General features: G+C 38.7%; 2 protein-coding genes and 1 long non-coding RNA gene across 4 annotated transcripts; all 3 read right to left on the minus strand.

The window, feature by feature from the left end:
• Positions 1 to 3094: 3094 nt before the first annotated feature.
• On the minus strand, positions 3095 to 4899 carry LOC113282273. Of its 2 annotated transcripts, XR_003326693.1 has the most exons (3): positions 4803 to 4899; positions 4593 to 4697; positions 3095 to 4174 (listed from the first exon to the last, which is right to left on the minus strand). It is a non-coding gene; the product is annotated as an uncharacterized LOC113282273 (long non-coding RNA). The 2 variants fall into 2 exon arrangements; XR_003326692.1 differs by having other exon boundaries at positions 3095 to 4697.
• An 8234-nt stretch (positions 4900 to 13133) lies between these two features.
• On the minus strand, positions 13134 to 14301 carry LOC113279342. Its single transcript, XM_026528036.1, has 2 exons — positions 14239 to 14301; positions 13134 to 14099 (listed from the first exon to the last, which is right to left on the minus strand). The coding sequence occupies exons 1-2, from the start codon at positions 14299 to 14301 to the stop codon at positions 13134 to 13136; spliced, it is 1029 nt and encodes a 342-aa protein (XP_026383821.1).
• A 57018-nt stretch (positions 14302 to 71319) lies between these two features.
• On the minus strand, positions 71320 to 72072 carry LOC113279343 (protein MAINTENANCE OF MERISTEMS-like). Its single transcript, XM_026528037.1, has one exon. The coding sequence runs from the start codon at positions 72070 to 72072 to the stop codon at positions 71320 to 71322; it is 753 nt and encodes a 250-aa protein (XP_026383822.1).
• Between the last annotated feature and the right edge of the window lie 17 nt (positions 72073 to 72089).

Genomic DNA, 72089 nt, shown 5'->3' on the forward strand with positions numbered 1-72089 from the left:
CAAACTTAGGCCTTTTCTTATTTTTTTTGCTATGTGGAAGATCAGTTCGGCTGTAATTAGTAATTCAATTTTTAGCCGAACTCAGGCTACATCTTAGGTTTCAACGAAGTTCGGCTCATTCGACTTCTCAATGTTTTCAACCGAACAGGTAAACTTGGTAAAGTTTTGTAATGCAATACAGTTCGACTGATTTAACTTGTATAGGTTTTAAGCCGAACATCACTCTGTGTATCTCAAACTTTTTTAGTTATTGGACGAACTATGTTATTTAAGGCCGAACTTAATATATACTTTAGGCGAACTTTGAATTATTAGCCGAACCTTATATCGAACAAGCCGAACTGTTCTTCCCGTGAAAGTTCGACTCTTATATTTCAGCCGAACCAAATATTGAATTCCGAAGAAGTTTGGAAATTTTCAATTTTTTGGAGTTAAAAAAGAGAGATTAGACGTCGTATACGAGTATACCGATGTATTATTAGCAGAAGGTTCTTCATTAATGTATTCGTCCTCTGAAGTTCGCTTCATATCTCCAAATCTCAAAAACCCTAGTTTTTTTTATCCACTTCTTCTTCCCCTCTCAAAAACCCCACTCTTACTTAAAAATCAGATTTTTTTCAACTAACTAACAACTTAACTTAGTCGATCATTAACATTATTAATTATTCATTATTATTAAAACTAATCATAATCATTAACACTAATTAAATGAGGATAGTTATGCCATTATCAAAAAGGGTAGATAAGGGGTGATGGTGTTTTTTATTCAATGATCCTATTTTGGCATTATTCAGTATGCCTCGAAAAAATCAGTATGCCTCAAAACAGGTTTCAAAAACTTTGGGTTTGCTGAAAATGCTTTATTCAGCACAGTCTAGGCCCAACTGTATAATCTGATGGGCACTTTTTGGTTTTCCACGTTATGTTGTTGTCTCTTGCATTTGTATTTGAATGCATTTTTGTGCGGCAGTTATTTGCCACCAGTTTTGCCAAAACATGATTTATTTGTCTCTAGTTGTTTAACCGAGTGGTGCGACTATAACTAAAGACTAAAAACTAAAAAATGTGATGAGAAATGGGTTTAGTCCGTGGTGCGACGTTACGGCGGAGGAGTAAATTTAGTGGAGCGGATGTATAAAGATTCGTCTGACATGGGACGTAGGTATAAAATGCGTTCCGGGTGGACGTAAATTTAAATGACGCTTGATGTCGGACGCAGTTTAAAATTCCGTTTGGTGTGGAGCGTAATATATACAACCGTCTGATTGACAGACGTAATATGAAATCACGCCTGATGGGGCACAAGTTAAAATAACGCCTGATTAGGGCATACCACATACAAGTAATCAACCCTATCGTACCGATGCTTCAGCTTTCAAACATGTTCGGCCTATCAGCCTTTCATTTTGTACAAAAGATGTAATGAAGAATTAATATAGTTATCCTTGTCTTTTACTTATTTTTTTTCTCATTTGTTCCAACAAAATGAAGCGGAATTAATATAAGTGATAACTGCAATCTATATAAGCAACTCCGTGAGCTTGCAAGCTATCTATTAACTATTTCCATTTCTTTCCAGCTGTCTGTTAAACTGAGAGAACTTGATCAATATTCTCAAGCAAGCGCTATATGCATAAATGTTCACAGTGTATGAAGAAATGTGGGGCGTAATTTGCATTTGCGCCTGAGTAAGTTTCAGGCACAATTTACATTTGCGCCCGTTCATGGGACGATTTTTAAAATGCCGCCCGGTGGGACGGTACTACAAATTGCGCCCGTACGAGGCTCAACTTAAATGTTCATTTGGTGACAGACGCAATTTAAAATAACTTCCCGTCAGGCGTAGGTTAAAATTACGCTTCACAAAGGCGCAATTTGTAGTTGCGCCTCACTGCCAAACGAAAATAATAATTCCGCCCCACTCCAAACGCAACCAATATTTGCGTCTCATGGCGGGCGTAGTTTTAAACTGCGCTGACCAAAACCAAATTAAAGACCAAATATGGTTTGGTTCTTGGTTTTAGTCAAGTTTTTGTTCGATACTCCGTTCCACTGCGTTTCGACTAAAAATTTGGTTTTAATCGTCCATTGTGGATGCTCTTAGAAACTAGATATTCTCAGCTGCACCAGAAATCAAGCACCACATTGACTTAAGGTACAGATACGCGCAACAACAACCTGGCTTTAATCTTTTTGCTCAATATATGACAGAAGTTTATGGATGGACCCAAACAGGGGCTTAGGAGTATCTGAAATTAAAACTTAATGACAAGCATTTCGTATGATGGAAAACACAAGTAAACAAAAGCTAATTCAATGAGAAACCCACTTATACTTTCAATTTTGGAGCAAGCTTCGAGAAACACATCAGCCATTGTGGATTCTGGGCTTTTTTCCCCTTAAAAAGGGGCCAGACCGCTAAGTTAGTGAACGAGGTCAAATTACATAAAATTCTGGGGACTATATTCTGGAAGATAGGTAATTCTGCAAGAACAATAATGTCTGCAATCTGTATGTTGAGCTAAGCAGCTACTAGACACTCAACAAGTTGTTGATATATGGTTTCTTAAGCCCACCTGACACAAAGGATAGTTATGGTTGATATTGTGACTGTAAGGTGCTGCTAAAGCTGCAATTACAAGGCAATAAAATTAGCTGAAATAGTGAATCTTAAGAGAGATTTAAGCTTCCGGTATAAGTTGCAGCATATATGAGACACAGAAAGCACGACAAATGAAATCAGGAGTGGTAATGTGACTGCAAAGTGGTAAAGTTGTAACAACAGCCAACAACTTAGTTGGAATTGTAAATTTTACGAGAAATTTGAACTTCCGGTGCAAGTTGTAGAGCACCACAAATGAAATCAAGATTGATACTGTGACTAGCAAAAGCACTATTGGGAGCTGCATCAGCAGACTTGGTTGATGAAAAATAAGTCATAAAACAAGCTAATGGTACTAACTACACCAGTTTTTCAATGCAGTACCAACATTTCATTCCTTGGAGAAGGAACCATTTCTGACCCAAGCTTAATTGGTATACCTCATTTAGATTTTACCCTCAACTCAGCTTATGTTTGAAGGGCAACAAAATATTCCATTATGAACTGTAAAAAGGTATTATAGAGAATATTCAGTTTGTTTGACAAGTACCTAGGAAGGTGATACATCCAACTGTTAGAACTTGTAAAGTTTGCAACTAGCACTGCTATACTAACAGCTACACAGTTTTTCTTCTAAGAGTAGCAGAGATGGCAGTTGCAAAGGCGAGGTGTCTGTTAGAAAACGAACCTCGGATAACTTCAGTTCTTGTGCCCACTGGTGACAAGTGAAGCTAGACACTCCTTCAGCTTGCATTACCGATGAGGTTGACTGCTGCCACCCAATACATCCATAGTAGCATCCTGTTGGGGTAAACAGTACTTTGGCAAAACCTTCCTGTTGCTGAAGGAATGTCGCTGTCACTGCCAGAATCTTCCATTTCATCTTCAGACACAAGCAATGGTGGCTGAAACTCAGGCGGGTAGAGGATTGCACGCTCATGTTGAACAAGTAGTTGTGCTTGTAGGTAATCCGCACATTCATCTTGATGATGTCTAAGCCGACGGCAGAAACAACAGAACGAGTATGGCAGACCATGATACTCAAAACTGAGATAATTAACGCCTCCTCTTCCATTTTCAGCATGAGTACCAGCTTACCAGGACGCAAAGATTGATACATCAAAAGAAAGTAGCTTTGTTATACGAATCCTCATAGCAAGCAATCCATTTTCAGTTTGTTCTAAGTTCATATCTCGAATACTTGTGATCATATCCACATTGTTAAGAAGCATCTCAAAAATATCATATCCTGGTTCCCAATTCTTCACCATAAAAAGATCACCCATAACTACTCAAGTCTCTTAACGAATAACTCTAACCAGCTCATGGTAGAATTCGCCTAATCAAATACTCTATCTGTTAGGAGTAGTATTCATACCCAAACCTTCTAACAGATAGACCACCTTTAATCTTCAAGGCACACTTAAGCTTAAAACAATTAACATCAACCACAATTGAAAAAACCTAAAAGGGCAACACTATGACAGGTGATGTGCAGAATTTATATGCATTGGTGAGTTTTCTGTGTAACATCAAATGCCTTCCAGGTTTCAGGTTCATCTAAGTCGAAATCTATGAAATGCCAAGGAATAGTTAATCAGTTCATTACGCAAAGGAAGATACATACATTAATTAAGGAAGAATTGCTTTGAACTAAGTTGGCTACTTATTGACCCTCATTAACTGGAATGAGGGTCAGGGTACCATAATTTACTAGACGCAGCAAGATAGAAAAAGAAAATAATTTACTTCTGTAGCTAAATCAATCAGTTAGGTCACTGGCATGATCCTACTTTAAAAAAAGGACATGAAGAGGCAGCTTCTTGGTAACCCCAAGCAGAAATCATGCAGTAAATTTTAGTGCAATAAAAGGTCGCCATGACCCATTCTAAGTTCAGATCGATCGTAAGAACCAAAAAGGTTTGTGTACTTGAGAAACTTGAATCACTCAAAAGAGTCAAATGACAGTATCCATATTAATTAAACTTACTTATTGTTTTGAGAGGAGATACCATGATGCTTGATTTAGATTTTTGAGTCTCCACCACCACATTCCCATACAAAACCCTTTCTCATTCCAAAACCCATTTGTTGCCTTAATTAAAAAACAAAAAAAAAGAACAAAAACATTGAACACTTAAGAGAGTAGATCAAAGGATACCAAGACAGAAATTCAAAGACAGTATATAAAAAGAAATACCTTGTTCTTCTTCTAGTGTAAACAGAAAGAATGGAATGAAGAAGTATATAGAGAAGAAAAGAAGATACTAGAGTTTATAACCTAGGGTGAGTCTCAAGTTCTGACCAAGGTAAGGTTACTTTAACGCTTGGGTTCAATGTAAAAAGTAAAGCCTGCATTATGTACCAGTGAGCAAGATACTTTTGCTTGTGTGGTCGTGTCAAAGCTCAAAGCTGGCCTAGCTGATGAGGAGGAGTGGCTACTAGGTCCAGAAAATTCATGAAAAGTCGTAAAGATACTAATGAGAAGATACTGAGGATAGAATACGTAGTACTTCTGGAAAATTCATTACCTGACTGCATTTCACACTCTTTGCCTAGTAGATCAAGTAAGCAACTATGTTGCTCATTGCTCATCTTCTGCAAGCCTGTTTTGAAACGAAAAAAGTAAATTATTCCACTAGAAAAATTATTGTTTGGCATTGATAACGGCAATGCAAATTCATTACGGATGTCAAAGAAAATGAAAAAAAAAAGAACACTTCGGTCTTATTGGATGTAATGGTGTTCAAAATTCTTTTCTTTCTGTTCTTCTCTTATAAATTATTACATAATATGGGACGGAGATCCCCACAAGACAGGCAGTTTCAAAGAACGAAACAATGGAATCAGTGAATTCCCAACAAACACATTAGTCATTGTGGTACTAGGCTTAAAAGGGGTCGGACTGTTCTAGTTGTCGAACGACACGTCAAATTACATAAAATTCCGGGGAATAAATCCCAGATGATAACTGGAAAACAGGTTATTCTGCAAGAACAATAATGTCTGAAATCTAGATAGATCAAACCAGATATGTTGAACTACAAAACACTTGACAAATTGTTGATATATGGTTTCAGATGCAGTACCAACATTTCATTCCTTGGGAAAACAAATTGTTGATATATAGAGCAAACAATAATGTCTATTCAGATGCAGTACCAACATTTTCATTCCTTGGGGAAGGAGAAATTTCTGACCAAGCTTAATTGATATACCTCATTTCTCCTTGACTCAGTTTTTGTTTGAACGGAAACAAAACATTCCATTATAAACGGCTAAAAGGTATTACAGGGAATATTCAGTTGGTTTGACAAGAAGCTGGGATGGTGATACATCCAACTATTAGAACTTGTAACTTGCTTCACTAAACTAAGAGCTACACCGTTTTTCTTGGAAGATACAAACGCATACATACATCAGGCACCTTCAACAAATATCGAGATTAGGCATTTAGAGCAATTACTAGATTTACACATTCCCAGTGCAAGGTGCAAAGAGTTGTAGAGATGGCAGTTGCAGTCAGTTACAAAACAAACCTTAAATAACTTCAGTTCTTGTGCTCGCTGGACGCCGATGAAGCGAGACATTCCTTCAGCTTGCATTGACGATGGTAGTATCCTGTTGGGGTAAAAAGTACATTGGCAAAACCTTCTTGTTGCTGAAGAAATGTAGCTGTCACTGACAGAATACTCATCTTCGGACACAAGCAACGGTGGCTGAAGCTCAGGCAGGAAGAGGATTGCAGGCTCATGTTGAACAAGTTGTTGCCAGACCTCCTAGTTGAAGTTATTATCTGCATCGCAATATCCTCTACTACAGCTACTAACTTCAGTCACTACAGCTACTGACCTCAGTCAACTGTGTCATTGCTTCAATAGTACCATCCACTGCATTTGAGGAAGCATTTTCATTGACAGGCTAGCAAAAACACTAAACAGATAACTTCAAGTTAGTTCTCAATAATTGAAATCATCTGATTTTGCAACAATTGCCATGTAAAGTATATATCAAAATGCCCAAAACTACCAAAACAAAACAAAAATTACCCCCATATAAGACATGCAGAGGTAGTAGCATTGAAAGTAAACCAAATAGTGTACATTTCAGTGCAATAAAAGGTCAGCATGATCGATACAAAGTTCAGATCGATCAAAAAAAGGTGTGTTTATGTACTTTAAGAAACTTGAATCACTTAAAAGAGTTAAGTGACAGCATCAAGATTAACTACACTTACGCATTGTTTTCAGAGGAAATATCATCATGCTGTAAGATTAACTACACTTATCGTATTGTTTTGAGAGGAAATATCATCATGCTGTTTGGTTTGAGTTTCTGAGTCTCCCCACCACATTCCCATACAAAACCTCTTCTCATTCCAATACCAATTTGCATTTTTGTTGCCTGTTTGAAAACAAAAAAAACATTGCACACTTAAATAGAATAGATCAAAGGAAATCTAGGCAGGAATTCAGAAACAATATACATAAAGAAATACCCGTTGTTTCTTCTTCTTCTAATTCACCCACAAATTTAAGCTGAAGCACAAAAATTTAAGCTGAAGCACCAAAAATTTTAAGAGAGAAACTCAAAAGGAATGAACAATGAAGAAGTAAATATAGAGACTAGAATTTATAACCTAGGGTCCCAAGTTTTGACCACGGTTAAGGTTATTTTAAGTCTTTGACGCTTTTTTTTTTTTTTTGAAAGGTTCACCAATTTTATTTAAGAGAGGAAACTTGAGGTTACATTTTTAGGATATTTAGTTCCAATCCTATCACTAAAAACATTGTCTTGGATGAAGGATGTGCAGCTGAATTCCCAGCTGTTTGTTGTTGTCGCTGCCGTGCTCTGTGTTTGGTTGGATACTGCTTTGTTTGCCAGTCCATCAGCAGTCTGGTTTACTTCTCTCCAAGTGTGTGTGATTTCGTAGTACGGAATTTCAGTTAGGAGCGAGTTGATTTCTGCTAGCATATTTTTTAGGTACCATGGTGCTGGTTCCTTTTTTTGTATTAGACGTAGCAGTGCTTGTGAATCAACTTCAAACCAGATTCTCTGCCATTGGTTTTGAGTAGCTATCCTTGTCGCCAGTAGTAAACCCCATGTTTCCGCCTGGATTGATGTTGTTATCCCGAGTGGTGCCGCCATTGCCTTGAGTAGATTCCCGTCACTGTTTCTGCATATGATTCCTTCCCCTGCCAGTCCTGGGTTACCTTTGGATGCGCCGTCTGTATTTACCTTGATGCAATTTATTTCCGGTGGAGTCCATCCTATGTAGATCGTTGAAGTAGTAGTTATTTGCCTTTGTACTCTGGTGATTGTTGGTCCATTCGCCATGAAGGGTGCTACGTATTTCTGTGCTCTTTGATACTCTTCATACATCACCATTATAATTTGGAATGTTTGTACTGGTTGTTGTCGTTGCCGTTTGTATACCTTTGCATTTCTTGCCAGCCATATATGCCATGCTGTGAAGCCGAATAATACTCTGTCTTGTTCTGAGTAAGCCTTGTCTAGAATGTGGTGTATGTTGTCTGGGCATGTGCTATAAGTGTAGTTTGGATGCCTTTATTGGTGTTGCCGTTGTTGTGGTAGTGCCTGATGTGTTCCTACATGAAGGTGTTGTTGCTGATGAGTATTGGTTGTCGCCGCCGAGACTGCTAGATGATTGAATATTAATTGCCATGTTTCTGCTGAGTTGTTGCATTCAAAAATTAGGTGTTGTGTCGATTCTTCCTGGTTGTTGCATGTTGGGCATGTAGATGATGGAGTTATGTGAAACCGATGGAGTCTTTGGAATGTTGGTAATCCTTGATGAGTGACCTTCCACAAGAAAAGTCTGATTTTCGGTGGACAACTTAGTTTTGAGATAGAGTTGTAGTCCACAGTGAGTGGGTCCCAATACCAGCACTCCCTGTTTTCTCCATTCCAGGGGCCCACCCACTCTGAGTGGGAGGTTTTCCCACTGTCCCAATTCTCGATTCATTTAGAACTGCTACACAATAATCTAATAGGAGTCCACAAAAGTGTGCATCCTAGCTCTAGGTTGAAACTTGAAAAGAGAAACCAATTGAATCGCGACCTTGCTAGAGGTGGTGCATCGGTTGTTAAATTATGCCCATGTTTTTCTAGTAGAATAATAACAAAGATTCTTACTTTTATGCAAATCCTAACCAAGAAAGGACTCGGTTATGATATTTAAGCCGTAAGCTTGGCTACAACTTCAGCGGAAGCAGCACCAAGTCTAGAGTTACCCATAATCCATCCAAATAGTCCTTGTAGAAGGCACAAAAACAGCAAACTCCACATTCCCAAGGATCAAAGATTATTTTTTTTAGTTGCAGTTGAGAATTGAGATAACCTCATTGTAGGCTGGAAAAATCTCTCGTGGACTAAAATACACAAAAACTCCCTCAAACTCTCCTACACTCCCTCCAAATCCACAGGAATTAAAATACATCAAACCCCCCTAATTCCCCGTGGACTAACACCCTGTAAATTCTTTTCTGCTGTTCAAGGTGAAATATCTGAAGCAGTTTCCGTAGTTGGCTACAGAAATTGGATTTCTGTAAGGCACCACAGAAATTTATTTGGATTTCTGTCTGCCTTCACAGAAACTGTGTATCTGTGCTTATCTACAGAAACTGTTTCAGCATTTCTGTACTAACTAACAAAAATTTCGTACAGAGCATATGACTCAAGTTAAACTGTGAGTCGAATATGGAGTTTTGAGACGCGTTATGATCACGCTGATGAGCTAATGCGTCATGGTTACGTGTCCCTATTGTCAAGCCGCGTGATGGTTGCGCGTCCCATATTTTTTTTCTTTTTGACTTTCTTTTGTTTACACTCCATTCCCACAAGGCCACGCCATACTTTTGGAAGAAGCCTATTATTGGGGCGTCACATTCCAATAGAAGGACTTCACCTAATAGGACAAAAATGGGTCACCCATAAGTAATTTTTTTCAAAAACCTCTTATCCAAAATAATTTTATAGTAACTAAACAACCCTTATGTGGGATAATTGTCCCCATTTAATTAGTTTTCAACATTTAACTAAGTTAGCTAATTTAGATTAGATTAATGATTTCGATTTAGGGTAAGAGATAGAAAAGTAGAGTTAATGTCTTGGTTTTTGAAGTAAAGAGTTTTTTTTTTTTTTTTTGAAAACCCTAGATTTTGATTTACCGAACTAAATGGAGTGATTGCAGTGTGAAAATTTGAGGTGGGTGAATCCTTAATGATAGAGAAACCATATTTTACATACCACATGATGGAGATCGTGATTCACCCGACAAAGATTTAATTTTTTAGGTTTCCAAACTGGTTTACGGTTGAGTTTCTCCCTTTAGCCAATCGTAACGCCAATTTTCGGTTAGGTGATGAGGAACTCCTGACTGTAACCGGGTAAAATGAAAAAAATCCAATTAATTAATAATATGATTTCAGGTGAATTTCCTTTGTTGTGGTTAAAAGCTGAATCAATCTCTATTCCTAGAGCTTCTGGCCCTACCGAAAATATTTAGACCAATAAGAATCGGGGATTCTCCACACGAGTTACTTTTGGAAATCCCCTGATTCCAAATCTGTTTTGAGCATTCTTTACGAACCCTATTTTATTTTGGTTTCACCTAAATACCACCCACACATTTCCTAATTACCACTCACAATAAAAAAATATATTAATTTTGTACCTTATCTGAATTGGGTAATAAAGACTTACCTTCTTCTCTAATTATTCTCTAAAGCATTTCATGTAATATCCCCGCCCCCACCACCTTCAAGTGACAACATATAACATATCCGTTTATAACGTCAGGATTTTAATTTTATTAAGTTTTAAGTTTCAATTTTAATTTTAACTTTGATCTTCATCTTAATCAAGGTTTTAATTTTGTGGATGAAGTTAGGTCTTAATTTGTTTTCATGGATTAGGGTTAAATTTTTGATAGAGATACAATCAGGATTTCAATATCGAGAAACTCATTAAAAGGTTTCAGTGTTTGTTTTCTTGAAAAATTGATGTTTAACGAAAACTGAACTCATGTTGATTGTTCTGTTTGAGCAAAATATGATCTTTTCAGCATAAGCAAAGTCCAGAGTTGATGACGAAAAATTCAAGCCATATTAACTATCTCTCATTATTCTGTTTATGAAAGCTTTATCCCATGAATCCATGGATATGTCGTATGCAATTCTAACTTTTATAAAAATGGGTGGTGGTGGAGGTGACAGTGGATGGGGTGGTGGTGGTAGTGACAGCGGATGTTTTAGTGGTGGTAACGGGGATTACCATATTGGCAGTAGAGAAGAAGGTGAATTTTCATTACTCACTCTAAATTAGGTCTACAATTAATGTATTTTTAGAGTGTAGGTGGTACTTAGGTAAAGTGTGGGTGGTATTTAGGTAAAACCTTTATTTTTCAGCTCCTCTCTCTTTCTCGCTATTTTTCTCTCACGGTTTCTTCTTTATGTGTTGCTAGATAATGGATCGAAAGTGCACCATCGGGGTTTCAATCTTCTTATCTTATATTATTGAACTTCTTTTGTATGTTTTGATTGGGTTTTGCTCCTTTTTCTATGAATTAATTAGCTGTGTTTTTCTTATGCAGATGAGGGTCTATCAGTTCGAACAAGCAACTACCAGTAAATTATCACAATTTTATTGATTATTCATTTTATATTCTTCGAATTCAAATTAGGGTTTCGAAATTTGCATTATTTTGGGATCTTGGATTGAATTTTCGTTTTCGATTTTTGACTTCTTAAGGCGTTGTTAGCATCAACATGTATAGTTAGGGTATTAAGAACGATGTATCTAATGTTTCTGATTTAAAATTTAGGACAAAAGTAACGTGTGTTTTTGTTCTTGGTTCCATCAAAGGCTGAGTAGAATTAATTCTTTGATTTTCGTGTTTTTTTTTTCTGTTTTGGATTGGGTTAAGTGTTCTGATTTACTATGATTTCTGTTTTTTCATTGTTGTTGTGATTTACCATTAAATTGTTCAACAATGATTTCCCTGTTTTTGGGTTCTTTGCAGCAGGTTCAAAGATGGAAAATCCTCCTCTAGTGAGCCTTGGCCTTGGGTCCCCTAATTAATGTTAGTAAGATGATCTTCTTTTTATGTTCAGTCAACAAATTTTAGGATTTTACCCATTGGATGTATGTTTGTGTATATGGGTTGATGGTTGATCTGAGACTTGAGTTTGTGGTTGAGGATTTATTGGTTTATTTTGTTTGTAGATAGTTAGATATGGTATGATGCAGACATATTCTAACGCAGAACGGAAGCGTGAATAAAGAATTTTGGTATAGTAAAGTAGAAGAATAGTTGAGAAAATCTCAATATTGTTTGTTAATAATTGTGTAAGATTATTACATAGGACTTGGCTCCTATTTAAATAACTCTAAGACTCAAACTTGGAAAATAAGAAATCCCTAAAATAAATAACATTCTAGAATTAAATAACTTCTAAAAATACGTAATTCTAAAAATAAGAAATAATACTCTAAATTAATTAAACTCTAGAAATAAGAAAAATACTAATCCTAAATCTAACGGATGTCCTACATCAAGCCCGCCATCTTGAAAAGAATTCGTCTCGAATTGAGAAAGTACCGAAAAACATGTCCTTCATCATGCCCGCCATCTTGAAAAGAAGTCGACTTCGAGTTCACCAAATATTGTAAACGACCCGCCCAACAAATAAAATACTTAGAGTAAGTTGATGATCGTAGAGTAAAACACCATAAAATTGATTGTTGAACACAAAAGTTGATGTCGACGTTGGCAACAATTGGAGTAGTAATTATCTCGCAATACTTTTGACTCACGAAAATATTTTCGCATAGCTTTTGATTTTCAAGAACAATGGCATTAGGCGACTCACAAGAAGATGGTGTCTCCAGTGTTTGCAGTGTTGATATTGGTGAAACTTCTTCGACATTATCTGGACAAATAATTTGTTGATTATGGACATGACAACTTGGATTTGCTTCACCATCACAAGATTGAGGAGCATCATTGTGATTCTCTGCATGTGCGGTCCCACTGGATAACATTGATTCAATTAAATCCAGTTGATGTTGGATAATATGACCATTCAGATTGGTTTCAGTCGCGAGGTTGATGGTTATTATTTTCTCCATTACGATTAAGAATAAGAGCAGTCAAATTTGTTGAAATTAACTGAAGTTGACGTTGAGTCTCGAGTTGAGATTCCGTAAGCTTCTGTTGGGACTCTGCAATAACAAGTAAAAGATCTTCAAGACTAGCACGATTATCTTTTCCACCTTCTTTTTCTTTGCCGGTCATGGTGATACACCGTTCTTAACAGAAGAGATAGAGAGAAGGAAAAGATATAAAAAAAAAATTTACGCAAAAGGGCTATATTAATTAAAAATATCATATTACCACAAAGAAGTGCTAAAACTGATAGAAAACAAAGAAGCTACCAAGTAGCATTACAAGACAGGAAAATCCTGTCAAAACCAAGAGGAAAGCAACAAAGAAACTAAAATTGCAGGACTAATGGCTTCCTAACAAAACATTCCAATTATGAAGCACTGTATTGAGAGTAAACCCAGCAAAAGTATTGGTGCCAATAGACCAATGATAAAGCAAAATTTTTACTTCTTGAAGGATCTGATCAGAATTCTTGAATTTGCCCATAAAAATCCTGTTATTGCGCTCATTCCATACAGTCCACCAAATGGCAGAAGGAATCAAGCCCCATAACCTTTGTTTCAAAGAATTACCTTTCTTACTGCTCCATTCCCATATATTAGCTTTGACATCTTCTCTGAAAACCCACACTAAATTGAAGCTGTTGAAAAAAAAATGCCACAGCTTCATAGTCTCTTCATAATGCAGAAACAAATGTGTATTAGATTCAGCAGCTTTCCAACATAAGATACAACCGTTGATGACAATCCTATTCCTCAAAGTATCCAAAGTTGGAGCAGAATTATAACACAGGCACCAAGTGCAAAAAGACACTTTCTGAGGAATTCTTGGATTCCAAATATTCATATGAGGGAACCTGATAAAACCTTCTTCTTCAATAGCATTATAACAAGATTTGATAGAGAAAGTGTTACCATGCCTCCAAGTAAGAGAGTCTTCACCAGAATTAGTTAACACAGGATTGCTGATGAGTTGAAGTAGCTCTGTTACCAAAATCACTTCATTATCATTTAGAGTCCTTGAAAAATTAAAATTCCAGGCTGGGATAGCATCAGTAAAACTAAACATGTCTCTTATTGAATCATTCTTATTCCTAGAAAGCTTGAAGAAAGCAGGAAACAAATCAGCTAAATTGAGATCCCCTATCCACATATCCTTCCAAAAATATAGATTGTTTCCAGTTTGTACCTGCACAATAGTGTTCTGCTGAATTGTATTTTTGGATTTTAGAATTCCAGTCCAAAGGCTCTTCCCAATTGGCTTGTTAGAATCACTAGGAGTAAGAGCATCAAAATTTCCACCAAATTCCTGGTGAATAATAGATCTCCATAAAGCCCTTTTTTCCTTGCCATATCTCCATCACCATTTGGCATGGAGAGCTCTAATCTAACTTCTTAAAACCAACTCCACCTCTTTCTTTTGAAACACTAATTCTTCTCCAACCTACCCAGCTTCTCTTTTTATAAGAATTAGTAGAACCCCATAAGAATTTCCTCACGATACTAACCATTTCCTTTTCTACTGATGCAGGTAATTAAAAAAGAGAAAGGTAATAAATTGACAGACTAGAGAGAACATTTTTGATGAGCATTAATTTATCACCTTTAGTTAAGTATCTCCTTTGCCAAATGCTTAGTTTTTGTTGAAATCTCTGGAGAATAACTTCCCGGACAGTAAGATAGAAACTGGTCTTGTATGGTTGTTGAGTCTTAAACAGTAGGGAGATGGGAAAAGTGATGGATGGGATTAATTAATTAATGATTGAGAGGAGGAAAAGGGAACAGATGGGAGTTAACTAATTAACAAGAGAAGTGGGAGTACTGTACGTACGGAAGAAAGATAGAAAAGAGAAAGTGGGACAGAGGCGGTGAAGTTTGTGGAGGACGTGCTGGAATAGGAAGGAGGTCGACGAAAAGTAAGGCAAGGCAAGAACAGAAGTTTACCGGAATCGGAAAGAAGACGTAGTGGTGGAAAATTAGGGCTTTGGCAAAACAGACGGACGACTTTTTTTTTTTTTTTTGAAAATAAAAGGATAGCTGGTTTAGAAGAAGAGATGCGGAGATCTCGATAGGTAGAGAAGAGACGAAAGGGTAAAGAAAATTAGATGAAAAGAATAAAAGGATCGAAGCCGAAGCTCTGATGCCACTTAACGCAAAACGGAAACGTGAATAAGGAATTTTGGTAGTAAAGTAGAAGTATAGTTAAGAAAATCTCAATATTGTTTGATAATAATTGTGTATGATTATTACATAGGACTTGTCTCCTTTTTTTTTAAGCATACAATTTATTATAATAAATTTAGTTTACAACTTGTCGTGGGTATGTGGTACCCACAGAGTCTTGAAATAAAATGTGCTGATAAAGGATGGGATTGCCTGGTCCCAAATTTTGGTTGAAAAATTTCCTGCCTGGTTTCCATCCGCTGCATGGTTTGTCAATCCGTCCGCTGCTTGATTTCCTTCCCTGTAGTTGTGTTGTATAACGACCTGCGGGATTTTCCTAAGTCTCATTTTTATTTCTTCGATCATTCCTGCTATGTGCCAAGGTGGCGACATAGTTGATGTGATGAATCTCAGGAGGTTTTCCGAGTCTGTTTCAAATAGGATTCTAGTCCATTGTCTCTCCGATGCTGTTCTTGAAGCCAATAATAAGGCCCATGTTTCTGCAGTTAGTGCTGTCGTAATTCCTAGTGGTTGAGCCATAGCTATTAATGTTCGTGCATCAGAGTCTCTACAGATGAATCCAGCTCCTGCAATCCCGGATGTCCTCTGGCTGCTCCATCTGTGTTAATCTTAATCCAGTTGATATTCAGAGTAGACCAACCTACCAATATTGTTGATGTTCTTTTGTTTGTTATCGTGTTGTTGAATGTTGGTGTATCTCCTGGTATGATTGGTGGTGAAGCGTGTAGTGCCCAAAAAAATTCTTGTTGTAGTTTTTGTGCCCAGGCTACGATTTCTTCTGAAGTTGTTTGTTTTTGTTGGTAAATTAGATCATTTCTGGATAGCCGTAGGGTCCAAAATAGGAAACAAACTGAGGAGATTATAGATGTTGATGTTGGATGCTGGAGGATTTGGGATATGGTTGTTTGAGGGTTTAAAGTGAAGTTTGGGTTTGGGTTTGGGTTGGTGTTTGGTGCATTTTGAAGTTGGTTGAATAAGATGTTCCAGGAAGAAGCCGATGTTGGACAATGAATTAAAAGGTGGTCTGCTACTTCCGTATCAGTATTGCATCTAGGGCATATGTCTGAGTTGGTCAAATGGATTCGATGTAAGAGAGAGATCCCTAAAATAAATAACGTTCTAGAATTAAATAACTTCTAAAAATACGTAATTCTAAAAATAAGAAATACTACTCTAAATTAATTAAATTCTAAAAATAAGAAAAATACTAATCCTAAATCTAACGGATGTCCTATATCAGACCCGCCATCTTGAAAAAAATTCGTCTCGAATTGAGAAAGTACCAAAAAAAACATGTCCTTTATCATATTCCGTCAAAAATGACCTGTAAGGTGTTCATGTTTCTAATTACAGTGGATGTTCTTTTAGTTTTTTTTTTTGGTGATGCCACATTGATTGGTTACTTGGAGAAGTTTGATGCGTTAGAGTTATATACTCCTGACATTACATTTTTAATAAACGTGGCTTTGGATGCAGGGCACCTAACTTTGAACCTTGGCTTTGAGTATAAAAGTGATATTGTAGGATTTTTTTTTTCTTTTTTTTTTACTTTGTTTATTTGTTAGCTTTGCACAATACTAAATTCAACTGTCAATATGGTAATATTTCTTTGCTAAACTTTAAAAGGAAGACATGTGAAATATTTCATCTGTCTGGAACAGTTATATTTTCGAGTGTGACTTCTTCATTTGATAGCAATCAGTAGCAGCCAAAGAAGCAGAAATACAGATGGAGGCGACCGGTGGAGTTGGAGGAATGTAAGTGTTCTTACTGCCAATTATGATTCATATTGAGTTTTTCTAAACAAAATATTTGTGCATCAATTCTTACTGCCAACTGCGATTCATAATGGGTTTTATTGAATGTGATATTTGTGTTAACTAAGGATCGGATTTGTTTAGGCCTACTTGCATAGCTCTTATTCTCATAGCGCATTTAGGTAAGTGAAATTTATTTATACTCTGAATCTCTGATGTTATCACAAGGAGTTGAACATTTTAATCCAGCGGAAAATAGTTTTAGAAAACTAGAAGCTGAATTCGAGTTTGTACTGCTTGAAGAAAAAGTATATGACCCGAAAAAATATGAATCTGTATCATGTTATCCACTAATTTGTTGTCTATTTGATATTGGTTAAAAACTTTTATTATCCCATAATGGACTATGTTGCCGCTTGCAACAAATATTCTCCGAACTGGCGGAGATAATCTAATTATGTAGTTTTTCTATTAATTCCACTGCAAATCCTTCGTTGTATATTAGTTTTTCTAACTAAGGACAGTTAATCCATTCCGCTGCAAATCCTTCATCGTGTATTAGTTTTATTCTAACTACTTGCCGTTGGATCAACATAGGACATTGTTATTATTAAAACAATCAATCTATAATATAGTTGGATATTGCATCCCGGTGTTGTTTCTTATTTCTTGAAGCATAGTTTTATTTCATATTGTATATAAATATTTCCTCATGCTTCATTTTTGTGTACAACCTCTGTAAGTACTCATTGTGGTTCTTCTGGACAAGGTATAAAAGCTTATTTGATAAATATTGTAAGGTAGAAAAGTCTATAAACACTATGGACTTAGATTTTTGTTGTTGGGTAATTCGTGTGCATCAAGCAGGGGATCAGGTAATCTCTCTTCTTACTATGGTACTCGCTGTCTTACCTCAAATGGAAGAGCACGTGATTCTTATCCATGTAGTTATGGGTTCGACTCCCACAAATAACATCAGTCTTAATAAATGCAATATCAGTTGAGTGAAATCTCTAGGAAAGTAGATAAATAGGAAGACTTTGGTTAGGTAAAATAAATGCTTCAGTGGGTGATGTTTGTGCAAGTTAGCATCAAATGCACAAGGATACCTAAAGAGATCGGATGATAAGACAAGGGTACCAAAAGAGATCAGATAGTGATAAATGTATAACACCTAACAACGAGGCTTGAAGGAGTACAATGAATTCTTTTGGTGTTAGATTTCATTATTTTACTTTAGATTTAATTATTTTTTAGATGTAATTTTTGCAAGCTACTTTTAATATTTATTTTTTTTAGCATTTTGCGATTTCAATTACCTATTTTTTCTTTGTTCCAAACTTCATTTTTGTATACTAAAAATTATATCCACAACAAAACATAGATTCTCTACAAAATATCTTGGCCCGTGCAGAGCACGGGCGTCACACCTAGTTAAAAACCAATTGCGCATGGGTTTTTGGTAACCAACCCGTAACCAAATATTCATATGTAAATTTTAAAGAGTTTCTAGAAAATTACGGTCAGGTTTCTCAAAAATCAACCCAACACATAAATATGTAGCAGTTTATCGGTAGCTTTAATTTAGGAGAAACAAGATTTGTTGTATATTTTCAAGTTCTCCTATTTGCTCAAACTCTACAAGATCCGTTATTACTCCAAGATCAAATATCTATTGGTTATAAAGACTCACTAATATCCAGCAGTTGGCCATAACCGGTTGAAAGTCAACAAGTTCTAAACAGAATCCTAATATCAAGTAAGATGAAAAGAGTGAAACGTGGGGTAGTTGCCTTTGTTCCCATTATCTTCTCACATTTTCTTGATCGGAGTGGAGAAAGGAAGTTACGACTATGACCATAAAAACGTGAAATCCTAATGGTTGGGTCAGTGAACTTGAAACTAACCGAAAATACCTTTACGGTTGGATTATCTAAAAACAAAACATATCCGTAAATCTGTTTTAAAATTCCGAAACAATTTATTCATTCAGTATATTTTATGGTTGGGTCAAACCTAACAGTAAGTATACAAATCCGGCCGTAAAAATATATGTAATTTTATTTTTCTTTGATTACGGTTGAGAATTCTTAGTTTTCTAACCGTAACCGTTCCAGAAAACAAATTTACGGTTGGGAAATTAAGAAACATAACCGTAAGTGAATCTGCAACCCTAATTTTCCCTTGATTTCAATCAATTTATACCATTTCAAACACAAAAAGGAGAAAAAAAGATAGTTTTTCGAATTTAAAATAATTCGGTTGAGAGAAGAAGAAGAAGAGAAAAGCACGTGGTTGAAGGTGATGACATGACTTCAATTGAAAAAAAAGAGGGAAGGATTTATGATTGATGAGGGATGGGAATTTTAGAAGAAGAAAATGAGATAATTTTTGAATTAAAATTGGAAGTTAAGAAGAAGAAGAAGATCTTTAAATGTGAATTAGGGTTTGATTTTAGGTTTTGATTTTAGTTGAAGGTTGTTTTAGACATTTGGTATTGAATCAAGAATACTTCATAATCAATTTTTTGGTCACTAGAAATCCAAGTGAAGCCCCTCTATTGGAATGTGACGCCCCAATAATAGTCTTTTTTTGGAAACCCTCCACCAGCTTAACATAAACAACGCTAGGTCTGTATGTTACTGATGAATGCTAAAAAGTGCATATTTCTATATTTTTTCTTGGCATTTAACTCATCTTTTGTGCATTAATTCTACATTTTATCCCATATTCTGTATTTTCTTTGTTTTCAAGAATAAATATTTTTATTAATTAATTTTGCATTTTTAGGTTGTAAATAAAGTTTGGATGAATTGCGGAGCGAAAAGAGAAGAAAAGTAATGAAAAGTCGGGAGGAGTTACACAAGGAAGCCGCGAAGAATGTTGTGCACAAGACCAAAAGGCTAGAAGTGGGCTTGAAGAGGAAGAATTGTTCTTAAAGAAGATATGGGCTTGGCATACCCAAGGCCCAAAACCCTCACCCAAACCCATTTCCAATATCCATACCCACCTTCATCTTCAGCCGTCAGATTGGATCATCTCAGCATCCTACGGTCGCTTCATCGTCGTGCATCGAAGTCTAAAGCTCTTGTCTAACACTACAGCACCTAACTTCATCTTGAGCCGTCAGTTTCGTTGTACTTTCGAATCCAACGGTCGCTCCTCGCTTCCTTCCATCTCGCCGTTGGATCAATCCATCATCTTTGCATCCAACGCTTTATCTTCGCTGATCATCAAGATTCTATCCACCTGCTCAACACCTGAGTACCAAACACCTATACCCTAAACCAAACAGCACCTAATCTCTTCTCCATCGACTCCATCTTCTACACTCCGTCTGCAACAGCCTCACCTTCACCACCAAATCCGCCAACTCCACTGCCTCAACCACCACAACCCCCACCAAAAGCCATCATGCTATCACCTACCGAAAACCATCATTTCCCCTATCTCTCTAGCCATCTATTTCATCAATTTCTCATCTCTCATCTCACTGAAACCCTAGGTGAGAAATTGATAAAAGAGGTGAGTCTATAGAAGCAATTGAAGCATGGAGATGGACCAGGAGAGGCAGAAGAAGAGTGGGTCGACGAGATGGAGCAGTTATCCCATCAAATTTGGTGATATTTCAAAACCCTAACTTTACTGATTTGGGGATTTGGGGAGAAATAGTGTATGAACCCTAATTGGGTTTCTGGGTATAAATAGAGGGGTGTGTGGGTGTTGTAAATATGCCTGGACTAGCCAGTATGTCACCCAAGAGCACTGGAATAGCCAGTGTCTCAAGGGTTGTAGTTCAATGCTCTGTTTATGTTCAATATTTGAATTCATGTTTCAATTATCTTGTATGATGTATGTTTGTGTTAGCATGTTAGTCATGAGCTAAGTCTCACTAGCTGAGGCTCAGATGAAGCTTTAGTGGACTGTTAGGTAGTGGAATGTTAGGTTAGAAGCCTTAGTTCACTGAATTGATTGAGCAATGGGAGAAATCAGTGCTCACTAGTGCTTGTGATTGATTTTACTGTCAAAAGACAGTCAATACTAGGAGCACATCAGTTGAGCAAGCTGATTATCTTGCTATTCCCTTTTTGTATGCTTAGGATCTTAAGTTGGCCTTAACTGTCACTTAGTTCCATTAGGGATTCAACCTAGAACTACATTATTTGGCTCGGTCACAAGGGTGGATTCAAAGCCGTAGCTTAGCCCACAATTTGTTTTTACAGTCACTTGCAACTCTAATTCTGTTATTCTTATTGCTCAGTTGAGTTTTCCTTGTTGTTTTATTTAGCTTTTGCACTTCACATCTTGCTGTGCACTGAAATCAGTGCACTGCCTTCCCTGCCCTTGGCTCATAGCCTTGGTTAGATGTTTTACCATCTCTGTTTCACTGTCACTGCAGCCTTGTGACCTTGCATTTAGTTTTGCATCAATTATCAGCATAGTGTAACTTCATTGCACACTCCCAAGTCCCTGTGGAATGACCCTGTTCTTGCACACAAGCTACAACTGACCCTGTGCACTTGCAGGTATCACTGTAGGCATCCATTTATTGTCTTATTTTCACATCTTTAAATGCCTACCAGTTACCGTCCTATAAGAACGACTAACCCGTAACAACAAGAGTATTTGCATTCTTCGTGATGAATAGATGGAGACTAATGATCATCTTTTCCTGCACTGTAAAGTCACTACAAAGTTGTGGAGTTACTTTTTTGATAGTTTAGGTTTGAATTGGGTTTTCACGGAGGATGTTAAGCTTATTCTATGGGAATGGCCAAACAACAAGAGTAATGACATGAAAAAGAAGCTTTGGGGTCTTATCCCTTTTGCAATTTGGTGGACAATATGGAAAGAAAGAAACGATCGTATGTCAGCAAGAGAAGCAGAAATTGGAAGCAGTTGATCATCTCTATTAAGTATACTTTGTTTAATTGGGTACGTCTCATAGGATCTTTGAGGGTTATTCTTTAAGTACACTTATTAGCAATTGGAATGTTGTAGTTGGCAGTTGCTAATTTTATGTTTCTCTCCTCTGTAATTTTGATAGTTCTGCCACTTATTTGGTGACTTCAACTTTTTTATTTATAAACTTTGTCCTTTAATTTATCAAAAAGAAGAAGAAGAAGTTGTGTTTTAAAAAGCTAGGAGGTTGTAATAGAAAGAAATGGTGGGACTTAGAAGTTTCTGCTGATGAAAAATAATTTTTTTAACACAAAAATTCTTGTTGAACCGTGAAATTGAACCACATAAAAACCACACTCTCACGAGTCACAATACTCATATATGGAGACCCTATTTCCTCTCGTGGGCAGGGATCACTCATTTTGTGTATGAGCAGTTTTTATGTGGTTCAACTTCACGGGATTACACTTGTGTAGCCTTTCAGAAACAAAGAGTGATCCAGGAGTGAAAAGCTACAAAATGGAAAACAATTTCTTTGATAACTAATTGTTTATTGGGGATTTTAATAAAGTGCCACACTTCCAATATGCAGTTTCTGAAAATGTCACCGTTTTTTCAGAGTTTATTAAATGCCATACTCTTGACTTTTTTCATCCCGTTTTTTTGAGATAACGGTCAACGACTGTTAGTCTCTGTTAGTGCATACGTGGCATTAAATAACCCGTACAAAATTACATAGAAACCCCTGAATCAGTTAACAAGGATTGAGTTAATCAGTTAACTGGGATTGAGTTAACCGGCTATAGAGTAGTGAGTTAACTCGCGTCTCGGTGCACGTGAGAACCAACCACTTGGTACCCTTCTCTGCATCACTAGCCACTGCATCATTGCTTCAAGCTCACTCCATAGCAGCACCTCAGTTTCAGCTGCATCACTACTACAAGCCTACAAACAGCTCACTAGACTCTGTCTTCAATCCACCACCAGTCACTCTTCACCAGCATCACTTCAATTCCATCTGACCAGCTACAACAAACCCCAATTCCAACAGCAGCAACCTGTAGCTTATTCTGCTCTTGCATTAGCTTTCTTTGCATCAACAACCAACATCAGCTGCCACCTCATGCAATCTTGAACTCAAGGAGCAACAACATTTCACCAGCTTTCTTCCCTTGCTTCGCCAGTAGTCGCCAAACCCTTCAGCTTACAGCTCACAGCATCAGAATGGCAGAAGCAGCAGCAACATTGTCTCCCAAATGCAGTATCAACTTGTACCACCTGCATTATTTCAGTCTCAATCCTTCCATTAACTTCCATCATCTGCAACATGCTCTTCTTGAATTCCAGATTCATCTCCTCAGCAACACAAACAAAACCCCAGTCCGAGACAAACCCATTTGAATAGCAGACAACACAAGCCAAGACCAACACTCCATTGCAGTACTGTTGCATCCATTCTACCAACATCACCACACAAACTCAGCTCGAAACCATTCACCAGTTCATACCAACATCATCAGTTCACCCAGTCAACAATTCATAAACCCATTAACTCATTCAAATCCCTATAATTCCTAACACATGCATCTAACGGTTCCTGCTGCTCAATAAGACAACCACCCTTCACCAGCACATACTCCATCCCTCTTCCATGTATAGCAAAAATCTTCATCTGAGTTCATCATTCTCTTTTGTTTCAGTTCAATCCCAAGCCAAAACCCATTATTTCTCTTCCTCCATCCATCCAATTTTCACTCAGTTCGAACCCTTGAGCTTCACATAACCTAATTCTGCCAATTCATCAACAGCAGACTCATCTTCTCCATATTCTCATCAAATTCAGATGCCAACTCAAGCTTTGCCGTGTTCTCACACATGATCTGTTGCTGCCAACATAACCCATCTCTCCAATTCCTTGTAAACTTGGAATCTCAGTTCCATTTCTTCAACAGCAGAATCAGATTCAATTATCTTTTTGAACTCAAAACCGTGTTTTAATCCAAGCCCCATGTCTAACATGTTGTGTTGTTCTCAAACTCAATCCTGTAACAACCCCATCTGCCTCCTTCATCGATCTATAAAAGCAGCAGAGAGACATGCGTAAGAGGAGAAAGAATTGGGGAAGAAATGGATCCCTTCTTCTCGACCCCTAATTCAACCCAGAAAAACGAAATTAGGGTTTGCAATCATACCATATCTGCTGCTTGTCCTTCCCCTTCTTGTTCTGAATCTCGATCTTTACTAAAACCCTTTACTCAGATACTAAACCTAAGCAAAATCCCGCTGAAAACTGACTCAAACCCTAGAAGAAAATGAAACGATACAAACTGTTTTCAATCCCACGAAGGATAAAGTAGTCATTTAGCCTGTGCTACGTGTAATAATCTCGTGCACGACATCTTGAGCCGTCCATATAAGACACGTGTAAGTAATCTTGACAAAGTCAAAAAATTTTGACCAATCATGTGGGTCCAAGGCGTTAGTGCTAACGGTTGTGGCATTAAATAAACTCTGAAAAAAACGGTGGCAGTTTATTGAATCGGGATTTGCAAGTGTGGCAGTTTGTTAAAATTCCCTTGTTTATTATTTGAGTTTTATTTTGAACTTGCTGCAATTAGAATTAATTTTGCTTACGGAAATGCTAACCTTACCGATTCCTGATCCCAACGAAAATCCCGCCTCTCACAACACGTGGGCCCACTATCCCCCTAATAATCCCAATGCAGAGAACCTGACCCTTAACCGTCCGATCCCCTTTGCGGGAGGGAGACGTGGTAGTGTAGCACTTCCCCGTTTTGCTCATGTGTTCACTTTTGCCGTATATTAAAAGGTGTGACTAGGTACGACCGAGAGACGATTTTTGCGTTTTCACTTCCCTACTGCTACAACTGAGATAAGATAAACCCTAGGTATCTCCGCAAAATGATGAATTCTTCTGATTCTTCTAGTTCAATTGATGACCATCAGCAAAATCTTGTTGCTGCAGTTGAGAATTTATCATTATCATCAACAACAGCAACCTCTTCTTCTGCAATACAAGTAGGTAATAATATTGATTTGATTACAGAAATTTTACTATGTCTACCTATTAAATCTCTGCTTGTATTCAAATCTGTGTCAAAACAATGGTTATGTCTCATTACTGATCCATCCTTCGCTACTAATCATATACGTCGTCACCCTATCTCTAAAATTAGTGGCCTATTCTTCGAAAAACTTACCCCCGATTTTGAAATTTTATATGATTTTATACTTCTTGATGGAAGTAGAGTTGAAGAGGAGGTGATATATAGTACTAATACTGCTGTTGTTGCTGAGGGTGGCAGTGGTGCCCTCTTTAAAACTCTGAATTTTGCTGAATCTGAGCAAGTGATTACACATACTGAAAATGGTGTTCAGATCATTGAAAATGGGGTCCGAATCGTTCAGTCTTGTAATGGTCTTTTATGTTGCATTAAGGAGACTGAAGTTATAAACGATGAGAATGCTCCTCGCGTTTACACAACCCAGACCTACATTTATAATCCAACGACAAGACAATGCAAAATTCTTCCTCCGTCCCCTTTCAGGGATGTGGTGGGAGAGGATTGTTGCTTTAAGGTTTCCAGTATCAGCTTGGCTTTTGATCCAATCAAGTCACCAGATCACTATCAAGTTATCTGCATTTGGAGAGATATTGTGAAAGATTGGGACTTTGAATGGTATGATGATGAATACCTTCACAATCATTACATCGAAATTTACTCCTCTAAAACGAATTCCTGGAAGAAGGTAAGCTCTTCATCTGTTAATCCTTTTTATGCGCTTCCTAATAGTTTTACAAAGTCCGGTGTCTACTGGAATGGTTCTTTGCATTGGATTGCAACTGCGGATAATACTACAACTGAATCGTCCATGTATTTTGATATTGTGCAAGAACTAGTAAAGCCATTTCCTTTTCCAACTACTTCCGATCATACTGTGTCCCATGCTGTGTATTTCGGAGAGTGCGGGGGTCATTTGTATCTTATTGAGGTTCTTGCGTCATGTTATACTAGTTACAATATTTGGAAGCTGGAGACTGATTATTCAGGATGGAAACTAATATACAAGCTCGACCTGGAAAGATTTATTACAGCATATCCAGGGTATGATTCTTATGCAGTTGATAGGACTCTTATGCTTTTTAGAATGGTATTGGTCCTGGAGGAAGATGAAGAAGATTCACTGTCAAAGCTGGTGGTGCTCGTAGATGGTAGAAGGGTTATATCTTATGATCTTAAAAAATTGTGCATTACAGAAATCCATACTTTTGCTGAGTATAATGTTCATGCATCAGCTCGAATTGGGGGCTTATGGGGTTCCCTTCATCATTACATTGAGTCGCTTGCTTGCGTTTGATGCATTCAGCAGTTTGTGAATTGCGTGAGAGAAGCTGGTCGATTTGATTGTTTTTGTTACATCTCCAGTTCAGTGGCTTACATAGAGGCAGGCAGTGATTGTACTCTCATAGTAAAATTGAGAAGGCTTTTGACAGATAATTGGAAGCACTTCAAGTTTGTTTCACACAACATGGGTTTAGTAGCAAATGGTTTAAATATGCTACTCAACTGCTGTTTTTTCTGTTTTAATAAATGGCTCAGCATTTGGTCTTTTCAGGAGCAGCAGGGGAGTTAGGCAAGGTTTCTCTAGATACATTGGCAGAGCTGCTAATTTAAAGTTATTTACTGGTCTTTCTGTGTCTGAGAATGGGTCTGAGGTCAATCACTGGCATTACGCAGACGGCACAATACTACTGTTCTTAGATAACAAGAAGAAAGAATTATATAACTTGTTCTCTGTGCTTCATTGTTTTGAATTTGTTGCAGGTCTGAAAGTGAATACTGTCAAGATTAGACTATTTCCGATTGGTCATAGTCCTGAAAAATCTTATTGATGAATCGAATGCTGTGTATTTCAGTGAGTGCTGGGGGTCATTTGTATCTTATTGAGGCTCTTGCATCATGTTATACTAATTACAGTATTTTGAAGATGGAGACTGATTATTCAGGGTGGAAACTACTGTACAAGATCGACCCAGAAACATTTGTAATTGCGTATCCAGGGTTTGATACTCTTCCAGTTGATAGGACTCGTCCATTTTATAGAATGGTATTGCTCCTAGAGGAAGATGAAGAAGAATCATTGTCAAAGCTGGGTGGTGCTTTAGCTGGTAAAAGGGTTGATTCATATGATCTTAAAGAATTTAGCATTACAGAAATTCATACTTTTACCGAGTATAATGTTCATTCAGCAGCTCGAATTGGGGGCTTATGGGGTTCCCTTCATCATTACATTGAATCGCTTGCTTGTGTTTGATGCATTCTCCCAAGAACTCGTCACATTGTGAATTGAGAGAGAGTAGTTGTTAAAAGTCTGTTACTTTTTATTCTCTTATCATGGTATTAATCAGAAAAGTTCAGGAAGTTTCAAGCTGGACTTTTGAACCATTTGTACTAGAAGTAAGCTTTTGAATTCTGTTTTGTGTAGTATTTATTAGTGAATTTCCCTAGGCTGTGCTTGATGCTGTATGAGCTTGTTGAGATATTTGTTAGTCTTTTGTTGAATTGCCCTAGGCAATGTGCAGAGTGATCTACAGTTTGCAAGACCACACAGTCCTTTTTTTTTGCCCCCTTTGAAGCATAGATGGTATTAAATTGACTTCGAACGAAGGAATAAAAATAAAAACTGCACCAAGAACTAAACCAAATCCTAGATGATATTTACCATCAGAAGGGACCTTGAAATACTTCAAGAAGTTATTGAACTTGTAAACCATCTGATTGGTAATTGGGCAATAATTTGTGTTTCAGTTTTTTGTATCTTTGATAGCAGTCACTGTTACGTTGACTGCTATCTTTCTTAATACTATAATAATTTGACCTTTTGTTTGTAAAGCCTAATCTTCGCATAGTGTCGATCATGATTCGACATGGTTATAAGTGAATCATTTACTGTTAGTATTCCTTAGCCCAACTATAGTGAAGCAATCAGTTTAACCTACAAATTTAACTGTAAGGTCATAACTAGCTAACTTGTCCTAAAATGAGTTGCCACTGCCCCCTCTCATATGCCGTCTAACTTAAATCCAAAAAAGTGGATTTGCCACACAACTGCATCAAATACAAGCTGCTCTTAACATTGCAAAGTAAACCATCTTAAAGGGGATAATATTCTTTTAAGAAAATTTCATTCTGACGATGACAAGAAATCAAATCAACATGATTTCATTAATCACTGAAAAACACTGAAATATTTGATGAAGCAGTTGAAGAAAAAACATTGAGACCATAACTCAAAACATGACACACCGCTAAAATAAATGGATGCAGAGAATACTTTATAAACTGAAAATCTAAAACAAAACAAGGGAACAAAACGAACTCAAATGCTTAAACTTTCAATTTCATTTCATCATTTATATCAATAGCTGCATACAAATACTTGAGAAATAGGAAGAGAGTAAATGTTCCAGATACTAGGAAATTCAAGTACAATTTATTTTATATAATTCATTCATATCAAATAGCAGCTTACAAACCCATTTACGAGAGGGGAAGTCTAACATTGCCAGCGCACCTTTGCATGTAAGCTAATGGGAGATCTTCAAGCGTCCAGCCCTTTGTTCCGGTGTTCACCTGATACTTGAAGTAGAGACGAATTTCTTGAAGCTCCGAATTGGAATTACAGATTGTTGCAAAATTTTTATTCTGCAAATGAGCTCTAACATCTTGTTTGTTTGCAGCTGACTCGGCGTCTGGATCTGAGTCAATCTCTGACTCGGGCCGAGTCAGCAGTCAAACCGTTTGTTTTGCATTTTGAGTCAGATCTGACTCGACCTATGACTCAGACATAACCTCTGACTCGGACCCATTTGAGTCAGGTAACAAAATACCCCTGACTCACGGGACCAAACCACTGACTCATATTTTTTTTGAGTCAGATGAGTCAGATCTGATTCAAAACAAACATATCGAGTCAGATCCAGATGAGTCAGGCGATTTCACTCAGATCCAAACGACTCAGATCCAGACGACTCAGATGAGTCAGGAGTAAACAAACATAGTGTAAGTGTCGCATAAGCGGTAGCTTCGGGAACGGATTGTTGGTTAACATAGAGGTGAAGAATTGTTAGACCTAAACTCGGGAAGGTCGCATAGGCATCTAACCCATTCTGGAAATATGTTACTGTGTTGCCAAGCTGTGCGCCGAATTTAGTGCAGACGCCATGTTTGTCGTACTCATGTTTCCATAGAAACATGTTGTTGTTGTTATTCTCAGCGTCGAACCAGTTCGCCTCTAAGTTGCTCTTAATAGGACCCTTCAAGAGCTCATGATAAACAGATACGGACCTACACATGGTTTTGTTTCAGGTGCACTCCAAAGTCCGTGTGAGGATAAAATTCTGCGGTGGAGGTACCGCACATGAAAGCCGATAAAAGTGGGACAAAATCATAAGAAGTAGGAGAAGAGCAGAAAAAGAAACACTGGAAATTTTGTTGAATGCCATAACTTTGATATGCAGAGAGAAAGAGAGAGAGAGATGGAGGTTTTGATCATATGGATACAAATGAAGCTTAAGTCCGGTTTATATAGAAGGGATATTGAGTAGATAGGCGGAGTTGCTGATGTTGATTCACATTTTCTTTCACTACAATGAGGATTCATTCATTCATTCAGTAGGTGGAGTATTAAGTTGAGAATTGCCTTGATTTGCCTAGCTTAATTGGGGGCCATGGTTTCTAACCGGGGTCATGGAATTTTGTTTGTCCCCCAAATTTTTCAGGGGTGTAAAAATCGGAAGATGGATATACTTTTTTACCCTTGATTAGTATTTTTTTTTTCAAGTAACGATCCTCATTAACGACCCTTCACCGACATTAACGACAGTTTAGGGTCGTCATATACATCATGATCAAAACAATAACGACTCTAAACTGTCATACACTAACGACTCTTTTTAGAGATTAACGACAGTCTATAACGACATTTCTAAAACATTAACGACTGTTTAAGTCGTCAAATGCGTAACCAAAACAGTAACGACCCTTCCAAAGGGTCGTCAGGGAATTGATCATTTTTATGACGACCCAAAACTGTCGTACATTTCCGCCATTAACGAATCTTCGACAGTTTAGAGTCGTCACTTAAACAGTCTAAACATTAACGACTGTTGAGGGTCGTCAATGAAATTTTTTAATACCTTGACGATTTTTCATACTATCTGGGCAAAAAAAAAGAAAAGTTAGACTAAAAATTGCAGACAAAAAATCTGGAAAAAAAATTAAACTCTAATTAAGTAAGATTATCACTAATTAATTAAATTTTAACACTAATCATTTAGGGGCATTTTAGCCATTTAAAAAATATTTTTATAAAGGGTGACCCAAATTAGGTTCTGGTGACCTTTTTTGTCCTCTAGTGCATGGCCCCCGATTAATTCCGATGACCCCCAATTAAGCTAGGTTGATTTGGTATCTGAGAATTGATATGTTCTCATAGTATTGTAGAAACAAGATATTCGAAGTAAAGATGAAGAAGAAGAATAGAAATGAGACATATTTAATGTGTGAGATGACAAAATCATAAGAAGTAGGAGAAGAGCAGAAAATGAGGGAATCGGGCGACTGTAACTCAGTGAAACTTTTTCTTGTCAATCCTTGTTACTTTACCATTGTTTTCATGGATTCCTGGTCTGGTTTTACAATATGTTTTCTATCCTCTTAGATTTGCTTCACTGATCTTTCAACCTTCAATCGCTTTGTTTATCAATTAAACTATTTTATTTATTCTGTGTTTGTTTTTGCTAAAATGAATTGCTAATTTAATTTTTTCTCCTTAATGTGTTTACAGATTGATTTCTCCCAAATGGCGTTTTCCTTATTCGTAGTTGTGATTACAGCGTTTTCCCTGCTAGCAAGAATGCTTTTTGAAGCCAAAGTGATTCCAATGGTTCATTGTTGTGAGAGTTACCAACTCAGCCATTACCAATTCGTTGACTGCCACCAGAAGATTCAAAAAAGGAAAAGGCGGAAAATTAGGTCTTTCAAATTCCAAAAAACTCGATGCAAGCTAGGAAACGGTTTCCTTTTATTCATCGGCGGTATAATCTCCATTATTTCTGTTTTTACCTTATCCTGCTATAACCACCAAATATTCTTTAACCAAAATCTCCGCTTAAGAAATATTCCTCATGGAGAAGTAAACCCTAATTCTCAGTTGAATTTCTCATATATTAGTAGATCACAAGATAATATTCATCCTTATTTCAGTCACACAAATCTCAAAAATAACATGGCTGATGGAAATCTAGAACAAGTAACTAGTCTGGCTGAAAAGTTTAAGCAAGCAGCTCTTGATCTTGATGAAGACTTGGATACAAAAGATCAACTATCTGGAGAGGAGATCATAGAACAGGAAGGAGAGTGGGATTTCTGTCTCATTGGTATGATTATTATGGAGAATGGCAAAATAGGCCTCAAAGCAGTGAAGAAACACATCAATTTCATATGGGATTTTATCCCTACAACAGAGGTTAAAGTGGTGGAGATTGATACAATATAATGGTTTTCAAGTTTATGAATGAAGAAGCAAAAAAGAATGTTTTTATAACCAGGCCATGGAGCATATATGGCAACCTGGTGATCCTGCATGATTATAACTCAGAGGTGATTTATAAGGAGCTTAATTGGGATCAACAATGTTTCTGGATCCAACTCAAGAAACTTCTGCCAGAGCACATGAATCCAATATAAGTTACAAAAATCGGCAAAATCATGGGTGAGGTGATAGCAGTAGAACCAAAGGATGCAATTCCAGTTGATAAAGAAGGTGTCAAAGTTTGTGTCTCAATTGATATCAATAATCCATTAAGAAGAGGGGTGTTAGCAAAAAAAAATGCAGGTTATACCAGATGGATTAAATTTTTTTATGAAAGGCAACCTCACAACATCTTTCCTACTTGTTACATCATAAAGCACACTACTGGTGCTTGCTCTGCAGAAGCTAACTTTCTCAATAAGGCTCACAACAAGCCTTATTTCCTTGGTGCGGGTAATGGTGCTGGAAAAAAGAAGGCAGTAGAAGGGAAACAGCTAGAATCCATTCCTAACATTCAGAGGAAAAAGGAGATTAAACACACTCCATTTGTGCCTCCTCAAGATGGAATTCTGATCAGCTTTTCGCAGGAGGATAGTGGAAAAATGTCTGCTAGACTGGGTAAGAGACTAAGGAATGATGAGCCTACTGAACCTGAAGAGGATACTGCAACCAATGATCAACAACCTGCTCAAGGAAACTCTCATGATGAAAATCATATGGAATCACTAGCTGCAGATAGAATCACACTCAAGGAGAATCAATTTGGCAAAACCAATGGGGAGACAAAGGTAATCATAAAAATCTCTACTCTCAAGCATCTTTTTATATGACACATTTACTTTACCCACTATAGTTTTCACTATCTAACGGTTGATATCTCTTGCACTTGTGTAAAAACTTGTTTTTCAAAATGAAGATCATATCCTGGAATGTTTGTGGTTTTGGTAACAAGGATACTAGGAACCATCTACATATGCTCATTAGGTCCCAAAACCCAGACATCATTTTCTTGACAGAAACTAAAAACAAGCAAAAAAGGATGCAGTATTTGCTATCTAGATATACATACCCAAATGTCGCTTTCTTGAACCCAATTGGTCTGTCTGGTGGTCTTTGCATTATGTGGAAGGAAAAAATTGATATACAGATTATTGATAAGCAAATGAATATGATTAACTGCCTTGTTAAACTGGATAGTCAAAATAGCTACTCTATGCTTACTTGTCTTTATGGATTATGGTGCTCTCAATGGTCAAGATAAAGTTGCTCAATGGAATCATCTCAATAATCTAAGAAATATGCATAATAACCCTTGTTGTTATAGGGGACCTGAACTTTATTCTTGATAGATCTGAAAAGGAGCGAAACGACATAGATGCTAACAAACAACTCCTTCTTAATCATAATCTATTTAGCATGTCTTATATAGGAAACCCCTTTACTTGGACAAATAGAAGAAATGAGACTGATTTGATTCTAGAGAGACTTGATAGAGATCTTACCTCCCTTGATTGGAATGATAGTTATCCTAATGCTGCTGATCATTGCCCTATTATGCTGATAACTAGTAAAACAGAGAACAACACTAAGAAACCTTTTAGAGTTAACAAGTCTTGGTTCAAAGACTCTAGTTGCTCTGATCTGATCAAGTATAACTGGAAGAGTCATTCTAATGGTTCCATTGCTTATCAATTTGTTCATTGTCTCAAAAATACTAAAGTTAGTCTTAGTCACTGGAATTACCATCATTTTGGTAATATCCAGACCCATATTGCTAACTTTGAATCTCAGCTTTCTGCTATCACTAGTTTGGGAAACTCTCATAATGACAACAGGGTGGAGGAGTTAACTCAGAAGCTCAAGTTTTGGTATGACATTGAAGCTGATTTCCGGAGGCAGAAAGGTAAGGATGATTCCCTTCTTCTAGATGATAGGAACACAACTTATTTTCATCAGAAAGCTAATTTCAGAAGACAAAGAACCCAAATAGATTCTTTACAATCTAGTATATGGGTTTGGCTAGATGATAGGAATGACATAGAAAATGAACTTCTGAGACATTTTAGCAGTATGAGTAGGACCTCTAATCCTCCTAGTTCTATGAACTATCTCAGCAACATGCAGGCTAAAATAGATGATGCCGATAACAATATGTTGATTGTCATACCCACTGCGGAAGAGGTTAAAAAGGTTTTGTTTGATATGAAACCTTGGACCTCTTCAGGTCCAGATGGTTTCCCACCTGGTTTCTACCAATTAATGTTGGAAACTGTAGGAATTGATGTCGTAAAGATGGTCCAAGATTTTTCCCACTCCCATCACCTCTTAAAGCAATTGAATCATAACTTCACCACTCTCATACCTAAGACTGCTTGTCCTAAAAGTGTTGTAGACTTTAGACATATAAGCCTTTGTAATGTCTCCTACAAAATCATCTCTAAACTGTTGGGTTCTAGGCTAAAGTGTGTGCTTCATAAGATTATCTCTCCTGCTCAAACTGCTTTCTTGTCTGGTAGATCTATACATGATAACATCATTATTGCTCATGAGTTAATTCATTTTATGAAGAAAACTAAAGATACTGATGGCTGTGCAGCAATAAAATTAGATATGTCAAAAGCTTTTGACAGAATTGAGTGGTGTTTTCTTATTGATAATCTTAAGAAATTGGGCTTCTCTAGTGCTTGGTGTAGTATGATAGAACAATGCATCACAACTGTTTCAACCTTCATCTTACTCAACGGTTCTCCCGGTAGTGTTTATCTTCCTCAAAGGGGCTTAAGACAGGGTGACCCTCTGTAACCATATCTGTTTATTCTCTGTATGGAATGTTTTTCTAGAAGTTTAATCCTAGCTGAGCAAAACAATCTTATTCATGGGTTTAAAGCTAATAAAAAGTGTCCTTCTATTTCTCACTTATTTTTTGCTGATGATTGTCTCATATTTATTAAAGCCAGGGATAAGGATGCTAGAAATCTCTCTTCTTTGATTGACCAGTTCAACAAATACTCAGGTCAGGCAGTTAATTTTGATAAATCATCCATTGCTTTCAGTAGTAAAGTGCCAACCTCGGTCAAAAATGATATAGCTAACACTCTTAGAATTAAGAGAATGTCTTTGAATGAGAAATATCTTGGAGTCCCTTTGCTTCTCCAAAAAAGAAAATATGACTCTTTTTCTCATCTTCTTGATAGCTTTGGAGGAAGACTTGACAATTAGCAATCTATTTTCTTAGATGCTTCAGGTAAAACAGTCATGACTCAATCTGTTTTAGGAAGTTTAGCTAACCATCATTTAGTTGTTTTCCAAATGCCCAAAGAACTCACAGATAAAATGGATAACATCCAAATGAACTTCTGGTGGGGTAAGAAGGAAAATGAAAAAGGGTACTATCCAAAAGGCTGGAGAGATATAGCCCTCCCTAAAGATCTTGGGGGTCTCAATATTAGGAGAACTGACCTGTTAAACCTAGCTCTTCTAGCTAAGCTTGCTTGGAGGTTAATTGAAAATACTGATGAGCCTTGGGCGGTTATCTTGAGGGAAAAGTATTTTACCGGTGCTAACCCGATAGTGTCAATAAACAGGGTTCCTGGAGTTGGCAAGGTATAATGAAAGGTTTGGCTATTGTTAAGAAATTTTATATTTGGAAAACTGGTGATGGTGCCCCTGTGAATATATGGAAAGACATTTGGATTCCAGATATGCACAAGCCACCATCTAACCAATTTTATTCTACTAGTATGACATTTATGAGTCAGCTTATTAATCATGAGACTAAAACTTGGAATTTTGAAACCTTGCATGCTTTATTTGATGACAACACTATAAATGTAATATCTCATATTAGGATTCCTTTTGCAGGTTCTGATAAACTAAGATGGGAACCATCTAATAATGGAGTTTTTACTTTCAAGTCTGCTTATAATTCTATCCTAAATGATCAACTAGCAGCCAAACCTACTAAGAACAATTTGAACATCTGTTGGAAGTCATTCTGGAGATATAAGATTCCCCCTAGACTTCATCATTTTATCTGGAAGTTCCTCCATAATTGCCTGTCAACTAAGTCTAGAACTGCTAGGTTTACTAGTCATAAGGATAACATCTGTAATCTTTGCAGCAATGGACCTGAAACACCTCAGCATCTTTTCTTTGATTGTCCCACTGTGAGACCAATCTGGATTATAGTGGATAATAGACTTGTTAATATTCTGCAAAATCAGGACCTTCATCAATGGTTGTGCAATTTTTTCTTAAAAGTAAATGTTTCAATGGCTAAGGATTTTCAAATGTATGAAACTGTGTTCTTCATCATTTGGTTAACCTGGAAAACAAGGTGTGTTAAACTCTTTGAGAACAGGAATTTTGATACTAGTAATGTGGCTAACACTATTTTCTTGTAGATTGAGGAATGGAATAGAGAAAAAAATTTACAAGCCAATGGGAATGGGCTTGTGAGATCTATTGATAAAACATGGAAAACACCAGCAAATGATATATTTAAGATTAATTTTGATGGTTCTCATATAGACAAACTTACACCTTCAGGTTGGGGTCTAATATGTCGTGATTCTGCAGGTAATAACTATGGACTGCGTGGAGGTACATCACTAGCTATCGACCCTGAGCAAGCTGAGGCACAGGCTCTCTTGGAGGCGTTCCGTTGGGCAAAAGCAAAAGGGTGGAGAAAGATACACTTGGAAGGGGACTGTATGAATGTGATAGCAGCGCTTAATGGGAATTCAACAGCAATAAAATGGACTACAAACAATATAGTCCAGGATACATTATCTATTTTAGTTTCTTTTGAGTTTTGGGTGTGTATTTATGCACACAGAGATGCAAACCATATAGCTAATTCTCTAGCTAAGTATGCAAGATCTCAATTAATATGTTTTAATTGGTTAAACATTATGCCTGAATGGATCAGTTATCTAATCCAACAGGATAAGAATAATCTGTAATCTCTTCATTTTTAATATATTCTTTCTTTCCTATTAAAAAAAAAGATGACAAAATACAAAGACCATTGACTTCTATATTCAAAGTTAATTGACTTGACTTTGACAATCCTACTATTCCTAATAGCCCCCCCTCAAACTGATAATGGCAGACACTTATCAGTTTGAAGAACAAAAAACAGGTTTTACAGAAAAGTGACAGGACTGTCAGACAAAAAAATAGCAGTATTTGTAAGACAATTGCCAGACACAACAGGCTGACACTTTGCAGGAGAAATATCCTTATTAATAGCAGTATGAGATAATGAAGAAGCAATAGTATCATGTGTTGAAGTAGATACTGAAGAAGCAGGTGGAGACAGATTAGTAGACATTTGCTGAAGTAGAAGCATCACCATGTGTAGCTGCATCTAGAGAAGAACCCAGTAATTGTTGAAGAAGTAAAGTGAACACAGGAGCATATAAACCTTTTGTAAACGAATCTGCCAACTGTTTTTCAGATGCTATATGTCGAACTTTAAGAAAACCACTTTCTATCAACTCTCTCACTGCATGATAATGAATTTTTATATGTTTTGTCCTGTAATGAAAAACAAGATTAACTGACAGATATATAGCACTTGTATTATCACAATACAAGGAAATATGCAATGTCAGTGAAATATGCAGTTCACTAAAAAGAGATGATAACCATTCTAACTCTGCAGTAGCAACAGACAAGCATTTATATTCTGCTTCAGCTGTAGATCTTGAAACAGTTGGCTGCTTCTTACTAGACCAAGATATTAAAGAGTTACCCAAAAAAATAGCATATCCACCTGTAGACCTTGCAGTTTCTGGGCAATTATCCTAATCAAAATCAGTGTAAGCAGTAAGCTGAGTGATATCACCTTTTCTGAGAGCAATGCCATATCCAATAGTTCCCTTTAAATATCTTAATATCCTTTTAACTAATAACATATGCATATCTGTGGGAGCATGCATGAATTGACTGACACAATTAACCCCAAAACAGATATATGGTCTTGTAAGACACAAATATTGTAACATTCCAACAAATAGTTCTATACTTACTTCGGTCACAAAGTGAAGGAGAAGGGTTGGTCTTAGGGAGGGAAGCGAAAAGAGTGTTGAGACCATAATGGTTAATTCTGAAGATGTGGCTTGTTTTATGACTTGTATCAGAAAGTGGAACTGGCTTGCAGAGTGAAAAGCTATCAGTTCTTGGTGATTTCTGGATACTATGTTGTTGCCGACCAAAAACTTTTTGTTTGGTGGAAAATAGGTGAAGCCTATTTATACAAGTCGCATTTAAACGTACCCTGGTCTCGTAGGAAGTGGGAACGATTGGGTGATGGAATAGTGGAGTAACGTATAACCGTCAGAAACCCATGCTTCCATGATGAAGGAAGTGGATCCGTTCGCACCCGTTACTTCTTGCCGCCACTAATTGTCCCGCTTCATGACACTTTCTTATAACGGGCGTATTGCATGCCGCACGCTGTAAACCGCCAGACCAATACCCTGATGAGTATCCCCCAGTTTGTGACATGTTTGATGTCTCGAGTGTTTTCGTGGAAAACGTGTATCCGTTTTCTATGTGCGGCAAGTCAAAGTCAAGAATCTTTCCGCAGGAAATAGCATGTGATGTTATTAGGCACGTCTTGGCTGGTCGCCTAAAACTTGTCACAAGTCCGTCAGTCCGGTGGCGAACTTGGATGGTTGAGATTGCATCTCATGAGGAAGCATGGCCATTGATTATGGCCATATCTTGTTGTATAGAAAAGTGACACCATTGGCATAGTGGCGTCTGGCGTAGCCATAACATAGCGATATGCCAGTGGCGTAGCCGTGGTAGTTATTTTGGTATATTGGTGTTAGACCCAAATATGGCTCTGGCGACATTGGCCTTATTTCTAAGTTAAACTTAAGGCCTTAGGAGAATCACTTAACCTAGTTGGCATGGCGACTTTAACTAAACTAGGGTTTGGCGTATCGAAACCTTAATTAGCACGTGCGCTGCGGCACAGTGGCGTGGCTGACATAGCTGGCGCATGCCAGTGGCACGATGATGCAAGTAGCTCCTGGCGTAGCCATGATCGCTAGATTTTGGCACATTGGTGTTAGACTCGAAATGTGGCGTGGCAACATTGGCCTTGTTTCCACATCAATCCCAATGCTCTGGGGAACGTTACTTGGCTTGGTTGGCGTAGCAACTTTGCCTAAATTAGGATTTGGCATGCCGAAACCCTAACTAGTGTGTGTGGTATGCGGACGCGGCATGACGACACTTTTTGTGCAAATGGTGCCATAGATGTGCCAAAGGAACGATATCAAGGTCATGGTGTGGAAACGGCCACAAGAGTAAGGATTGCCGTGGGTGGGTTTGATATGGCGCCATTCCCAGGGCTTCCTGGGTCCCACACGGCTCGTGGCATGTTATGGGATCGAAGTGTCATAATTTGTACCACTGCTGGAGGTTAGGGCTTTGGTTAATGCAGAGTCGTGCTTCTGACTAGAAAACCCTTATTTAAGCTTATCATTGCGTTGGCCACGAACATGAGGTAGGTTAGCACGCATGGCACTATTTATGACATGTTTTGGCATACTGCCACAAAGTGGCATGTTGGCATGCCGCTCATCTCATTGGCGTAACATGACACGTTTGGCATGTTGGCGCGGTTTTTGGAAAGCCAATTGGCTTCGTGACCATCTGGCGCAGTTTCCCCTTTTTAACACTGTGGCAAGTTTAGAGCAACCTGATTGGTCAAAAAAGAGGGTCGGCCAAGCATGGGCGTGGCAACACTTCTGGTGTGAGTGTGGCGGCTTTAGAGCGACCAGATTGGTCGATGGGAAATGGGGATGGAAAGTATGGTCCCATCCACAACTTATGTGCGTGTAGCGAGTTTAAAGAGACCTGATTGGTCGAAAAAGGAATAAGGGACGGTTAGGTAGCATGGGGCATGGCCAAGTGGCGTCGGCTAGTCTATGGCGTGGCCACGCTCCTTCTCATTGCTGCTCCAACTCCGCGGCTCCGTTATTCTTTGCTTTCTGACTGAGTATTTCGTGCAAGGGCCTTAACCTTGGTACTTGGAAATTCGTGCTACTGTGCTGCGAGTAAACACAAATCCGTCATGCCATAGTGATACTAAGGATTTTGCCGGGAAGCATAGCACAGGAAAAGTACTCAGTGAGTCTTATATTAATAATTAATATAGGCAAGGCGCCGAAATTTACAGAGCATCTGGGATTGTTGCTACATGCACCAGTCTGGATAGATTTCATGTAAATATATTGAACAACTCAATAAATATGCCAGTGGAGATATTGACACTCATGGCTTCGTTTCCTCGTAGAGTGACGTCACATAAGGTGCAAGGTTTTACAAATTTAACCCTGAGCTAAAAACCACCATCAACATTAAGTCCCCTGCTTAGCCCGTAACAGTGACATTGTTGCGGGGTAAGCATGAGATGGTGAGAGACAAGGATAAAATCAAAATGGCAAGTCATGAAGAGATTTCCAGGAAACTTTGGCTAACCTTTGGCAGAAGGCATGAGGAATCCATAATCTTTGCACTCGTGGATTGACATACTTCTGGCTTGGCCCCATAGTGTCGGTCTTGGCGTTGCAACTTCTTCCATGAATCGCTGATGCTGACGTTGCTACCTTAGTCATGGAACGGTAATGATAACGTTGTTGGCTGGCCCAAACACATAATGGCAAAGAGTGCGCCAGTGGCTTTGGTTCATGGAACAGTGGAAGGCGTTGAAACCCTAACAGAGATGGCACTTCAATCTTGGCTGTGCGAGATGGCGCTGCTAACCTCGGAATGACGCTAATTGCTCGGAATGGTGGATGGCGCTGCTGGCTTCAATCCACGGAATGGTGGAAACTGGCTTCAGTCCGTGGAATGGTGGAAACTGGCTTCAGTCTGTGGAATGGTGGAAACTGGCTTCAGTCCGTGGATTGGTGGAAACTGGCTTCAGTCCATGGAATGGTGAAACTGGCTTCAGTCCGTGAAATGGTGAAAATATGGCGCTGGAACTTTGGCTACCAAACGGTGATGATGGCGCTGGAATTTTGGCTACTAAATGGTGATGATTGCGCTGATGGCTTCAGTCAGTGAAACGGTGGAAATGGCACTTGGAAGGCTTGATAGCTGGATCACGCAATGCTGAAGCGTTGGCACTAAATTAACCATAGAGTGTTGGAGCCATGGAGAGTTGGCTTGACCACGGAGTGCTGGATCCATGGAGAGTTGGCTTGACTACAAAGTGCTGGAGCCATGGAGAGTTGGCTTGGCCACGGAGTTCTGGAGCCATGGAAAGTTGTAGGTTGAGCGACTGGTGTTCCTCGTGCTGGCGCGCTGCTGGTTCGGTCATGGAGCAGAGATATTGGCACACTACTTGTTCGGATATGAAGCATGAGTGTGGTGCGCCTAGTCATATATTCCCGTTCATGGATCAATAAGGAATCCTTATTCTGTTCAAACTCTAGAAAATGCATTCGTATGAAAAGGGGTATCGACTCTTTTCTGTTTTGTTGTTCGTCCGGCTCCATGCTTTCATATGCAACATCTGGCTCCTCTTCTTCATTTGTTAGCGGTGGTAGAGCGAGCATTAATGGCAACAAATCAATCTCCAATAACTATAATCAACAGTAAGGCAAGCCATGAGAACTCAAGGTAGGTGCTCTCGCATGTATCCACCCAACAGTACCACGATCTTCTCCAGAATATGTAATAAGGTTCTGAATCCATAAGAATGAGTATCTAACCTCTCCAGTGGATTTCAAAATTTACCAAACTCTATTGTGCTCTTGGGATGGATGGATGAAATAATGTCAGGGATAATCTTGGAGATTGTGGTTGCGTTGTTGGTTCATCCTTGACTTTAGGTTATTTGGTACCTAGACTTTCTGATTGCGATGATGATATGTTGTAAATGCTTGTATGGTCGAATCTTCCGGAACCATTGGGTGAAATAGATGAGTTGAGAGACGTTCCGTCGCCGATGTGTTGCTATCAAGTCTTCAAGGACTTCGTTCCAAGTGACATCCTTTGAACCATCATCTGAATCTTGGACTATTGCATGGAACGAGATGCGGTGAGCAGTCCCCAGTTATACTTCTGTTAGGTCCGATGGCGAGGCCGGATATGTGAATGTATCTCTGTGGCTTACTTTTGGAGTCTTTGATGGTTGTCAGGATGAACTGTAATGTGCGTTCCCCAGTCGCACTTCTCTTTAGTTTATAAAGTTGTTTTCTCCGAGTAGGCTTGGGATCCGCCGCGGCCTCGTAAAGTGTTGCAGGCGCCTTCTAGACAGAGAGGTGATGGTATTGTTACGCTACACCCTTGAAGAGTAGATGACCTTGTCGTGGTTATGACTTTTGGGTTGACCGTATCTCTTGAGCTTTGATAATGAAGGGATTCCGTGTAGAGCCTCAGTCCCCAAGTTTGGTTTACACGTTTCTTTGTAGTGGTTGTTTTTATGGTAAACCTCTGGCTGGTATCAAAAAACGAGCAGCAACAGTTCTTGGCAGTAGACGTGATCCGAGGGGACTACATTGTCGTGGAAACAAAATAGGTTGGTAGGAATTGCATTGGCGTCCACGGAAGCAAAGGGATTGGCTGGATGCGTAAGCGAGTAAACTTTCCACGACCACGAGCTTTGGAGAGATGGATCAAAAAGTGGACACAACTATGAACCTTGGCTGGTTGTGATCACGATCGCTGACAGGGAGGAGTGGTGACTTCTGGAGAGAATGTTGAAGCGGTTTCTGGAGCGAAACAGTGAAGCAGAGCGGCTTCTCGAGAGAATGTTGAAGCGGCTTCTGGAGCGAAACGTTGAAGCGGAGCAGCTTCTGGCTCTGGAAGCATAGCGGCTTCTCGAGATAATGTTGAAGCGGCTTGTGGAGCGAAACATTGAAGCAGAGCGGCTTCTGGAGAGAATGTTGAAGCGACTTCTGGAGCGAAACGTTGAAGCAGAGCGGCTTCTGGCTCTGGTGACCGGAGGTGTAACGCCTGAAGGAACATTTTCCGTGCCGCTGGTATTGACAGGTGGCGTATTAATGCCACTGGAAGGAACGTTAATACCGCGGATGATTTCAGCACTAGTGTTTTCAGGGTTTGTTGTTGATCCGGACCTGAGTTCTACCATCTTGAGATCGGGATTAAAAAATGAAGTTGAAAATTGGAAATTGATATTGCAACCGAGAGATTAATCTCCCACTGTGGTCGCCAATTGTTTGTGGGTGAAAACTGTTTCTGGAGATTTTGGTAATTTTGGGTGTGTGGATGAGAAACGAATCTAAACCCTAAACCATGCACTGCACGAGAGTACTTTTGATTCGAGAGATCAATTTGTACAATCCTGGCCTTAACCAAGAAATGGTCGTTCCATGCTTGCTTCGGTCACAAAGTGAAGGAGAAGGGTTGGTCTTAGGGAGGGAAGCGAAGAGTGTGTTGAGATCAGAATGGTTAATTCTGAAGATGTGGCTTGTTTTATGTCTTGTATCAGAAAATGAAACTGGCTTGCAGAGTAAAAAGCTATCAGTTCTTGGTGATTTCTGGATACTATGTTGTTGCCGACCAAAAACTTGTTGTTTGGTGGAAAATAGGTGAAGCCTATTTATACAAGTCATATTTAAACGTACCCTGGTCTCGTAGGAAGTGGGAACGATTGGGTGATGGAAGAATGGAGTAACGTATAACCGTCAGAAACCCATGCTTCCATGATGAAGGAAGTGGATTCGTTTACACCCATTACTTCTTGCCGCCACTAATTGTCCCGCTAACACTTTCTTATACCGGGCGTATTGCACGCCGCACGCTGTAAACCGCCAGACCAATACCCTGATGAGTATCCCCCAGTTTGTGACATGTTTGATGTCTCGAGTGTTTTTGTGGAAAACGTGTAGCAGGTTGCTATGTGCGGCAAGTCAAAGTCAAGAGTCTTGCCGCAGGAAAATAGCATGTGATACTATTAGGCACGTCTTGGCTGGTCGCCTAAAACTTGTCACAAGTCCGTCAGTCCGGTGGCGAACTTGGATGGATGAGATTGCATCTCATGAGGAAGGGTAGCCGTTGATTGTGGCTACCTTCTGTTGGCGCCTGGTAATGGCATAGTGACGTTTTTGGTGTATGCCAGTGGCACTGCGGCATGAGTGGTATAGCTCGTGGATGCCAGTGGCACGATGATATAAGTGGCGCCTGGCGTAGCCATGACCACTAGATTTAGGCTGTCGGTCGCCTAAAACTTGCCACAAGTCTGTTAGTTCGGTGGCGAACTTGGATGGCTGAGATTGCATCTCATGAGGAAGTATCTATGGCCATATATTGTTGTATAGCAAAGTGGCGACATTGGCATAGTGGCGTCTGGCGTAGCCATAGCATAGCAGCATGCCAGTGGCGTAGCCGTGGCAGCGGTTTTGGTATATTGGTGTTAGACCCAAATATGGCTCTGGCGACATTGGCCCTATTGCTAAGTTAAACTTAAGGCCTTAGGAGAATCACTTAACCTAGTTGGCATGGTGACTTCAGCTAAAATAGGGTTTGGCGTATCGAAATTTACAGAGCATCTGGGATTGTTGCTACATGCGCCAGTCTGGATAAATTTCATGTAAATATATTGAACGACTCAATAAATGTGTCACTAGAGAGATTGACACTCATGGCTTCGTTTCCTCGCAGAGTGACGTCACATCATATGCAAGGTTTTACAAATTTAACCCTGAGCTAAAAACCACCATCAACATTAAGTCCCATGCTTAGCCCGTAACAGTGGCATTGTTGCGGGGTAAGCATGAGATGGTGACAGACAAGGATAAAATCAAAATGGAAAGTCATGAAGAGATTTCCAAGAAAATTTGGCTAACCTTTGGCAGGAGGCATGAGGAATCCATAATCTTTGCACTGGTGCCTTGACATACTTCTGGCTTGGCCCCGTAGTGCCGGTCTTGGCGTTAAAACTTCTTCCATGAACCGCTAATGTTGACGTTGCTACCTTAGTCATGGAACGGTAACGATAACGTCGTTGGCTGGCCCAAACACATAATGGCAAAGATTGTGCCAGTGGCTTTGGTTCGTGGAATAGTGGAAGGCGTTGGAACCCTGGCAGAGATGGCACTTCAATCTTGGCTGTGAGGAGATGGCGCTGATGACCTCGGAATGGCAGTGCTTGCTCGGAATGGTGGATGGCGCTGCTATCTTGGAATGGTGGAAACTGGCTTCAGTCCGCGGAATGGTGGAAACTGGCTTCAGTCTGTGGAATGGTGGAAACTGGCTTCAGCCTGTGGAATGGTGGAAACTGGCTTCAGTCCATGGAATGGTGAAACTGGCTTCAGTCATGAAATGGTGAAAATATGGCGCTGGAACTTTGGCTACCAAACGGTGATAATGATGCTGGAATTTTGGCTGCTAAATGGTGATGATGGCGCAGATGGCTTCAGTCAATAAAACGGTGGAAATGGCACTTGGAAGGCTTGCTGGCTGGATCACGGAATGCTGGAGCATTGACGCTAACTTAACCATAGAGTGTTGTAGCCATGGAGAGTTGTCTTGACCACGGAGTACTGGAGCCATGGAGAGTTGGCTTGACCACAAAGTGCTGGATCCATGGAGAGTTGGATTGTCCACGGAGTTCTGGAGACATGTAGAGTTGTAGGTTGAGCGACTGGTGTTCCTCGTGCTGGCGCGCTGCTGGTTCGGTTATGGAGCGGAGATATTGGCACACTACTTGTTCGGATATAGAGCATGAGTGTGGTGCGCCTAGTCATCTATTTTCGTTCATGGAGCAATAAGGAATCCTTATTCTGTTCAAACTCTAGAAACTGCGTTCGTATGAAAAAGGGTATCCACTCTCTTCTGTTTTGTTCTTCGTCCGGCTCCGTGCTTTCATCTGCAGGATCTGGCTCCTCTTCGTCATTTGTTAGCGGTGGTAGAGCGAGAATTAATGGCAACAAAGCAATCTCCAACAGCTATAATCAACAGCAAGGAAAGCCATGAGAACTCAAGGTAGGTGCTATCGCATGTATCCACCCAACAGTACCATCGATCTTCTCCAGAATATGTAATAAGGTTCTGACTCCAGAAGAATGAGTATTTAACCTCTCCAGTGGATTTCAAAATTTACCAAACTCTATTGCGCTCTTGGGATGGATGGATGAAATAATGTCAGGGCTAATCTTGGAGATTGTGGTTCCGTTGTTGGTTCATCCTTGACTTTAGGTTATTTGGTACCTAGACTTTCTGATTGCGATGATGATATGTTGTAAATGCTTGTATGGTCGAAATCTTCCGGAGCCATTGGGTGAAATAGATGAGTTGAGAGACGTTCCGTCGCCGACGTGTTGCTATCAAGTCTTCAAGGAGTTCGTTCCAAGCGACATCCTTTGAACCATCCTCTGAATCTTGGACTATTGCATGGAACGGGATGCGGTGAGCAGTCCCCAGTTATACTTCTGTTAGATCCGATGGCGTGTCCGGATATGTGAATGTATCTCTGTAGCTTACTTTTGGAGTATTTGATGGTTGTCAGGATGGAATTCAATGAGCATTCCCCAGTCGCACTTCTCTTTAGTTTCTGAAGTTGTTTTCTCAGAGTAGGCTTGGGATCCGCCGCGGCCTCGTAAAGTGTTGCAGGCGCCTTCTAGACAGAGAGGTGATGATATTCTTACGCTACACCCTTGAAGAGTATATGACCTTGTCGTGGTTATGACTTTTGGGTTGACTGTATCTCTTGAGCTTTGATAATGAAGGGATTCCGTGTAGAGCCTCAGTCCCCAAGTTTGGTTTACACGTTTCTTTGTAGTGGTTGTTTTTATGGTAAACCTCTGGCTGGTATCAACAAACGAGCAGCAACAGTTCTTGGCAGTAGACGTGATCCGAGGAGACTACATTGTCGTGGAAACAAAATAGGTTGGTAGGAATTGCATTGGCATCCACGGAAGCAAATGGATTGGTTGGATGCGTAAGCGAGTAAACTTTCTGATGAGTGCCAAATATTGTATATATTTATCCCTTTTTGTTGGCATTTAACTCATCTTTTGTGCATTAATTCTACATTTTATCCCATATTCTGTATTTTCATTGTTTTCAAGAATAAATATTTTTATTAATTAATTTTGCATTTTTAGGTAATAAATAAAGTTCGGATGAGTCGCGGAGCGAAAAGAGCAGAAAAGTAGTGAAAAGCCGGGAGAAATTACGCAAGGAAGCTGCGAAGAATGGTGCGCACAACCTCATTTTCTACACACAAAAACGCCTCCGTTCTCAGCCGTCAGATCAGTTCTCAGAAGCATCCGATGGTCGCTCCTTCATAGAGCATCAAAATCTGAAGTCTCTGCCAAGCACCACAGCGCTGAAATTCCAATCCTTCAGATTAGATGGTAGTTGAATCCAACGGTCGCTCCCTTGCTGTGCATCAAAGTTTGATATCTCCGCCTAACACTACAACACCTAACTCCATCTGGCATCGTTGATTTTGTTGTATTATATAATCTAGCGGTCGCCACAAGCATCACTTCACATCACCGTCCGATCTACCTACCAGCTCCATATCCCACGGCTCATCCTCGCTGTTCATCCAATTTGATGAAGCCGCCTAACACCCTAGCAACCGAACCCTACCACCTAACCAAACACCCCCCTTCTCCCAAACAGTCGAGCCATCTCCTCCATCACCCCTCCTCTGCAGAACCATCACCCTGCAACTGTCGCCACCATCATCGCCACCTCTCCCTGTCGCCACCAAACACCACCATACCACCTCCGTCATCATCCTACACGTGATTGAACACCTTCCCCCATCATTCTAGCCCTTTATCCCATCAACTCATTACCTAACCTAAACCCTAGGTTATGGGTTGATGGATTAACGTGTGCTAGAGAAGCAATTGATGCATGGAGGTGATACAGGAGAACAAATAGAAGCATGGGTCGACATCACAATGGAGTGGTTGTGTCAAATTGGGTGAGTAATCACAAACCCTAGCTCTGTCAGTTTGGGAATTTTTGGGTGAAAATGGGTAGAACCCTAATTGTCTGTGGGTATATATATGGGTGTGAGTATGATGTAAAAAACTATGTTTGGATTAGCCTACATCCAGAACTTCCAAGTTCTGTTAATTTTCAATTTTCAGTTACAGCTCAATTTCAGTTCATGTTGTGTTTAATTCCTGTTATGCTTATGTCCTGTCATGTTAGTATCCTGTTAAATGTATCTTGTTATGTGCTTGTTTAATTTCATGTTTTGATTCCCATTTCATTCCTGTTGATGTTTGTTACATGTTCACTGTTGTGTTTAATGTGCTGTTACATTTGAAGGAATGCTAGGCTAGATACATCTGTGAAGCTTTGAACTAATTGTGCAATGGAAGAAATCAGTGCTCATAGCAAGCTGATTTTCTTGCCATTCCTTGTGTATGCTTAGGTTGCAGTGTTGATTGAGCTTTGGGAGAAACTAGTGCTCATAGCAAGCTAGTTCTCTTCCCATTCTTTTAGTATACCTCCTGAATGCCTTAGTCTAGCCTTGCTTCATTTCAGTTTCTTTATCACCCCTGCCCTTGGCTTAGGCCTTGGTTCATCTTGCACTGTTTTATGCTTGTAGTTGCTTTGTTCTTTGTTTCTGTCACTGTTTTACTTCCATGTTTATTTGCTGATTTATTTCTGTTGCTGCTACTCCTTTTCCTGTTAACTGTTTTTCCTTCTTCTTGGCCTTGTGCTGTTGTGCACTGCTTGTGCAGCTGCTACATTGCCTTCTCTGCAACTCTGCTGCTTTCTTTCTTTCACTGCATTGCACTGCTGCTTTGCATTGTTTGCTTTCCCCTGCTGTTGCTGCTCACTTGTGCTGCTTCCTTTTCCTGCCTGCTGCTGCTGCTCCAAAGCTCACTTCACTCCTGAGCCCAAGTCCAATTCAGTGAAACCAAAGGCTAAAGGCCCAACCAACTGAGCCCAAAGTTCAGTTCACTCTCAAAAGCCTCTGAAGCCCAGTTAAGGCCAAAGCCTAGTTCACTACCAAGCCCAAGTCACAAGTGAACCATTAAGCCCAATTCACTCAAAGGGTATTCAAAGCCCAACAACAATTTAGGAACCCAAATAGCTAGAAAACTCCAAAACACACCCGATCTCTGTGGATCGACCCGTACTTGCACATTTGCCACTTTCGACACCGTGCACTTGCGGTTATAATTTGTAGGACCTTTTAGAAGCCTACCAAGTTTTTGGCGCCGTTGCCGGGGATTGGTGCTGTGTTTTTCTTGTTGTTTTTTTAGCTATTTTGTATTTCATTTCATAGCATTTGCATCTGCATCTGCTTCACTTCATTTGCTGTTGGACCTGCTGTTCTGAACCTGTTTTTCCTCTGCTGGGACGCCACCAAGGAAAAGAACCAAAACCCAACTGGGTTTTTGCAACAATATCAGAGCAGCTGGGCTGTGCTTAAAAGGTAACCCATTTAAGAGAACCCGAATTGTGGGCTTCCAATTTTTTTAATTGTGGGCTTGTAATATTAAAGCCAATTTTTGGGCTTCTCTTATTTTCTGTTGGGTTTGTAATAATTTATTTGTGGGCTTGTTTGTTTAATTTGTGGGCTTGTTTAAATTCTTTCATTGGACTTGTATTTTGGACTCTGGGTTTAAACCCAGCTGAGCTTATAACTGATTGTGGACTTGTATTCCACTCAAAAGTGGACCTCGAAACCAAAGTTTTAAAACAAACGTCGGGCCTTAACCAACTGGGCCAAATTAAACTTTCAAAATTAAAACTTGGATTTTCGTAGGCCGCAGCCTTCATTTCATTAGAGGCTTGCACAGTGGGCTTGCTCCCATTTCAAAAACCAAATTTTTATTTTCTTCTTTTTATTATTTAAAAAAAAAAAAAAAAAAAAAATTACTTGCTCCCAGATTTTAAAAACCAAATTTTATTCTGCTCCCACATTAAAAACCAAAATTTTTCTTTTTCCCATTAAAACCAAATGTCTCCCGCCAAAACCAAATTTTTCCCAACAAAACCAAATTTTTCCAAAAAGTCCAATCCCTTAAAAACCAAATTTTGAGCTTAGAGCCCAATCATGTATAGATCTTTTTCTACTGTTGGGGAATACAACGAATCCCTTAGAGAACTTGCGTATGGATAAACTTCACGTTATGAACCTCCCACAGACCATGATGTCAATAGTTATAGGAATTATTATGGACATTTTCAAAGTCCCGAGCCGCAATACATGAACCCTAATGACTATTCATACATGCATCATTTATCGCAACGTGAAAATGAACATTTTGCTAGTGCCTCACTCACACAATCATCTCTGATGGATCAATTAGAAGCTCGAATCGCAGCTTTAGAAATGCAATCACATGAGGAATCTGTCACATCTAATTTTCTTAGGCAACCTGAAATCTATGCATGTCCCGCATGTGGTAGTTTAGACCACCCTGTTGAGCATTGTCATATTTTGCATAATTTTAGGCCATCAAGAGAAAATCCAATGTATGAAATGCCCATGAATTGTGAGAATGGTAGTCATTGGGACCATAATCAATCCTTTGAGGGTTGCGATCAATATTTTGTAGACCCTAATGACCATGCACACATGTACCATTCACCACAGTTTGAACATGAAGAATTTTGTACTCCCATGAATTTAGACTCCACCACAGAAGCTTTAAGACTCTGTAAGCAAGACTATGATAGATCTACAGCACGAATTCATGCACATTTAGATCAGATTTTGCTTCACCGACAAAAGGAGGAAATTCATGAGGAAATGTATGTTGTCCCTAATGAAGTGTCTAGTCCCATTCATGTAAATAATGTTGAATATGAACCTAATTTAGAGGAACATGAATCGACTAATGACACCACCGCTGTTAATGAGGACCAATATGCATGCTACCATGATGATGATTATGATATATTAGAGGAACATGAAAATATTGTGGAACCTGTTGGTTCAATAACATATGGCTTCTCGCCCTCGACCTTCATGAATGTTGTTCTTTCTAATACTCATTGTAATTCATATGATTTTGATATTGACATGGGATTCGTACAATTATTCTGTGAAGATGAGCATGACATAGGAATAGTTGGATCTTCTGTAGACACTAATATGCATGAAAATATATTTGATGTGTCTGATTCTCTACCTAGATCACATTGTGATATTTCTCCTGATTTGCCGATGCATGAGAATAAATTTGTTGATGATGTTGATGATTCTGAGTGTGAACTTGCCAATGTGATTGATGATTGTGAGCATGATGTGACATGTGTAGACGATTTAGGAGATTTTGATTTGATTGATAATGATATACCTATTCTCCTACATGAGTCACAATCTGTTGGCCTTCCACCCAACCTAGATTTGGTTTGTACCCATATTGTCAAACCAATTTTTCTGAAAATTCCTAACCTAGGTTTGGAACTGTATGCTTCCCAAGTCCTCTTGGACTATTTTGCTTCTAAGTATAATACATTTGAGGAACCACAGTTGGAATTAGCATGTTTGCCCGTCCCTAGCACAGTTCATTTCGAGCTAGACCTTTTGCATGATGAACCCCCAAAACTGCGCGATTTTGTTTTCAAAACTATATCTTCTGTAAAATCCAGGTTTGGGGGTAGCTCATTTTGTTTCGCAGTTTCACTCGCGTTTCTTTCCTGCTATATATGTGTGAAGCTGTTGAAATGTCTACACTTTGTCTTTTGGGTTGATCCTCAACTCTTTAGATTGTTAGTGTATGGTGAATATTTTTTGTACATAATCCAGTAGTTAAAATTTCTTAAAAACCCTTTTGTTCCTTTTGTATATATTTTGCTAATCCAATATGATCTCGGCTGAAATATGTTGGATTTTTGCCTTGAATAACGGAGTTTTAATTCTGCTTTCGCCGAAATCGGGTATTCTCTCTCCTTTTACTCTACTCAGCATGTCCCTTTCCATATGTTGCATTTTAATCCTTTCCATATTTTGAAACATTGAGGACAATGTTTAGTTTAGGTTTGGGGGTATAGAGTAGATACCACGATAATATGCTATAATTGAAAACGAACTCCTTCTTCTTTTTGAAAAAATTGAAAAATTCCAAAAAAAAAATTGAAAAATCAAAATTCAAAAAAATTAAAAAATGAAAAAATCATAAAAAATGGAGCTCATTTACCTTGAAATGTTGACTCTTGTGCAAATATGTATTTTTATTAGGAGTCTTAGTCTAGATATTTAGGCACCCTGATTCTAGCACAATTCACATAGTGATAAGAAATTTGCACGCGCACGATCTACCAATACATGTATGGCCTCGATCTTCAAGGTGTTTGATAGGAAGTTACGATTGCCAATCACTTTAGAATACTGAACGAAACTTGACTAGCTTGTTCTTTGGTTGGTTGGGATAGAAGGTGGAGGTTACATTAAGAAAGACAACCATCGAATTTAACTGGGTGCATCAAAAAGGGCTACCTCTTGCAAAGTGTCATGTAATCTTTTGTTTCTTTTTGTCATGTATCAAAAGTGTTTCCTTATCCAAAAAAAAAAAAAACGATGTATATATTCAGAAAAAAAAAAAATCAGAAAAATACCAAAAAAATCAAGTATTCCATCATCTCTTGTTCCAAAAATAAAAGAGAGTAGTCAATGTAAATAAGAGTCATGTAAAGAGTTATTTTGTTGTTTTTTGTAATAAGCAAGGAGGGTGTATGCCATTGATGTACAACGCGAGTAATTGTGAAATACCTCCAACTCATTCACAATTCTCGTAAAGTCCGGACAGCTAGCTAGATTTCGACCTCAGTTCTTAGCCTGAGAAACTATCTCTTGGTGATTAGTAGTCATAACTTCAGATCTTTCTTTACACATGTGTAGATACACTTTACACTCTTATCACATGTCCTTATTTGTTATCAGTGCTAGGATTGTGCCTTCGATAGCTAGATTGACATCTCCATTTTGCTGTGAGCTTAAACTGTTTTGCACATGTCACATTTGATGGAATATGAGCTTATATTTTGACCTAGAACTTTGTAGGTACGTTCTAAGAAAACCTTCACGAGACTTCAACTCGTCCACTAGGGACACTTAGTGGTTTAAAAGGCTTAGTGCATACGCTAAATGCATTCGAGAGACCAGCGACAGTGGTATAGTTAGGATTTCCTTAGTTTTGTTTTACTTGAGGACAAGTAAAATTCAGGTTTGGGGGTATTTGATGAGTGCCAAATATTTTATATATTTATCCCTTTTTGTTGGCATTTAACTCATCTTTTATGCATTAATTCTACATTTTATCCCATATTCTGTATTTTCATTGTTTTCAAGAATAAATATTTTTCTTACTTAATTTTGCATTTTTAGGTAATAAATAAAGATTGGATGAGTTGCGGAGCAAAAAGAGCAGAAAAGTAGTGAAAAGCCAGGAGGAATTACGCAAGGAAGCCGCGAAGAGTGATGTGCGGAAGACCAAAAAAAGGATAGAAATGGGCTTGAAGAAGAAAGTTTTCTTAAAGAAGAAGTGGGCTCAAGGTTTTCCAAGCCCAAACTCATTTCCCAAACCCATATTCTATACCCAAAAGCCTAAAACCCAAATCCATACCCGCTTGCGTCTTCAGCCGTCAGATCAGTTCTCAGAAGCATCCGACGGTCGCTCCCCTGCTGTGCATCGAAGTTTGATATCTCCGCCTTACACTACAGTACCTAACTCCATCAAGTACCGTTCGTTTTGTTGTATTCCTTTATCCGACGGTCGCTCCTATATGCTCCTATCTCACCGTTAGATCCACTTACCATCTTCGCATCCAGTGGCTTACCTTCGCTGGACATCGAACCTTGATATCCCTCCTAACACCCTAGCAACCGAATCATTTAACCTCAACCAAACATCCCCTCCTTCCTCTCCATCGACCTCATTTTCTCTTCCACCCCCTCACCTCTGCAGAGACACCATGTCCTGCCACCACCAGAACACCACCTCTGCCACTGCCGCTTCATCACCAAACACCATAGCCACCCTACATCAAAGACATCGAAACCCATCCATCCTATTAGCCTATTTCGCTAGTTTCACAAACCCTCTCAAATTTAGGGTTTTGAAATTAGGGAAATAGAGTTATAGGCATGACAGAGATGGAAGAAGAAGCAATAGAAGCATGGGAAGAGCAGGAGGAACAAGAAGAGAGCATGGGTCGTCGACGTGGGTGAAGAATTTTAGGTAAACCCTAACCCTAGTTTTCTCGGTTTTGGGAATTAGGGTTCGTCATTCCTTTTTTGTATAAATTGAGGGCTGGGTATTACTGTTGAGGTGTTCTTGGTTAGCCGAGATACCCCCTAATTGGGTTAATTCCAATGTCAATTTTACTGTTGATGATTCTGATGATTCTGAGTGTGAACTTGCTAATTTGATTGATGATTGTGAGCATGATGTGACATGTGTAGATGATTTAGGAGATTTTGATTTGATTAATAATGATGTGCCTATCGTCCTACATAAGTCACAATCTGATGGCCTTCCACCCAACCTAGATTTGGTTTGTACCCATATTGACAAACCGACTTTTCTGAGAGTCCCCAACCTAGGTTTGGAACTGTGTGCTTCCCAAGTCCTCTTGGACTATTTTGCTTCTAAGTATAATACATCTGAGGAACCACAGTTGGAAATTGCATGTTTGCCCGTCCATAGCACAGTTCACTTTGAGTTAGATCTTGTGCATGATGAACCCCCAAAACTGCGCGATTTTGTTTTCAAAATTGTATCTTCTGTAAAATCCAGGTTTGGGGGTAGCTCATTTGGTTTCACAGCTTCACGTGCTTTTCTTTCATGTGTGAAGTTGTTGAAACCGCTACACTTTGTCTTTTGGGTTGATCCTCAACTCTTTAGATTGTTAGTGTATGGTGAATTTTTTGTATATAATCCAGTAGATAAAATTTCTTAAAAACCCTTTTGTTCCTTTTGTATATATTTTGCTAATCCAATATGATCTCGGCTGAAATATGTTGGATTTTTTTGCCTTGAATAACGGAGTTTTAATTCTGCTTTCGCCGAAATCGGGTATTCTCTCTCCTTTTACTCTACTCAGCATGTCCCTTTCCATATGTTGCATTTTAATTCTTTCCATATTTTGAAACATTGAGGACAATGTTTAGTTTAGGTTTGGGGGTATAGAGTAGATACCATGATAATTTGCTATAATTGAAAACGAACTCCTTCTTCTTTTTGAAAAAATTGAAAAATTCCAAAAAAATTAAAAAATCAAAATTCAAAAAAATTAAAAAATGAAAAATCATAAAAAATGGAGCTCATTTACCTTGAAATGTTGACTCTTGTGCAAATATGTATTTTTATTAGGAGTCTTAGTCTAGATATTTAGGCACCCTGATTCTAGCACAATTCACATAGTGATAAGAAATTTGCACGCGCACGATCTATCAATACATGTATGGCCTCGATCTTCAAGGTGTTTGATATGAAGTTACGATTGCCAATCACTTTAGAATACTGAACGAAACTTGACTAGCTTGTTCTTTGGTTGGTTGGGATAGAAGGTGGAGGTTACATTAAGAAAGACAACCATCGAATTTAACTGGGTGCATCAAAAAGGGCTACCTCTTGCAAAGTGTCATGTAATCTTTTGTTTCCTTTTGTAATTATATCAAAAGTGTTTCCTTCTTCCAAAAAAAAAAAAAAAAAAAAAAAAAAAAAAAAAAAAAAAAAAAAAAAAAAAAAAAAAAAAAAAAAAAAAAAAAAAAAAAAAAAAAAAAAAAAAAAAAAAAAAAAAAAAAAAAAAAAAAAAAAAAAAAATCAGAAAAATACCAAAAAAATCAAGTATTTATCAATTCCATCATCTCTTGTTCCAAAAATAAAAAGAGATTTGTCAATGTAAATAAGAGTCATGTAAATAGTCATTTTGTTGTTTCATTGTAATAAGCAAGGAAGGGTGTATGCCATTGATGTACAACGCGAGAAATTGTGAAATACCTCCAACTCATTCACAATTCTCGAAAAGTCCGGACAGCTAGCTAGATTTCGACCTCAGTTCTTAGCCTGAGAAACTATCTCTTGGTGATTAGTAGTCATAACTTCAGATCTTTCTTTACACATGTGTAGATACACTTTACACTCTTATCACATGTCTTTTTTTGTTATCAGTGCTAGGATTGTGCCTTCGATAGCTAGATTGACATCTCCATTTTGCTGTGAGCTTAAACTGTTTTGCACATGTCACATTTGATGGAATATGAGCTTATATTTTGTCCTTAGGTTTTGTAGGCACACCTCTGGTAAACCTTCACGAGACTTCAACTCGTCCACTAGGGACACTTAGTGGTTTAAAAGGCTTAGTGCATACGCTAAATGCATTCGAGAGACCAGCGACAGTGGTATAGTTAGGATTTCCTTAGTTTTGTTTTACTTGAGGACAAGTAAAATTCAGGTTTGGGGGTATTTGATGAGTGCCAAATATTGTATATATTTATCCCTTTTTGTTGGCATTTAACTCATCTTTTGTGCATTAATTCTACATTTTATCCCATATTCTGTATTTTCATTGTTTTCAAGAATAAATATTTTTATTAATTAATTTTGCATTTTTAGGTAATAAATAAAGTTCGGATGAGTCGCGGAGCGAAAAGAGCAGAAAAGTAATGAAAAGCCGGGAGAAATTACGCAAGGAAGCTGCGAAGAATGGTGCGCACAACCTCATTTTCTACACACAAAAACGCCTCCGTTCTCAGCCGTCAGATCAGTTCTCAGAAGCATCCGATGGTCGCTCCTTCATAGAGCATCAAAATCTGAAGTCTCTGCCAAGCACCACAGCGCTGAAATTCCAATCCTTCAGATTAGATGGTAGTTGAATCCAACGGTCGCTCCCTTGCTGTGCATCAAAGTTTGATATCTCCGCCTAACACTACAACACCTAACTCCATCTGGCATCGTTGATTTTGTTGTATTATATAATCTAGCGGTCGCCACAAGCATCACTTCACATCACCGTCCGATCTACCTACCAGCTCCATATCCCACGGCTCATCCTCGCTGTTCATCCAATTTGATGAAGCCGCCTAACACCCTAGCAACCGAACCCTACCACCTAACCAAACACCCCCCTTCTCCCAAACAGTCGAGCCATCTCCTCCATCACCCCTCCTCTGCAGAACCATCACCCTGCAACTGTCGCCACCATCATCGCCACCTCTCCCTGTCGCCACCAAACACCACCATACCACCTCCGTCATCATCCTACACGTGATTGAACACCTTCCCCCATCATTCTAGCCCTTTATCCCATCAACTCATTACCTAACCTAAACCCTAGGTTATGGGTTGATGGATTAACGTGTGCTAGAGAAGCAATTGATGCATGGAGGTGATACAGGAGAACAAATAGAAGCATGGGTCGACATCACAATGGAGTGGTTGTGTCAAATTGGGTGAGTAATCACAAACCCTAGCTCTGTCAGTTTGGGAATTTTTGGGTGAAAATGGGTAGAACCCTAATTGTCTGTGGGTATATATATGGGTGTGAGTATGATGTAAAAAACTATGTTTGGATTAGCCTACATCCAGAACTTCCAAGTTCTGTTAATTTTCAATTTTCAGTTACAGCTCAATTTCAGTTCATGTTGTGTTTAATTCCTGTTATGCTTATGTCCTGTCATGTTAGTATCCTGTTAAATGTATCTTGTTATGTGCTTGTTTAATTTCATGTTTTGATTCCCATTTCATTCCTGTTGATGTTTGTTACATGTTCACTGTTGTGTTTAATGTGCTGTTACATTTGAAGGAATGCTAGGCTAGATACATCTGTGAAGCTTTGAACTAATTGTGCAATGGAAGAAATCAGTGCTCATAGCAAGCTGATTTTCTTGCCATTCCTTGTGTATGCTTAGGTTGCAGTGTTGATTGAGCTTTGGGAGAAACTAGTGCTCATAGCAAGCTAGTTCTCTTCCCATTCTTTTAGTATACCTCCTGAATGCCTTAGTCTAGCCTTGCTTCATTTCAGTTTCTTTATCACCCCTGCCCTTGGCTTAGGCCTTGGTTCATCTTGCACTGTTTTATGCTTGTAGTTGCTTTGTTCTTTGTTTCTGTCACTGTTTTACTTCCATGTTTATTTGCTGATTTATTTCTGTTGCTGCTACTCCTTTTCCTGTTAACTGTTTTTCCTTCTTCTTGGCCTTGTGCTGTTGTGCACTGCTTGTGCAGCTGCTACATTGCCTTCTCTGCAACTCTGCTGCTTTCTTTCTTTCACTGCATTGCACTGCTGCTTTGCATTGTTTGCTTTCCCCTGCTGTTGCTGCTCACTTGTGCTGCTTCCTTTTCCTGCCTGCTGCTGCTGCTCCAAAGCTCACTTCACTCCTGAGCCCAAGTCCAATTCAGTGAAACCAAAGGCTAAAGGCCCAACCAACTGAGCCCAAAGTTCAGTTCACTCCCAAAAGCCTCTGAAGCCCAGTTAAGGCCAAAGCCTAGTTCACTACCAAGCCCAAGTCACAAGTGAACCATTAAGCCCAATTCACTCAAAGGGTATTCAAAGCCCAACAACAATTTAGGAACCCAAATAGCTAGAAAACTCCAAAACACACCCGATCTCTGTGGATCGACCCGTACTTGCATATTTGCCACTTTCGACACCGTGCACTTGCGGTTATAATTTGTAGGACCTTTTAGAAGCCTACCACTTTCCACGACCACGAGCTTTGGAAAGATGGATCAAAAAGTGGACACAACTATGAACCTTGGCTGGTTGTGATCACGATCGCTGAAAGGGAGGAGTGGTGACTTCTGGAGAGAATGTTGAAGCGGTTTCTGGAGCGAAACAGTGAAGCAGAGCGGCTTCTCGAGAGAATGTTGAAGCGGCTTCTAGAGAGAAACGTTGAAGCGGAGCAGATTCTGGCTCTGGAAGCGGAGCGGCTTCTCGAGAGAATGTTGAAGCGTCTTCTGGAGCGTAACATTGAAGCAGAGCGGCTTCTAGAGAGAATGTTGAAGCGACTTCTTGAGAGAAACGTTGAAGCGGAGCGGCTTCTGGCTCTGGTGACCGGAGGTGTAACGCCTGAAGGAACATTTTACGCGCTGCTGGTATTGGCAGGTGGCGTATTAATGCCACTGGAAGAAACGTTAATACCGAGGATGATTTCAGCACTAGTGTTTACAGGGTTTGTTGCTGATCCGTACCTGAGTTCTACCATCTTGAAATCGGGATTGAAAAATGAAATTGGAAATTGGAAATTGATATTGCAACCGAGAGATTAATCTCCCACTGTGGTCTCCAATTATTTGTGGGTGAAAACTTTTTCTGGTGATTTTGGTAATTTTGGGTGTGTGGATGAGAAACGAATCTAAACCCTAAACAATGCACTGCACGGGAGTACTTTTGATTCGAGAGATCAATTTGTACAATCCTGGCATAAACCAAGAAATGGCCGTTCCATGCTTGCTTCGGTCACAAAGTGAAGGAGAAGGGTTGGTCTTAGGGAGGGAAGCGAAGAGAGTGTTGAGACCAGAATGGTTAATTCTGAAGATGTGGCTTGTTTTATGACTTGTATCAGAAAATGAAACTGGCTTGCAGAGTAAAAAGCTATCAGTTCTTGGTGATTTCTGGATACTATGTTGTTGCCGACCAAAAACTTGTTGTTTGGTGGAAAATAGGTGAAGCATATTTATATAAGTCATATTTAAACGTACCCTGGTCTCGTAGGAAGTGGGAAAGATTGGGTGATGGAAGAATGGAGTAACGTATAACCGTCAGAAACCCATGCTTCCATGATGAAGGAAGTTGATCCGTTTACACCCGTTACTTCTTGCCGCCACTAAGTGTCTCGCTGACACTTTCTTATACCGGGCGTATTGCACGCCGCACGCTGTAAACCGCCAGACCAATACCCTGATGAGTATCCCCCAGTTTGTGACATGTTTGATGTCTCGAGTGTTTTCATGGAAAACGTGTAGCAGGTCGCTATGTGCGGCAAGTCAAAGTCAAGAGTCTTGCCGCAGGAAAATAACATGTGATGCTATTAGGCACGTCTTGGATGGTCGCCTAAAACTTGTCACAAGTCCGTCAGTCCGGTGGAGAACTTGGATGGCTGAGATTGCATCTCATGAGGAAGGGTAGCCATTGATTATGGCTACCTTCTGTTGGCGCCTGGTAATGGCATAGTGGCGTTTTTGGTGTATTCCAGTGGCACTGCGGCATGAGTGGTATAGCTCGTGCATGCCAGTGGCACGATGGTATTAGTGGCGCCCGGCGCAGCCATGGCCACTAGATTTTGGCGGCTGGTCGCCTAAAACTTGCCACGAGTCTGTTAGTTCGGTGGCAAACTTGGATGGCTGAGATTGCATCTCATGAGGAAGGATGGCCATTGATTATGGCCATATCTTGTTGTATAGAAAATTGACGCCATTGGCATAGTGGTGTCTGGCGTAGCCATAACATAGAAGCATGCCAGTGGCGTAGCCGTGGCAGCTGTTTTGGTATATTGGTGTTAGACCCAAATATGGCTCTGGCGACATTGGCCCTATTGCTAAGTTAAACTTAAGGCCTTAGGAGAATCACTTAACCTAGTTGGCATGGTGACTTCAGCTAAACTAGGGTTTGGCGTATCGAAACCTTATTAGCATGTGCTCTGCGGCACGGTGGCGTGGCTGACATTGCTGGCGCATACCAGTGGAACGATGATGCAAGTAGAGCCTGGCATAGCCATGGACGCTAGATTTTGGCACATTGGTGTTAGACCCGAAATGTGGCATGACAACATTGGCCTTGTCGCGTAGCAACTTTGCCTAAATTAGGGTTTGGCATGCCGAAACCCTAATTAGTGTGTGTGGCATACGAACGCGGCATGGAGACACTTTTTGTGCAAACGGTGCCATAGTTGTGCCAAAGGAACTATAGCAAGGCCATGGTATGGAAACGACCACATGAGTAAGGATTGCCGTGGGTGGCTATGATATGGCGCCATTCCCAGGGCTTCCTGGGTCCCACACGGCTCGTGGAATATTGTGGGATCGAAGTGGCATAATTTGTACCATGACTGGAGATTCGGGATTTGGTTAATGCAGAGTCGTGCTTCTGACTAGAAAACCCTAATTTAAGCTTATCATGGCGTTGTCCACGAACAAGAGGTAGGTTAGCTCGCATGACGCTATTTATGGCATGTTTTGGCATGCTTCCACAAAGTGGCATGTTCGCATGTCGCTCATCTCATTGGCGCAACATGGCACGTTTGGCATGTTGGCGCGGTTTTTGGAAAGCCAATTGGCTTCGTGATTATCTGGAGCAATTTCCCCTTTTTAACATTGTGGCAAGTTTAGAGCAACCTGATTGGTCAAAAAAGAGGGCCGGCCAAGCATGGGCGTGGCTACACTTATGGTGTGAGTGTGGCGGCTTTAGAGCAACCTGATTGGTCGATGGGAAATGGGGCTGGCAAGTATGAGCCCAGCCACAACTTATGTGCGTGTGGCGAGTTTAAAGCGACCTGATTGGTCGATAAAGGAACAAGGGCCGGTTAGGTAGCATTTGGCGTGGCCAAGTGGGGTCGGATAGACTATGGCGTGGCCACGCTCCCTCTCATTGCTGCTCCTACTCCGCGGCTCCGTTATTCTTTGCTTTTTGACTGAGTATTTCGTGCAAGGGCCTTAACCTTGGTACTTGGAAATCCGTGCTACTCTACTGCGAGTGAACACAAATCCGTCATGCCATACCGATATTAAGGATTCTTCCGGGGAACATAACACAGGAAAACTACTCAGTGAGTCTTATATTAATAAGTAATATAGGCAAGGCGCCGAAATTTACAGAGCATCTGGGGTTGTTGCTACATGCACCAGTCTGGATAAATTTCATGTCAATATATTGAACGGCTCAATAAATGTGCCAGTGGAGAGATTGACACTCATGGCTTCGTTTCCTCGCAGAGTGACGTCACATCAGATGCAAGGTTTTACAAATTTAACCCTGAGATAAAAACCACCATCAACAATATCCTAATTGTTTCATTGCAAAAACTGAACTCAAGTACTGAACCAAATGATCAAGCAAAATAGTTGAAGAACCCTTTAACATGATATCATCAATATAAAGTAAAATAATCATCATATCTGAACCTTTATGATAGACAAACATAGAAAAATATGAAACTGTTCTGAGAAATCCATAAGAAACTAAAGCTGAGCTAAACTTCTGAAACCAATCCCTTGGTGCTTGTTTTAATCCATACAAACTTTTCTTTAAATGACATACCTTGTGAGGAAACTCTTCACTGACAAACCCTGGTGGCTGCTTCATGTATACATTTTCAGTTAAATCACCATGCAAGAATGCATTTGATACATCTAATTGTCTCACTGGCCAATCCTTAGTGACAGCAATACATAACACAACCCTAATAATAGTTGACTTAACTACATGACTAAAAGTATCACCATAGTCTATTCCATCTTGTTGGTTGTAACCCTGAGCAACTAACCTTGACTTCAATTTATCGATTGTACCATCTGAATTCAATTTTACTCTGTACACCCACTTACAACCTAATATATTCATATGAGGCTCTGGGTCAACTAAATCCCATGTACCATTTTTCTGTACTGCATCATTCTCATCTGTTATAGAAACTTTCCGACTTGGATCTTGCATAACAAGTTTAAATCTTTTTGGCACAAAAGAAGTATTTAGTAAAGATGTAAAAGCAGTAGAGAGAGCTTGCTTAACAGAGTGATGTAAAACATGATCATGAAAATATTTTTCTTTTGAAATACCAGTTTTAGACCTTGTAACAATAGTGAAAGAAGGAACAGTGGTAGATGAAGCAGGAAGTTCAGATATAACAAAAAAAATCAGGATTTTCAGATATAAAAGAAGAGGATGCAGAATGGAAATAAAATTCACTTTCAGAGAAAATAACATGTCTAGAAATGTAAGTTCTTTTAGAAAGAGGATCATAGCACTTATACCCTTTATATAAAGTACTATATCTAATAAAAACACATTTTACTGACTTTGGAGATAATTTGTCAGCTCTAGAGTGTAATAAGAAAGAGTAACAAAGGCAACCAAAAACTCTCAAAGAAGAATAATCTGGAGAAGCATTATACAAAAATTGATAAGGTGATTGATTATTAAGAACAAGAGTTGGAGTTCTATTTATAAGATAAGTGGCAGCTAAAAATGCATCATACCAAAAAAAATTGGACAAAAAACATTAAAAAGCAGAGTATTACCTATTTCAGTGATATGCCTATGTTTTCTTTCGGAATACCATTTTGCTCTAGAGTTTTAGGACAAGAAATTCTAATCTGAATCCCAGAAGATTCCAAGAAAGCTTTAAAAAGACCTTTAACAAGTTCACTAGCACCATAAGTTTGAAATGCTACAATTTTTGTTTTAAAAAGATTCTCAGTTAAGTTTTTAAAATGCTGAAAACATTGTAATGCATCAGTTTTAAGTTGCATTGGATAAATCCAATGGAACCTACTAAAATCCTCAACAAAAAGTATATAGTATCCATGTCCTGCCAATGAGGTGACAGGAGCAGGACCCCACTCATCACAATGGTTTAATGCAAGTGGAGAAGAAACATGAGAAGTTAAAAATAACTGAAAAGGTAACCTTTTAGTTTTTGCTAGTTGACAAGGATGACATAATGAAGAAGAATTTGATGATTTTAGAATAGTATTCTTATTAGTATGAAGATGTTGAACAATTTTGAAAGATGGATGCCCTAATCTACAATGTCAAATATCAGGAGAAGCCACAAGAGATGAGAAAGCAAATTGCATCATAGTAGAGGTAATGGGATATAAATTGTTAACCATTTTTTCTTTAGCTAGTAGAATATGATCTTTTGAACTCCTTATCCCATACCCAAAAGGATCAAATGTAATTTAGCAGGCATTATCCTTTGTAAACTTAGCTACTGATAAAAGATTATGTCTAATATCAGGCACATGCAAAACATCATCTAATCTAAAGCTAGTTCTTGAAGTATGAAGAACAGAATTACCAGTAAGAGAAATAGTAAGTTGCTTACCATTTCCAATCATAACATTGTCCTTTCCTTTGTATATAGAAGTACCAGTCATATGTTGAGAAGCACCACTATCAGTAATCCAAACAGTGTTTGATGAAGATGGATCATCATTAATACCAGCATTGGCAACATTCATGCTTGTAAAAGCTTGCTGAGTAGAACTAGAATTATTATTTGCTCCATTTGGAAAACTTACGCCATTATCAGAATTAGCATAATTTGCTTGAGAAGTATTAGTTGAAGAACCAGTAGATGGTGGATGATATCTGAAGAAACACCTAGTAGCCACACGACCCTTTTTCTTGCATATTTGACAATACATTTTTTAATACTCTGTACAAGGTCTTCCAGTAGAATTTGAGTGTGAACCAGTAAAGGTTTGAGAACTAGAACCAGACTGGTATTGATTGTTTGTAAAATTTCCAGCATTTCTATCAGTATCTCTTCTGTTATTATTATACCCATTTGAATTTCCCCTGGCATACAAAGCAGTATTATTTTGTTCATCATAGACATTAGAATTTTGATGTTGTCTTCAACCCAGAACTGCTCATGAGATAGTAATTTTTCCTTTAACTCACCAAAAGTATAAGGGGTTTCCCTATTTTGAGAATAAATGATAAAAATATCATACTCACTACTTCGCCCATTCATAACAAACATCATCAAATCTGCATCACTCACTTTTTCACCAATGGCTGCTAAGGAATCAACAATAATTTGTATCTTCTGAATATATACAACAATAGGTTGATTACCCTTTCTAATTCCATGTAGTTGAGTTCTTTGCATATTTTCCCTAGTTAGAAATTGTGTTTTAAAACTACTTTCAAGAAACTCCCAAATTTGTCTTAATGTAGATAAACCAAGAACATCACCATTAATTGTGGCAGTAAAGGTTGCTTTTAAACAGGTTGAAACAGATCTATCTAATTTCCTCCAAGAAATCCATTCCGGGTTTACAATTTCAACCCCGTCAATAATTGCTTTCTGTGGTGGTTCTACTAACTCACCATTAACATAACCAAATAGATCAGTAAAAATCAAAACACCCTCAAATTGATCACGCCATAACAAATAATTTGATCCATCTAATTTCATTGAAACAAAATTTGTGACATTTGTAAAGGGAAGAGAACAAGAAGTACGAGATCCAGCGGAAGTCGACATTGTTGTAGTTTCTTGAGTTATAATTTGATGAACAATGTTGTTGTTGATGTTGGTGTTACGATTTTTGTTGTTGTTGTTGTTTTAATTTCGATTTATTTGATAAGAACCCTTTCTGGTTGTTACCATAAAATTTCAAAAGATGAACCCTAAAAATCTGAGTTGGGAAAAGTTATTGAATCTTTATTTCCCAAAAAGCTGAAAATTATTGTGTAAAGTTGTTAAGCTTTGTTGATTGAAGAATGAAGGATCGTTACTATATCTGATACCATGATAATTGATGTGTTCTCATAGTATTGTAGAAACAAGATATTCAAAGTAAAGATGATGAAGAAGAAGAAACTTGTTATTATAGAGTTAATGTGTAGGAAAAACAGATAAAGAAAATATAATAGAAATCAAACATATTAAATGTGTCTGAGATGACAAAATACAAAGACCATTGACTTCTATAGTCAAAGTCAATTGACTTGACTTTGACAATCCTACTATTCCTAATAGTATCCGCTAAGTGTTTTAATGCAAGGAACTTTAATTACGGTTTCACATCAAATGCACCAGCCAGCATGAAGATTGGAAATATTCTCAACTCTTTTTCTTCGTCAAGTTGTTTCCAGAGAAACCAATTTCTTCATCAAGAGTAAGGAAAATGATAGGCACGTTTTATGGCTTAAGAAGGGAGGAGGTTTTTCAAAAGATGTGTTAAGTGAAATGAATGATGGTATATTTTAGGACGTAAATTAGTTGCAGCTCACTTTATCTCGTATTATGGTTACCGTCTCAAAAGTTTAGAATTTGGTGGCCCTAAATACACCATTTATATATGATACCAACCTCAGTTTCTCATATATATCCCAGCTTTTTGTTTGAAACCTGTTACAGGGGCTGAAGGAATTATTAGAGGGACTGAAACTAATAGGAAAAAAAGGGTCATTACTTGGTAATTTCAAGTGCCCCTTATCCAAAACAAACTGAAAATGACTAATTAACCCTTACATAGTTTAGTGTTGATAATCTAGTTTAGTGTTAATGATTAATTTTCACTTATATTAACTCTAAATCAAAACAAAATCAGATTTTTAGAGTTAAAAAAACAAAAGTTTAGAGGAGAAGAAAAGAAAAACTTTTGTGATATTTGTGAAACCCTAGGTTTTGATTCACTCAACCAAAATGAGTGATTTCAGTGACAGATTTGAGATAGGTGAGTCTCTATATGATAGAGAAAACAAATACTACATACCACTTGATGGAGATACGAATATGGAGTATTTTTTAGATGGTAGAGATGTTTTAACCCAAAGTGAAGGTCAATCTCAATCAATTGAAGAAATTAAGCAAGAAAGTGAAGAACCAGAGCCTGAAATTGACCAGGTATACTTCTAAATTAGTTCCCATTAGCTTTTTGTCGCTCAAAATTATCTAAAGTGCGTAAAAAAAATCAAAACTTTTAAATTTTCAGAAGAACTTACGGTTGGAATTTTGCTCGTGACCAACCGTAACTCCTTGTCACGGTTCGTAAATTATCGAATACCAACAGTAACTGGTTAAATTTGGGGAAAATCCAATCGTAAAACCAGTTACGATTGGTAACGAAATCCTTGAAAATAACCGTAACTAAATTACGCTTGATTATGTCTTTTAGTAGTTATAAACCGTAACTCATCATGTGCATGGAAGTATTTACTGCACTATTTACGGTTGGTAATCTGTAAATTGAGACGAACCGTAACTTCAATTACTGTTTATTATAGAATTTTTTTTCCAACCGTAATGTATGTTTTCAATCACTCTGTATGTTTTCAAATTACTTTTGATGTATTTACGTTTTGTTAGTAGATGACCATTACCAACCGTAGGTTTGTTACGGTTCATATAAGATTATAGTAACCAACCGCAACACTGTTACATTTGTTTATCCTCTTTCATTACCAACCATACCTCCATATATGTTTTCGTTTTGTTGCCTCGTTTACACTAATGTGAGTATATTTTTGTCCAGGTTGTGGATGTACCTCCCCTAATGGATGAACAACCTCTAGCAAATGAACTTCTCACTGAAGATTCTAGCTTTCACTATTTAACCGAGGAGACATGGGAGGAAAAAGATGATGCAAAGCAGTGGGCTAGAGAACGAGGCAAGTTGTTATGTGTATATCATAGTTTGTAATGATTTCACTAATGACAACACCTTTCAAATGATTTGCGAGTGTAGTGGACAACATAAAAGTCACGAAAAAAAAGGTATCGTGCATGAAGCAAAGACAAAGAGGAGGAATACTACTTTCACTAAGAAGACCCGATGCCCCTTCAAGCTTCGATTTAGAAGGAACGCGACAAAAAGGTGGTTTTTGGAGAGAGTTGTATGCGGTAGTCATAACCACCCTATACCGGAGAGTTTTCTAACACACCCTTATGTTGGACGCCTTACTTAAGAATAAGAGAAGATCGTAGAGTCAATGACCCAAAATTGTATGAAGCCCATTGATATCCTCGCTCACTTAAAGCAAAGAAACCCACAAAATGCTTCTACTTTGGCTAACATCTACAACGCACGAACAAAATTGAGGAATAAGAAATGGGAACAAAGGAACGAAATGCAACAATTAAGGCATTTATGGGAGACGCAAAATTACTCGGTTTTCCACGATGAAGATGAGAAAGGACAAATAAAACATCTTTTATAGGCTCATTCTGAGTTTGTAAAGTTGGCACAGTGCTCTTATCAAGTGCTTCTAATGGATTGCACATACAAAACCAACAAGTTTGAGATGTCGTTGTTGAATATTGTCTGGCAAACTTCTACCAATGATCCTTTTAGTGTTGGTTTTTGCTTCTTGAAAAATGAGCTCGAAGAGAGCTATGTGTGGGCACTAAAACAAGTGAAGTTATTATACGTAAAGGGATATACTCCAAAGGTGATTATTACCGACAAGGAATAAGCTTTGTTGAATGCAATAAAGTGGGTTTTCCCGGAAGCTCATAACCTTCTTTGCACGTTCCACTTGTGAAATGGTATTGAAACTAAGTGCATGCGCATTGTCCGTCAAACCAAAAAAAAGCGAAATGGATAGAATAAAGAAACTACCGTTACATCAACAAGAGGATGCCAAAGAGAAATTTAATAAGGATGACAAGTTGGCTGAACTAAATTGGGATAGTTTCAAATCAGAGTGGGGGGCCTTGACACATTCTATCACCGTGGATGAATATGAGGATAGAGCTCGTATGTTAGTGGCTCGTTGGAAAAGAAGTTATCCAAGTGTTGTGAAGTATTTATTGGATAATTGGTTGGATCCGTACAAAGAGAAGCTTGTAGCGGCGTTCACTAACAAATATAAGCACTTTGACAACCAAGCTACAAGTACGGCGGAGTCATCTCACAACCGGTTGAAGAAGAAACTTCATAGTTCTAATGGTGGGTTATTCACGGTATTCGAAGCCATGGATGCGTATTTCCGCCGTGATCACGACAGAGTTACGGCGTTTTTTGAAAAAAGCCGAAGTAACAAACACACCAAATAGTTAGACAATTCATGGCTAAGGGGAATTACATTTAAAGTTTCGCATTGCGCAATCGATAAGATAATATATGAAGTACAACATTGAATTGGGGGATTATGAAGAAGAATGTGTTTTTCCAACATGACAAGTTTGGGAATCCCATGTCGGCATGTTATAGCCACATACCATGACAAAGTGATCCCAATTCAAGATGTTGATCTATTTTGGCAACAAATATCATTCCATGAAACAATAGTTGATCAAGATTTTGGAGGAACGTTGCCGATACGAAGATTGGAAAAGCTCTAGCCGAGAAATATGCTACACTAAGCTGGGGCAAAAGGAAAATATGGTTGATTAACTTGAGAGATTTTGTATATCCACAATTTAGGTATGATATCAAGGAACCACCAAAGGGGAAGAGTGGAGGCCTCCTACGAAAAAAAGAGGTACGTAAGAAATAAAAAAGCAAGGGAATTGGCGGAAGAATCAAAGAAAAGAGATCCTTCGGGATATGAAAGGGTGAGAAAGGAATATGAAGCGGAGATGAGATGGAAGAGGATGTTCAAGGTAGAAACAAACGAAAAAGAGGTCAAGCGGATAAAGGAGAACCAAGCCGTCGAAATGTATCGAGCTTCCTACTCAAGAAAGTGCAACAAGCAAAATTGATGTTAAAGGAAAAGGTCTGGTATTTCTCTCCAAAGAACAACAAAGAAGAAAAGTTGTTGCTAAAGGAAATGGTTGCAAAAAAAGTGGAAAAAAAGATGATGGAATTAAAGGTAAAGGTTCCTATGTAGGTTCCGAGGTTTCCTCACAAGATAGTTCAATAAAAAAAATTGTTGGTAAAGTTGGTCTTAAACAATTAGCAAGGAACAATGGAAAGCGTCCGATGGTTGAAAACATTCCATCAAGTGGTGAGAAGGAGAAGGTGACGCTTCGTATAAAAGGAGTGCCTAAACCACCACCTAGAGGTGGGAATGGTCGATATATCCGGAACTATTACATTCTCTATGAAAGTTACCTTCTTTTTTCCCCCGACTATATTCATGATTATATCAAGGCCACAGATGATGTTCATGGTGATGGGAATTGTGGTTACCACATCTTCATGGATCAACTTGGACCCTTTGAAGACGCAAAAGAGTGGGGTTGTGACCAAGTTACTCACATAAGGCAAAAATGCTTAATAGAATTACGTGGTCACCGCGACTTCTATAAGCCAATAATGAGAGTTGTAAGAGACGAAACTGATGAGGTGTTAAAAGAGAGCTTCGCGGAATGGGAAAGGCGGTTAATCGACAATATATGTTTGACAAGCGAATATTGGATGTGCATGCCTATATGTGGCCAACTACTCGCCAACGCATTCAATTGCGTCATTCATTTAATCTCCAGAGACATGAGCTATACATTTGCACCAACAAGAATACCGTTTGACAAAGATTTGTCAACAACAAAAACAGTTGTCATTGGGCACGTGCAAGGAAATCATTACATCGGCCTCCTATTGCAAGAAGGAAGCCCATTACCTTCATTGAGGATGGAATTTGATTGTGACGGTGAACTCCCCAAGTCTTGGTTCAATCGATTGGAGGAAATGATTGAATTATGGAAGGCCATATTGTTGTCGAGGCCATCCCAATTCATAGTTATGACCGATGATTCAGATGCGTAAATGTTTTGAAGGGTGGTGAAATACATTTTATATTTTGGTATTTTGACTAAATGTGATGATATTAAAAGTGACAATATTATACCTGTTTGATTCATGTTATGCATGAAGTATTTTTTTCAATTTATATTGTTCTTAACAAAAAATCCAAGTAGGTTGAGCTAATTTGAGTAGAATTCAAGGTTTCAGAGTTATTTACGGTTGCTAACAAGAATTCCATTACGAACCGTAAATACCTTCAGAAACATATTTTAACTGCCATTGTCATTTACTGTTGGTTACGATAATGTAGTTACCAACCGTAACTAACACTGACAACTAGGACCAAGCAGATATAAGTCATTTAAAACTATTAAACCATTTTCATTACTAAACCAACATTATAAGCATTACAAATATAAATGACATTACAACTCATTCATTCATGCGACTTAAAAGGATACTAATATCCAGGTCTACGAGTGCGATAGAAGTCTTTAAGGATGTTGAAATGAGGCAAGTATTGAAAATTTGACATTTTCCATCGTCTCCATTCTTGAATAGAGGTCTCTAAAACTTCAGCGTCAGTTTCACCCCTTAATCGTATTTGACCCATAATACGAACTAATGCCATAAATTCTTGAACGTTATCCCGAATAGTTCCATATCGAACATACAACATAATTCCATCGTGGTTATAAGGCTTACCTATTTCGGAACAAAATTTTTCAAAAAGAGTTCTCAAATAACTTGGACTCATAAAACCACCTCGACGTCGTTCTTCTCCTCTTTTTGGATAACATAGAACATAGTTGCGGCAAATACATAAATCTTCTTCCAAAGTAAAATCAGGGTTTTGAGCCATAATCTAGTTTAAGGTAGGAGATGATTCACGTGGAGGTGTAACTTCTAGTAAGGAGGATAAGAATATATATATAACAATTCTTTTTTTGTATTATGTAACAAATATATTTATGAAAATGAAGTTGTTGAAGGTTTCAAAGGCTATATTTTCAAATCAAACAAGGACATGTCAGTGCAAATATTTATTTATTTTTGTTGGAAAAGCATAGTTACGGTTGGTAACTACAATCACGACATGAACTGTAACTCTGAAGAATTTTCAATTCCACATGGCTGGGCCTACGGATCATTATTGATCACATGTGGATGACCAAAATGATAATACCAAACCATGTAATCATCATAAGCTTCTTTCGTGTTGTTACAAGCCCTTGCCTCTCCCGCTGCGAGTTGGTATCTCTCTTGATGACGGTTGTTCCAAGCATTAACCGTCGGAGTTGGGTGGTAGTTGAGTACAATGGTGGGGCCTTTTGTCTCAGATCCTTCCTTGGATAATTTGAAGTTTTCCTTGATAACCCTTTCTTGAATATGACCAATTTGGCGTATAGTTCGACGAGGATTGGTTATAACTTAACCTGTGGGATGATACAATGGTCGGTTGTAGCCTGCGGTCTCTGTGAAATGACGAGCATCAAATCCATTTTTGAATCCTCAAATAAGGGTCAAAGGTAACATCTTCAACAGTGAAAGCATCTATTTGCTGCCTCACTCGAATGAGCTTCTCCTATTTGTTCCTTTGTTGTCTACCAATGAACTTGAACTTCTTTCCTGTAGGGCCATAATCATCTTCTTCCCATTCAATACTAGGTCTCAGGCTCGGAAAGTGGTCATACACCCATGGCAAAAAAAAAAATTATTTTAAACTATTGGCACATGACTAAAGATAAAAAAAATATAACAAACTATTATATAATAATTATGTAACCAAACTTACCATTAGAAGCGCGACATTCCCAGCAATTTCAGTAGCTCCAACCCTCGAGGCATTTCTTAGGCTGTCAGGTAAATATGCAAGGGTGGCAGTGGCCCACGAATAATTTTTGATGTTGTCCAAATTCTTCAACAATTGTAGATAATGAATATTCACCCTATTTCCCGAGTTATCGGGCAAGAATACGGTCCCAAGAGAATACACCAAATACGATGTGGCTATACGCCTAACTCTTGTTTTATCCATCATCTCACCTGCCATTTCCTTTACGAGCGTTCCTCCAAACTTTGTCTTCAGATTCTTCAACAATAGTTTTATGATGATAGGTTGCTTATGTGGTTCACTTGGGTCATAACTAGCAACCAACCGAAACTCCATCTCGGTTTTGTCTTTCTCCCACCCAAGTGTTTCTTGAAAAAGGATGTAAAGGTCAGTCCAAGACATGTTGTTGTTGAAACCTTCAGCCACAGACTTTCCTTTAACTTCTAGGTCAAGAATTTGCTTCACATCGTCCGGTGTTATTGTCATCTCTCCAAATGGGAGATGAAACGTATCGGTTTCAAGCCAATATCGTTCCCTGAATGTAGAGACCACAACACTATCATACTCCGATTGGGAATGCAGAATTCCAGGCGCTAATCCTGTACTAACCACTAGATTGCGAACAGAAGAACATTCTTCACTTAATAGCCAATGTTTTAGCCATTTGACGCTTGAGCAATTTGTTCGCCCTTGCATGGTCCTAAAAAAACAAA

This window comes from Papaver somniferum, chromosome 5, assembly GCF_003573695.1.
Source record: "Papaver somniferum cultivar HN1 chromosome 5, ASM357369v1, whole genome shotgun sequence".
NCBI lineage: Eukaryota > Viridiplantae > Streptophyta > Magnoliopsida > Ranunculales > Papaveraceae > Papaver > Papaver somniferum.

Excerpts from the sequence above, each read along its gene's own strand:
- LOC113279342 (XM_026528036.1), bottom strand. The coding sequence starts at position 14,301 with ATGGTTAGTATCGTGAGGAAATTCTTATGGGGTTCTACTAATTCTTAT. Across the intron at positions 14,100-14,238 it reads CTTATAAAAAGAGAAGCTGG|GAATTTGGTGGAAATTTTGA; the intron begins GTAGGTTGGAGA and ends ATTATTCACCAG.
- LOC113279343 (XM_026528037.1), bottom strand. The coding sequence starts at position 72,072 with ATGCAAGGGCGAACAAATTGCTCAAGCGTCAAATGGCTAAAACATTGG.